General features: G+C 34.3%; 5 protein-coding genes and 3 pseudogenes across 6 annotated transcripts; 3 read left to right on the forward strand and 5 right to left on the reverse strand.

Moving 5' to 3' along the window:
• Window positions 1-2,471: 2,471 nt before the first annotated feature.
• Window positions 2,472-3,057, reverse strand: LOC148569867 (zinc finger protein CONSTANS-LIKE 5-like; annotated as a pseudogene).
• A 4,700-nt stretch (window positions 3,058-7,757) lies between these two features.
• LOC107632529 (putative disease resistance RPP13-like protein 1 pseudogene) lies at window positions 7,758-11,436 on the forward strand (annotated as a pseudogene). Its single transcript, XR_015907239.1, has one exon. The product of XR_015907239.1 is annotated as a putative disease resistance RPP13-like protein 1 pseudogene (transcript).
• A 6,352-nt stretch (window positions 11,437-17,788) lies between these two features.
• LOC148569868 (uncharacterized) lies at window positions 17,789-21,220 on the reverse strand. The gene is made up of 5 exons (XM_088506689.1): window positions 20,267-21,220; window positions 19,099-19,408; window positions 18,722-18,888; window positions 18,519-18,592; window positions 17,789-18,233 (listed from the first exon to the last, which is right to left on the reverse strand). The coding sequence occupies exons 1-5, from the start codon at window positions 21,218-21,220 to the stop codon at window positions 17,789-17,791; spliced, it is 1,950 nt and encodes a 649-aa protein (XP_088362815.1).
• A 3,768-nt stretch (window positions 21,221-24,988) lies between these two features.
• Window positions 24,989-26,349, forward strand: LOC107629661 (proline-rich receptor-like protein kinase PERK3). The gene is made up of 4 exons (XM_088506691.1): window positions 24,989-25,096; window positions 25,458-25,766; window positions 25,941-26,015; window positions 26,122-26,349. Exons 1-4 carry the CDS (start codon window positions 24,989-24,991, stop codon window positions 26,347-26,349), a joined length of 720 nt encoding a protein of 239 aa, XP_088362817.1.
• Window positions 26,350-36,023: 9,674 nt separating this feature from the next.
• LOC107629657 (uncharacterized) lies at window positions 36,024-42,133 on the reverse strand. The gene is made up of 5 exons (XM_016332497.3): window positions 41,750-42,133; window positions 40,153-40,667; window positions 38,875-39,970; window positions 38,253-38,391; window positions 36,024-37,981 (listed from the first exon to the last, which is right to left on the reverse strand). The coding sequence occupies exons 1-5, from the start codon at window positions 41,786-41,788 to the stop codon at window positions 36,258-36,260; spliced, it is 3,513 nt and encodes a 1,170-aa protein (XP_016187983.1). The 5' UTR covers window positions 41,789-42,133; the 3' UTR covers window positions 36,024-36,257.
• A 1,834-nt stretch (window positions 42,134-43,967) lies between these two features.
• LOC148569869 (uncharacterized) lies at window positions 43,968-45,208 on the forward strand. Its single transcript, XM_088506692.1, has 2 exons — window positions 43,968-44,065; window positions 44,155-45,208. Exons 1-2 carry the CDS (start codon window positions 43,968-43,970, stop codon window positions 45,206-45,208), a joined length of 1,152 nt encoding a protein of 383 aa, XP_088362818.1.
• Window positions 45,209-61,393: 16,185 nt separating this feature from the next.
• Window positions 61,394-65,245, reverse strand: LOC107632531 (putative disease resistance RPP13-like protein 1 pseudogene; annotated as a pseudogene).
• A 400-nt stretch (window positions 65,246-65,645) lies between these two features.
• On the reverse strand, window positions 65,646-67,755 carry ENT1 (equilibrative nucleotide transporter 1). Its single transcript, XM_016332500.3, has 2 exons — window positions 67,091-67,755; window positions 65,646-66,576 (listed from the first exon to the last, which is right to left on the reverse strand). Exons 1-2 carry the CDS (start codon window positions 67,641-67,643, stop codon window positions 65,849-65,851), a joined length of 1,281 nt encoding a protein of 426 aa, XP_016187986.1. The 5' UTR covers window positions 67,644-67,755; the 3' UTR covers window positions 65,646-65,848.
• Between the last annotated feature and the right edge of the window lie 4,334 nt (window positions 67,756-72,089).

Below are 72,089 nucleotides of genomic sequence, written 5' to 3' on the forward strand. Positions count from 1 at the left end.
TGAAGGTTCTTTATATCTTAGAAAAGAGAGTTTGAATCTATGACTTTTTTTTAAATTTGATCAATTTAGGGTCCGTTTAGGAACTCCAAAAGCTACTTTTTTTTTTTTTTTTTTTTACTTTTGACTTATAAAAAGTTACATTAATAGTGTTTGGTACAATTTTTTAGATAAACTTTTAACTTTTCAAAAAGTTATTTAAGAGCTTTTGAAAAAGTTAAAAAATGTGACTTCTCCTATTTTCAAAAGCTATTTTATCACTCTTATTTAATGCACAACTTTAAAACAAAAACTTCTATAATAACTTTCTAAACACAAAATAACTTATTTAAAAGTTGTTATTAATAAAAGTCCTTATATTTTAAGCTTCTTTTTCAAAAGAACTTATTTAAAAAGTTTAGCCAAACTGGCCCTTAGTCTCAAACTAAAAAGTAAAACTATTCTTTTGTTTTAACTGTAAGATTGATTATGCAGGAAACAATTTCATTTTGTCTCATAGAGAATGAAATTAGAAACAGAGCAGGAAAGAGAAAATGACTTAGTCATATATCCTGGTTCATCTATTTTGTGTAATATAGCTTATATAAAGTCTCCACCACTGTTATCTTTTCAAAAATTTACATTCATCAATTTCCTAGGATTCTATCCAATCTTATCCGGAACAAACTAAACTTCTACTCAAACTTGATTTGACTTGGTTCACTCTCGACTCTCAACCACTAAGTGCTCACCCAACTTAATAAGGGAATCCTCTAAGGATCATGAAACAAAACAGAAATACAATCAAAAGAGATATGACATAAATATTGGTTTTTCTCTCCAAGTTACCTCTCTTTGCATTTTCTCTCAATGACTTTTTCTTAATACCTTACATATATGCCTTTTTCATTGAATCAAAACCAAGAAAGATAACGCATAAAAACTGAATATTCAATGATAACCCATGAAGGAGATGATGTAGAACAGTTCAAATTCTATAAGCTTAACTCAGATTTTAAACTCTCAAATATTACCTTTCGTTTGGGATAAATGATCTCTTTAGTGTACGTGCATATCTTCTAAAACTTCAGACTTGAATAGTGAAAGTTTTGGTTAGGTTTGGATTTGAAAATTTTTCTCCTTCCTAAACTTTGATTCTTTCCTCTTTTTGTATGAGGTAACCAAGCAAACAAAGTTAACACATTGAATATTAAGCTAGCAAAAGTCTTCTACTTCTTTCTAAAAATTTAGACTAGAAAATCAAGAATTAAGAACAGAGATAAGTAGCACAGAAGAGAGATGAGCAGCAACAGTTCCATTGATATGAGTTCTTTAATGTATTATCCAAATCTAAATCTTTAATCTTGTTGCTTTAGCCCCAAGTTTCAATGTCAGTCATTGATTTACAGCAGAAGAAAGTAGCCTCTATTTTCTTCTCTGTGCTTTACCCGAAATGACAAAGCTCCACCAGCAACAAATATCTTTTTCCTTCGTGAAGCTAATGAATTAGGCTATGGTCTTGGTCCAAGTAGCTACACTTCAAACATTTGGTTCTATTATTTGGGCTACACAATTAATTTTTGGGCCTGAGAAGATGAGGCTCTAGCTTCAATAGTTTATGAAATTCTTATTTCCTTTGATTAAAGATCGGCAACTTTATTTTTTAAAATTATCACTACCCGAACAGATTGGACATAGTGCAGCATCAATGAGTCTCAATATATATATTTTTGTTAGATCAGAAAGGCAGCGGCTTGTAACTCCATTCAATGTTCAATTATCCCAAAATAGTTTAGCATATTTTGTCAATTTCAGCTATCATATGGGTTTGTACAACAACACTTACATCAAACAAATTTTTGGACTTTCAACCCAACCAAATATATATTTGTTATAAAAAATATCATTATTATCTTTTAAACTCAACAATAATGTTAAAGAGCCAATAGAATTTATTATTTTTGTCTAATAATTAATCAATAATATTTAAAAATATTAACTAAAAAACATATTAATCTATTAGTAATATATTAAAACAGAGCACAAAGTAATTTCTAGATGCATTGTTAGTCTTTTAGCTTTCTAATATTATGCCACATCAGCTTAAATGCCTAATTTAAATAAATCCCCATAATAATTCTTAAAATTCACGAGATTACCCAATTTAATTCTTGGGATTTCAATTTTACTATAGTGGTCCCCAAATTGAGCTTCGACTATCATAATGGTCATTGAGTTCATCTCCGGCGATGACTCAGTGAATCAGTGCTGATGTGGCTATCATGTGCCACATTGGACTCACTCTGACCCCACACCCCTCCTCTCCTTCCCCTCTTTCTCTCTCTCTACCACACTCTTCTCCTACGCCACCCTCCTCTCCTCCCCTCCCTCTTCACCGCACTCTGCTCTTCTTGTCATCCCTTTTCCATCTCCTTTCATCCTCAACTCTCTCCATCCCTCTCTCGGTCTCTCCTTCTCTTTTGACCTACCTTTCCCTACCCTTCGCCACCTCTCCTACTCCTCTCATCTCTCACTACCTCATAGTTCATCTCGCACAGCTGCATAGCTCCACCGCCAATTCCCACCAATCCTATCACTCAAATCGAAGCAATTTTGACCAAATGAGTACGATGTATTTGAGACGGTGTTTTCATCTAGCACCAAGCAACTACTTTTGGCATAGTGGATAATTGAAGGAGGAAAGCTTTGATCTACAGAAATCGATGTCCAAGCAACTACCTTTGGCATGGTGGTTCATCATGGGGGCAGGTTTGGATTGAATGGGAACGACGTTGTCGTTTTTGGCCCTGTTGTTTTGTTATTATTGTTATAGAAGGAGTTGGGGTAACTGAAATCGAGAAAATGATCAATTTTTGAGAAGAACAGCTGCCTTGATTTCATGTCTAGGGCGTCTATGAGTTTTGAGCTGTAGTTTGGGTAGGGGATGAGCCAGAAGGCGTCGTCATTGGGAAATCCGTTGGAGGAGGCATTGGTTGGGACGGTAAAGCTGAAGGAGACGTAGAGGCCTTCGGCAAAGTTAAAGAAGGGCTCGACGGGAGCGTGCTTGTGGCGGCGGGTGAAGGGAAGGAGAGGAGAATAGCATAGGAGAAGAGTGCCGTGGAGAAGGAGGAGAAGGAGAGGAGCGGTGTGGGGTCAAAGTGGGTACAATGTGGCACTAAATCGTTGAGTCATCAATGGAGATGAGCTCAAGGACCACTATGGTGCCCAGAGCTCAATTTGGGGGACTACTATAGTGAAATTGGAACCTCGAAAAATAAATTGAGTAATTCCATGAATCTCAGGAAATATTAGGGGTGAGCACGGGTCGAGTTGGTTCGGATTTAAGGTGAAATTAGAACCGAATCAATTGGATTATAATTGGTTCGGATTTACGTTTTTTGTGTATGTATCCAAACCAAACCAAACCAATTAAAAATGGATTGGTTCGGTTCGGATAATTGGATACTCGATGAAACAGAAATTCATAAAAAAAATTGAAAAAACGAAATTAGAGATGCCGACAACGGAGAGGAAGCTGGTTGCTGCGTCGCTGCCGCTACCAAAGACGACGATGGAAAAGTCGATGCTGACGGTCCCGTGGACGACGATGCTGATGGTCCCACAGAAGACAATGGTGACGGAAACGCCAACAATGGAGAGGAAGCTGGTTGCGTGAGTAACGGTGAGGTGGTAAGGTTTGAGGAAGCTCTGCTAGGGTTTACTACATGGGGTGAGGTAGGGCGCCGCTGCTAGTGTTTGTTAGGGTTACTAGATAACTCAAAAACATTAAAAGGCATATATATATATATTAATTTTTTTATTTAATTAATATATGGTCGGGTCTACGGGGGTTTGGGTTCTGCACTCCCAGAACCGTTATCCGGACCAATTACTAGAAAAGACATTGGTTTGGTTCGGGTCCTGTTGGTTTCAAAACCAATTTAATTGGTTCGGTTCGAATTCTGACGGGTAATCGGGTACCCGCTACCCGTGCTCACCCCCTAGGAAACACTTGAGTACAATTTTCTATCTTTGCATTATGCCATATGATTCTCGTTGTATTTTTATCTCCTTATGATAACCTATCTTTATATAATGTTATACTTATATGATTCTTTTTTTAATCGTAACTTTTCATATTCTCTTATCCTTTATTTTTATGTAGGTTACACTATTGCTTTCAATGTTAATGTTAATTATTTTTAATAAGTATAAATTTAATTAAAAATTAATTTCTTCTCTTCTTCTTTCATACTCATCACTCATTCTTATATTTATTATATAAATCAACATTTATTTCACACATTTTTTTTACCTCCTCTCACATAATACATCTTTTTCTTTCTCCTTCTCCCTCTCAATTCTTGCTAATTTTTTGCAAATTAGAATTTAGTTGATGACCATAGTTTTTTTTTTTTTTAATTTGCTAAACATATGTATTCGGTGATTGTATAATTGTATTCATTAGTTTTTTTATTTCTTTGTATAATTGTATTCATCTGTTAATATATTGTTTTTGTTGCCTATATATCGCTTTTTTTTTCTTTCAACAATTTACATTTTTTTAATATCATTTAGTTGTAATAATATTGTTAAAAATGTATGTTGTCATGATTCATAAAAAATAAAATTAAAAAAATAAATATCGTTTTTAATAATCAAAACGTTAATAATATTCATATTTGTATTTTATCTAATAGTTTTATTAGTGTACCATAATATTTAAATATAACCTAAAAGAAATTAAAAAAAACAAAAATAACTATTTAAAAATAAAAATGAAAAATTATTATATAAAATCAGGTAAATAAAATTCAATTGAATATTTTTATTATTTATAGTCTAATTTATGTATATTTTTATTTTTTATAATTATTAAATTTTAAATTAATTTTTATTTTAAATTATCATTTATCATCAACTGTTATAAAATTTAAATTAATTTTGATATGCTACTAAACAAAATTTTAAACTTCTTAATCAATTAAATTTAATTCATTTTATTATTCAATTGAATTACAAAATAACGATTAAGCATAATTATTATCTATATTAAAATGGTATATTTTTTGTTGAATAATAATAATATTATTAAATCATATATAAATTGTCAAATTAGATAAATATATATAAAATATTTTTTATAAATTAATTTCTAAATTTAATATTAATTTACATATTATCTAATATATCTCTAAATAATATATATATATATATATATATATATATATATATATATTACTTTAAATTTATACTATATAATATAATTAATTTATCTCTACCACATTGCACCGGTCTTAATCTAGTTAAATTAAACATATTAAACTTAATTAAAGATATTAACTAATATAAAATAAAATTACTAACTCTTATACTTTTCACTTCATCAAATGTGATATTCTCATAAAACAATACATGAATTTACTATTAATTTTATGTATTATTTAAAAGTTTAACTAAGATGTGTCCTAGAATATATGATGATAAGTTTATCATTAATAAAAAATTTTAAATATTTTTATTTAATAAAAATAAAATAAATACATTAAAAATTTAAATTTTTTACATTTTTAATTAAAAAATTTATTAATAACAAATTTATCATGTACTTAGATCCGTTTGTATAAATAATTTAATTAAGTTTTTTTTGAAAAAATAGTTTAAATAATAAATACTTATATTAAAAGTAGGGACGGATATATGGGGGACGAGTGGAGGCCTCGGCCCCCAACTTTTTTTAAAAAGATTAATAGTAATAACTAATAAGTTATTAAGTATGATTTAATTTTTTAAAAAATTTATTTAGGATTTAGTTTAGGAAAAGTCTAGGGCCAGCAACTTTATTAAATTCTGGCCAGCATGTAATCCGCAAAAGAAAATTGAACCATTGGATGAAATTTCACACCATTAAAATCATCATTGATGGCTACTTGATGGCTACAAATCACAAAAGTTGCTGGCCCCTAGCACTCCTCTTTAGTTTAATATAAATAATAGATTCTATTATTGATGAATTTTATGATACGAAAAATCGACCACTTCGTTAATAAAAAATACATACATATTTTTTGTATTTTAAAATATATTTTCTATCGATATATTTTTGTAATGCATTTCATATTATATAATTTTTTGCATAAATTTTTAATATTATATATGTTATTGACCCCCTCATAATAATATGTCTAGATCCGTCCCTGATTAAAAGTAATTTATAAATAAGTTATTCTATTTTTGATTTTTTAGTTCTAAAAGTATTTATTTTAAAAAAAATATAATAAAAAAAATTTATTATAAAAAAAGTTATTTTTTTTAACTTTTCTATAAATACTTAAATAATTTTCAAAAAACTATAATTTAATTTTAAAATTTACACTAAATATTAATAATACTATTTTTTATAAATAAAAAATAAAAAAAAAATAACTTTAAAAACTTCTCAATTGTCATGTTTTTTTTTTTTTTTTACCAAAGATACGAGACTCGAACCCGCAACCTCTTAATTGAGTATGGGGAGACTATATTATTTGAGCTATTATTCATTGGCAAAAATTTGGAAAGATAGGAGACTCGAACCCACAACCTCTTAATTGAATATGGAGAGTCTATATCATTTAAACTATTATTCATTAGCTAAAAATTTAAAAAGATATGTGACTCAAACTCGCGACCTCTTAATTGGCTAACTCAATTGCCATGTTAGTTAAACTTATATTATTTAATTCGTATTAAATATTCTGTAAGTATATTGACCCGCGCATGGCGGGATATCCACTACTATATATATATATATATATATATATATATACCGTAATTAAGCTTGTGATGTGCTGTACATTTTAATTAATAAAAGATAATTATACATCGTAATAAAATATTTGTTCCTCTAGCTGTATAACTGTATTCTAAGCTGGCAATAAAAAAAATATACATAAATAAATAAACAACCAGGTTATATATACAGTAAAATGAATTATTAAAATCAATTATTTTAATAAAATTTATATTTAAACTAAAAATAAAAATAAATTAAGCTACATATATTTATATATTGTGTAAATAATATTTTTTGATAAGAAAATTACTCGCACAAAAACACTTAAAAGTTAAAATATTTTTTTTAAAGATATTTTTTAATAATTAAAATTTAATTAACAAATATAATTGATTAAACTGTATTATTTTTGTTAAAATTAAATTGGTCAAATCGATAAGCTAAATTTTAAACCGATTTAAATTAATATTTTTTATAAAAATAACTATAATATTTTTATTATAAAAAATAATTAAAAAAAAAATATATATATATATATATATATATATTAATTTTAAAAACTCTAAATCCTAACATCTCTTCTCTCTATGCATAGGATTAAGATTTAGAATTTTCAATATATATATATATATATATATATAAAATAAAAATATATTAGTCTATACTGTCATAAGATTAAGATTTAGAATTTTTAAAATTAATATATATATATATAAAATAAAAATATATTAATTATTTTTTATAATAAAAATATTGTAGTCATTTTTTATAAAAAAAATATTAATTTAAATTGCTTATTCATCGATTTTTCAGTTAAATCGATTTATCTAGTCTAATTTTGATAAAAATAATACAATAATCGATTATATATATATATATATTGAATTTAATTATTAAAAAAGTATTTAAAAAAAAAAAGTTTTAAGCGTGAGGGACTCCATTTTGATAAACAAATAATGAAAGACCAATAACTTAAAAAAAAAAGGTCTGCAAGTCGTCGACGACATTGCCTGAATTCACCGTAAAACGTTGATCTTTTCTCTTTTGTCTGTGTGTCTCAAGAAAGGAGAGGAGTTCTGAATACCAGACACCGGTCACTACACTCCTTTTACTGTTTAGCTTTTCGCTTTGTTACCGACCTTTCCATCATGACCAACCAAAACATTGATTGGATTGGTTCATTTGTGTCTGCGGCAATGCAAGTGGCGTTGGGACGTGTAGACACTATAGTTTCTCCTGCTGTTCTAGAATTCCTCCGAGGCAACCACATTGACGAGCCACTCCTGGAGAAGTTGAAGATGCTGTTGGTGTTAGCTGCCACAGTGCTCAATGATGTTGAGGAAAAGCAGTTCACTGATACATCCGTCAAGGAATGGTTTGATGGGCTGAGGAATGCTGCCTATGATGCTGATGATCTCCTGGATGAGATTGCCACTCTTCAAAACAAGGAGGATTCTTCTGGATCTGACACCGTCGTTGGCCGGTTTAATGCTTATCTTCATTCTCTAACTCCATCTGCTCGACAACTGACTTCTAATCTCGACAAGATAGTTGAGATGCTGAAATTTTTTACTGAGCATAAGGGCAGTCTTGGCCTCAATGAAGTCAACGCTGGTAAGTCACTCTCGTTGGCTTTACCCACAACTTCTTTGGTGGATGAACATCAAGTGTACGGCAGAGATGATGACAAGAAAAAGATTATTGACTTTCTGCCATCTAATGGAAAAAGGGTGGCTGTTGTTGCAATTGTTGGGATGGGAGGGGTTGGTAAAACCACTCTTGCTAGGATGTTGTACAACGACAATCTTTACCAGTTCAGATCATGGACTTGTATTTCAGAGACATCAGACGTTTGTCAAGTTACCAAGAAAGTCTATGAGTCATTCACTTTGTCTCATTCTAACATTTCAGACTTGAATGTACTCCAAATCAAGCTTGAGAGGCTATTAAGAGGACAGCGGTTTCTGCTTGTTTTGGACGGGTTTTCGGATGAAAACTCTCTCGATTGGGACACGCTGAGAAGGCCATTCCTCTCAGGAGGCAGGGGAAGTAAAATCATCGTAACAACACGCAGTCAAAGAATTGCAAAAGCAGTTCAAGCTGATTTAACTCATCCCCTCGTGCCTCTCCAAGAAGAAGATACATGGAACTTATTCTCAAGTCATGCATTCAAAGCTGGAAAACCTATCAACTACCATGTCATAGAAGCAATTGGTAAGGAAATAGTGAAGAAGTGCAAAGGCCTTCCTTTAGCTGCAAAATCACTAGGGAGCCTTTTGCATTACACGGAGGATGTTGAGGAGTGGGAAAATGTATGCAACAGCCATATATGGGAGTTACCATGTGGTAAGAGCAGCATACTTCCTGCTTTAAGATTGAGCTACAATCATCTACCTTCGCTGTTAAGGCAATGCTTTGTTTACTGTTCCATATTTCCTCAAGGATATGAAATTGAAAAGTGGGACTTGATTTACTTATGGATGGCTGAAGGTATTCTGCCGAAACCAGACACACAGAAGCGAGTAGAAGATGTCGGCCATGAATGCTTTCAGGAACTATTGTCCAGATCTTTTTTTGATCAGTCAAATCCGAAGTGAATCTCACTTTAGGATGCATGACCTTATCAGTGATTTAGCTCAGTCTGTCGCTGGAGATTTCTACTACAATCTAGATGATAATTCAAAAAGAAATAAGAGTTGGATTCGGCATCTATCATATACTCAAAGCAACAATGGTGTCGCAGATAAGTTTGAGTCCTTCTCTCATTTAGAAAAACTGAGGACCCTCTTACCATTCAATTCCTCAGTCCGTAACAGCAGGTATTCATTCCCTGATATTGTTGGACATTTCTTGAAAAAGAAGAATCCCCTGCGTGTTCTGTCCCTGTCCAGGTATGCAATTACCAAGATTCAAGTTTCACTTGGAAACTCATTGCATCTCCGGTACTTGAATCTTTCTCATACAACTATCGAGGAGCTGCCTGATTTTGCTTGCGACTGTTATAACTTGGAGACACTAATTTTGTCATGGTGTCGCTCCCTTCGCAAGTTACCAATAAAAATTGTCAAACTTGTACATCTGCGACATCTTGATATCAGGGAAAGCAGTGTCACTGAGATGCCAGCAGATTTTGGTGAACTGAAATCCCTTCAAGTGTTGACTAGTTTTGTGGTAAGTAATGGCAGGGGGTCCAAAATTGATGAGTTGGGGAAACTACCAGATCTTCGTGGATCACTTTTGATTGACAACTTGGAGAATGTATCTTCACCAGCGGAAGCTTCCAATGCTGGGTTGAGTAGCAAACAATATATTCATGAGTTGGGATTCAAATGGTCGACTGGTACTCAACACAGTGAAAATAGTGTACTGGATGAGTTGAAGCCACATGAAAATGTGAAAAGGCTTACCATTCAAAATTTTGCTGGTGATAGCCTGCCAAATTGGTTGGGGAGTGCTGCATTCTCTAGAATGGTGTTTCTACGGCTTTCGAACTGTAGGAATTGCTTGTCACTACCTTCACTTGCAGAACTGCCCATACTCAAAGAACTCTATATAACAAACATGGGAAAGCTGCGGGAGGTGGGTCCAGAATTCTATGGAGATATAACTGAGTCATTTGAGTCCTTGAAGATCAAATCCTTGAAGAGTGTAGAGTTTGAGGGCATGCCCAGTTGGCAAGATTGGTCAACCAGCAATCAAGGTGTGGGATTCCGTTCCCTTGAAAAGCTTAACATAGATAGATATCCCATGCTGAATGGGGATATACCTGATCAATTTCCTTCTGTGGACCTATTACTGATCGACGCATGTCAAGTTTGGATGGGGAGTTCTGCCTTCTCCAATGTGGTGTTTCTGCAGCTTGCGAATTGCACAAATTGTTGGTTACTTCCTCCACTTGGAGAACTACCTTCCCTGAAGGAACTCTACATAGCTAACATGAGAGGCCTTCAGAAGGTGGGTTCTGAATTTTATGGGAATACAACTGAGCCATTCAAGTCCTTGAAAATCATCAAGTTTGAGAACATGCCCAATTGGCAAGTTTGGAAATCCAGCAGTCAGTGTGCAGGATTTCCTTCACTCGAAAAGCTTCACATAAACGGATGTCCCAAACTAGTGGGAAGGTTACCTAATCAGCTTCCTGCCCTATGTATACTAGTGATTGGTGGATGCCAAGCTCTCAGTGATTTAATGGGGGGCTCTGACAACTATCCTTCTCTTAGGCAATTAAACTTAAAGGGTTGCTGTAATTCTATCATCACCTTCAATTTATTCCACTTCACCAACCTTGAAGAACTTAATGTACAAGATTGTGGGAATCTCAACACAATTTTGTTTCCTCCAAAAGGTCTCCCATGTCTTAGAAAACTTGAGCTGAATGACTGCTCAAACCTGGTTTCATTTCCGGTAGGAGGGTGTCCTCAACTGAAGTCACTGTCCATCATCAAATGCATAAGTCTCTTCCCTCAAAATGCATGGGATCTGCGGCAATTGACATCACTGACTTCTCTTCATATCAGTGGACTTCCGAGTCTGACTTCGATTGACAACACAGGAATTCAGTCCGTAGTGTCTCTCACAACTCTGGAGATTGAAGCTTGTGATCAGCTTGAGTCTCTACCTTTTGAAGAACTAACCTCCCTTTCTCATCTTACCATCAAAGCATGCAAGAAGTTAAAAGAGCTGTTTGAGACAAATCAAGACTTCCAGCAAAAGATTGGTAATATACGGTCCGCAACCATAATCTAGATCACACAAGTCGATAGGGTACGTCGGGTAGTGAGACTTTTTACCACAAACTTCATTGAAATCTGTGTTTATAAATGTTCACGTTCATTTGGAAATATTTTTTATTTGTTGTTGATTTACTATTTGAATTGGATAACAAACGATTGAATTAATTTGAGTTATAGTGGTGGTTGAATTCATTTTTTTTTTTTACTGAAAATAGGAGATTCGAAGTCCCAACCTCTTACTTGAATATGGAAAAATTATGTCATTTGAGTTATAACTCATTTGACGTGATTGAATTCATTTACTATCTGTTTTCATTTACTATTTTATTCATTTTCGTATTTCCTTCCTTCAATTTGTTCTAATTTCTTCATTTACCACATAATTATAAAAACTAGATTAACATCCAGGCGCGATGTGGGGAGAACTAAATTAATTATATTATATAGTGTAAATTTAAAATAATATTAAATTTAAAAATTAATTTGTAAAAAGTATTATACAATGCATTTATTTAATTTGACAATTTATATATAATTTAATAATATTATTATTCAACAAAAAATATACCGTTTTAATATAAATAATAATTGTGCTTAATCGTTATTTTGTAATTTAATTGAATAATAATATAGATCAAGTTTAATTGATTAAGAAGTTTAAAATTTTGTTTAATAGCGTACCAAAATTAATTTAAATTTTATAATATTTGATGATAAATAATAATTTAAAAAAATTAATTCAAAATTTAATAATCATAAAAAAAAATTATACATAAGTTAGATTATAAGTAATAAAAACATTCAATTGAAGTTTATTCACTTGACTTCGTATATTTTTTTTTAAATAGTTACTTTTCTTTTATTTTTTAGATTATATTTAAATAGTATGGTACAATAATAAAACTATTAGATAAAATATAATTATGAATATTATTAATGTTTTGATAATTAAAAACGACATTCAATTTTTAAATTTTATTTTTTATGAATCATGACAACATGTATTTTTAATAATATTATTACAACTAAATAATGTTTAAAAAATATAAATTGTTGAAAAAAAAGTGATATATAGATGACAAAGACACTATATAACTTATGAATAAAATTACACAAAGAAATTAAAAATTAATGAATATAATCATACAATCACCTAATACATACGTTTAGCAAATTAAAAAAAAAAAAACTATGATCATCAACCAAATTTTAGTTGTGCAAAAAATTAGCAAGAACTAAAATTAGATCCACATATCGCGCAGGACAATAAATTAATGATAGCATGTAGTATATTTTAATAAATATCATATTATTTAAAAATAATAATTTAAATAATATATATATATATATATATATATATATATATATATATATATAAAAAGTAATGTTAAATTTAGAATTTGTTAGTTTTGAAATATTTTACAGTACAAGAGTTTTTTATATTGGAATTCTACAAAGCTACATGTTTATTTGTTGTTTTAATGGTCACATTTATTTTTGTTGATGGACTTAGTCTTTTTATGTAGTGTTTATCCTCTTTTTTATTTTCAGTTGCTATTGCAGTTGTTGCTTTTTTTTTCTGTCATGTATTCTTGTGAAGACATGTTCTTTATTTGTGTGCACTTTTTATTATGAATATGTGTCTTGGATTTGTTTATTTTTCTTTCTCCTTAGTCTCTTGATTGGTACGTCATTTTCGTCTGATGATATTAGTGTTAGCGAAACTAATTCTTATAATCAATGAAAAATATAAATGAGCAATATAAATGATGTTTTGAATAAGTAAAATATTTTGTAGTATTACCTTTTTTATTTGTTGTGGTAGAACTTGAGGTTCAGTATTATTTGTTAGGACAAATGTCTTGATAATTGTGTATTATTGAGAGCCTTCTTTGAGGTTAAAGGGTTACACAAATTTTTTAATTGGGATGATACTTCAGTGTCATTAGCTTCATGAAGTGTCATTAAATTTGAGTCAGTTGTGCCCAATAATTTTTTTGCTTCTCTATCAAATAGAACAAAAGTTGTTGCAATACTTTGATCTGAAACTTTTAATTTAATGATGAACTTGTAGTAATTATTCAGTTAGTAACTTATAATTTGATGAGATTTTTTGTAATAAATATATAAATTTATCTTATCATTGAATATTGTGGCGTTTGATTATATGTACCACAAATATATTTGTCTCATTTCTTATATGCTTTTTTCTTACACTTTTCACATTCAACATAGCTCCAATTTGTCATCAATTTCATTTATAGTCGCTAAAATTGTAAAGATCTTTTTCTACTCAAATTTCTAATTTTTGTTATCACTAAGTATATGGTATTTGAGTTAGTATAATATATGTTGTGAGTTTTTTGGGTCATATTTGATCATCAGATTTTCATTGCATAGCCAATAGATCTTGAATAGTTGTTCGATTTCTGATAATTCTGTTTTAAAGATTTGTGTTGACATAATCTTGGCTTAGTATCTCCATTATTTCTTCATCTTGATCAGTCCTTCTTAAGGCATTATTTATATTTGTTAAATTAAATAATAAAATAAATTAATTAATATTTTAAATATTTGTTGGTTATGAAATACCCATAAATAAGTTGTATAAATTCTTCAATTTGTAGATTGATGTAGATTTTTGTGCTTAAAATTGTGCTAATCGAATAGTCATATGATTATATTATAATATAATAGTTAAATAAAAAATATAGACAAAATTAAGTTAAAATGGTGTTATAAGTTTTGTTAAAATAAGATTGTGTTGTATTATTCTAGTTAAATTTATTATATAATATATAATTCTTTGAATAAATAAATAAATATATTTGAAAATTTATGAAAAGAACATACCTTTCTATTCACCAACTAATGTTGGTATCACTGCAATAATTTTTTGGTCATTTGTTTGTGTTGTAATTTTTGTGTGCATTTAACTATATTCTTTTATAATGTGACTTTTAATATGATATTCCTAACATTATTATAACTATGTTGTTAATGACTATATATATAAATTAAAAATAAATTGTATGTTTATTTTTTTACTCTTTAAATATCAACTTTACATTATTAGAATTTTTTTTTTAATTTTAAAGAAAGACTCTTTTCGTATCATTATGATATTAGTAGCGCTATTTTGACATGAAATTACATCAAATAAATGTAAAAATGACATTTTTTAATGGAGATTTGGAAAAAGAGGTCTATATAAGACAATCTGAAGAGTTTATTTCAAGTGCTTATATGGAATTAGTTTGCAAATTTAAGAGAGCAATGTATGGTTTTAAACAGGCTTTTCGACCATGGTATTTGAAGTTTCACAATATAATTTCTTTATTTGGTGTCATTGAAAATATTTCTGATCAATGTATATACTATAAGATTAGTGGGAATAAGATCATATTTCTCATCTTATATATACATGACATTTTACTTGTAACAAATGACTTGGAATTGTTACATGAGGCAAAACAATTTTTCTCTATATATTTTGATAAGAAAGATACGTGTGACGCATCTTATATTATTAGCATAAAGATTTATAAAGATAAACATAAAGAAATTTTAAGTTTATCTCAAGAAACCTATATTAATAAAATTGTTGAGAGGTTTAAAAAAATATAAAATTATTTGTTGCACCTATTGTAAAAAGTGACAAGTATTGCACTTATTGTAAAAGGGGCCATGGATTTCTTACTCCTATTTTTATACAGGAGTATGATTCACCACCATTAAAATATTTACAAAATAAACCCCATATTTTTATTTTTGAAAAAAATTGATAATTAAACATTTGCCCTTTGCTTTTTTTTTTGTTTTACACATTCCTTCTGTTTCTTTTAATCAGAGTTTCAAAGATGAGAGTCCAAAATTTTGCTAGGGCTTTTGCCCCTCTGCTTTCCATCAACGTCGCTCCTTCCTTGGTCCTCCCCCTCCGCAGTAGCTCGCTCTCTGATCCTCTCCCTGCGTCATGGTCGTTCTCTAATCCTTTCTATTCGCGGAATTGCTCGTTCTCCCCTGTATCGTGCTTGTTCTCTGATCGTCGACGCCGCAACACGCTGCCGCCGCCGTTGCTACACTCGGGTCCACCACTTCATTGTTTTCTGTCGCCTCTCTGTTCCTCTATCTTCTTCACCAGCGACTCTGATCTCTATCCTTCTCCCTCCACCTCTGCCTCTGCGACCTACTCCTTTAAGGTTCCATTTTGTTTTTATTTTTATTGTACTTTATTTTCTTTTCTATGAAAATTTTATGTGAATTTGAATGTTCTTCGTTTGCCAGAGTATTGAATGTTGTTTTGATTTTAAAAGAATTTGATAATAAACCAGTAAAAAGTTTCAAAATGGATTAGGAGTCCTTGATTATGCTTGAATGATTGAATTTGATTGTTATGCTTTGGTTGGTAGTAACTCTTTTGATTTCTAATTGAATAAGGCTCCTACTTTTTTGTGGAAGTAGGACAATGATTGTGAAGAACTAAAATACAATACATGGTGTCTTGTATGATGGAGACATCTGGGTTAGTATGAGTTAACCAAATATTTTCCCTTATCAGTTAGTTTCACTTTCTATACTCAAATATTTCAGGTTTCAAAGTTCATGTTCTCTCTTTTCTTGTTCTGTAGTTATGTTGCACCGGAGTATGCATGCACTGGAATGCTGACTGAGAAGAGTGATGTTTATAGTTTTGGGATACTTATTATGGAAATAATTACCGTAAGAAGTCCCGTTGAATATAGTAAAACCCAAGGAGAGGTTAGAGGCTATAACCAATAATAATATACAGTTTTGGTTTTAATCTTCTTACAATGTTCTATGCTAATTATTTTCTCTCTTTTTCTATTTTCCTAACTAGAATTTGGTATATTTGCAGGTTAATTTAATTGAGTGGTTGAAAGCTATGGTTGGCAATAGAAAATCAGAGGAACTCATTGATCCGAACCTTCCTGAAAAGTCTTCTTCAAAGGCTCTTAAGCTTTGCTCTGTTGGTTGCTCTTAAATGTGTTGATCCAGATGCCACAAAGAGACCTAAAATCGGACACATAATCCACATGCTTGAGGCCGACGAGATCCTATTCAGTGATGTATGTTCTTTCCCTTTCTTGAATTCTGTATTATACATAACTGGAGAGCAAAAGTAAGATGATTCAGCATTGCTATAATTTGATTCTCATTTATCACTATTTTATCATTCTTTCTTGGAGGAACGGAGGACTGAAGGGGAATCGTTGTGATCCCATGGCAATTATCATCATGAGCAAAAGGACTCTAGCAGAGATAGAAAGTGAATAGGTGGAGAGATCACTGATCGAAGTGAAGATGATAATAGCAGTAAAAATCTTGTCCATCCCACTAGGTTGAGATGATAGTTGTTAAATGGTAAATGTAGCTATGTATTTATTATTTTTGGTTTTAGTAGTTTGCCTATATTAATTTCTACCTCAATCTGGACAACATGCAATGAGTGTATTTTTGCTGCATAATTTTTCCTCCCACCACAATTTGGGATTCATTGTATACTCGTTCATTATTACTAAAAATCAAAATTTTGATGTCGTCCTTCTGATTTATAAGACAAATGTAGCTCAAGTGTTTTATAAAAAGTAATAATATTTTCAAGTTGCTCAAACTGTAGTATCAAACTCCAGTTGTTTCATTCTGGTCCCATCATAAATTAAGGTAGCATTTGTTTTCGGAGACAGGACACAGAGACATAGACAGTACATGTTTAAAATGTGTTTGGAAGCAGAGACATGGACACGGAACACATTGTCTCCGAGACAGTTTTTTATATTTTTGTGTCCACTCTTTTACGAAGGACAATGATGGAAACGGAATTTGGAAGAGTGGACACATATTTTTTTATAAATTTTGTTTTCCTTTTTGTTCATATACATTTTTTATTATTCTACTATTATCCCTTCTTATTTTTTCTATAATTAGTCTTGAAACTTTTTTTTTCATGTAAAAATAGATTCTTTTTTAATATTGATTTTTTATTTAAAATTAATCTGGCTTATTAACCTAAACAAAATTTTTTATTAATCAAACTCAGATCTACTTTTTTATTAATCTTAACCATATGTATTCTTACATATTAATAATAAATTTAAAAATAAAATAAATATATTTATAATTTTTATTTTAATATAAGTACTATTATATATTTTTTTATTAAAATTTTTGGTCTTTTCAAACTTTTTTTCAAGTTTCGTTTGTACTCCCACGTACTCTCATTCTCTATTAAATTAGTTTTTTTTTTACTAAATAGAAAAGAAAGAAAAAAAGAGACAAAACCAAATTAATTGGCTAGGGTCATATCTAAATATATTAGATGTTGAAACTCACTCCATGGTTGGCTCCAATTCGAGTGAATGTCCGCGACAGAAGCAGCTGCTTTAGCCATACAATCTGCAACACTATTTGCAGTCCTCTGAATTAAAAGAATAGAGACTCTCCAATTCCAATTCATAACCTCCTGTATATGCTTTGCCAAATCCCATTCCGGAATATCCTTACCAAGCATTCTTTGGTTTACCAAGAAAAGAGCTTCTAAATAGTCTGTTTCACAAATAACTTCATGAAATCCACTCTCCCATGCAAGAAGTAAACCTCTCCAAATTGCATACAATTTAGCAAAAAGAACACTGCACACTTTGACTTTCCCAGTGCAACCTTTCAACCAACATCCATCAGGATTGCGAATGATACAACCAAAACCAGCATAGCCAAAAGGAGCAAACCAACTAGCATCACAATTCAATTTAACAGAATGAACTGGAGGTGGAACCCAATGCAAACAAAGTGAAGGAGGAGACAGAGATTGATGCATAGCAAAAATAGTGTGAAACTCCCTTACTGAACTACGAATAAAACTCACCACTTTACTAGCACTCCATGAATCATCTATATTAAATAAGTCATGATTCCTGCTTCTCCAAATCCACCAGATACTCGAAAAGAAAAGAAAAATATCTCCACTCCTTGCACTTCTGTAGAGCCAATCATGTAAATTTGAGTTATCTGAATACAGGCCTAAAAGGTTCCAGACCTCCTTGGCACTAGGGCACTCCCGAAGACAATGAAGAATGGATTCAGAACCATTCTGACACCAATGACAGGTGCTAGATAAAGCTAAACCACGACTCAAACGAAAGTCTGCCGTAGGAATAGCATTATGAAGACAGAGTCAAATCAAGAACTTGTACTTTTCAGGAATATGCAGTCACCATACCCACAACCAATTATCATGCTCATTCCAGTCAAACTTTCTTTTGGCTAGCCAACTGTACCCACTCCTAGCTGAGTAGAGTCTAGAAGATGCCACACCCCACGACCAACCCGAACTCTCTCCAGCATTCAAATCCGGATTATAAGCATTCAAACGCTGTTTGACATCTTCTGGAATGATAGAGAAAATATCATGGAGATTCCATTGACCATCTTTCCAAACGTCTCTATTAGTTAAATCAGAGTCAGATATATGTACAAAAGAAACATCTTGAGCAATTGGGCCCTCAATACTCCAATTGTCAAACCAAAAAGATTGATCAAGTGACCCAACGCACCAAGAGAAGGCATCCTTAAGAGCACCAAAAGCCTTTGAGATACTCTTCCAAACATGAGAAGCATTGCAAGGGGCAGGGCCATCTAAAACTCCCTCATTCCTCAGATACTTCGCCCTCAATAGAGCAACCCAAGACTTGTCCTGACAATGAAAAAGTTGCCACACCAATTTACCAAGTAAAGATATATTAACACACGCAGGATCTCTAACACCTAGGCCACCAAATTTCTTTGGAGTGATCACGGTCCTCCAATTAACAAGAGAAAGACCTCTACCATCAACTTGACCCTTCCAAAGGAACTGTCTCATCATAGAAGACAATTTATCGTAAACCCAATTTGAAAAAAAAGATACCTGCATATGATAGACAGGAATGGATGCTGCAACAGAATTGATCAGGCAAAGTCTCCCTGCTTTATTTAGAAGCCTTCCTTTCCAATTAGCTAATCTTCCCCTCACATTTTCAATCATCGAATGAAAAGAAGCCCTACTGGTACGGGAATGATTAAGGTTAACTCCAAGATATCTTCCTAAGTCCAAAGCAAAACGTATTGAAGAAACACTAGTAAAAATATCTCTTCTACGAGTAGTAACATTTTTAGAACAAAAAGCTTTAGACTTTTCAAGATTCACTTTCATGCCAGATGCCTTGCAAAAAATGTTAAGAGAATGCATGACCATTTGGACCTGACTCTTTGTAGCCTGACAGAAGAGTAAGAGATCATCTGAAAACATCAAATGAGAAAATTTTAGGCCACCCTTAGTGACAGAAACTGGTTTCCACACACCCTCGACCACCTTATGAGATATATAACAAGCAAGTCTTTCCATACAAAGTACAAATAAGTAAGGAGACATTGGATCGCCCTGTCTAAGCCCCCTTCTAGGAGCAAAACTATCCAATATATTCCCATTCCACATAATAGAAAGAGATGATGCACGGACACAATTCATAATCAAATTAACAGTGATGATAGGAAAACCAAAAGCAATGAGAGTACTCTCCAAAAACCTCCAATCCACCCTATCATAAGCTTTTTCAAGATCAATTTTAAAAGCAAGAGTACCTTTCTTGGATTTTGTGTGCTTCATGAAATTCAGAATTTCTTGGGCCACAATAATATTATCAGGAGCACCACAACCCGGAATAAAACCTCATTGTAAAGGACTAACAATATCTGGAAGAAAAGGCCAAAGTCGGTTAGTCAATACTTTGGTGATAATTTTATAAACAACATTACACAAGCTAATAGGCCTGAAATCCTTCATAAAGGTAGGGTTATCAATTTTAGGAATAAGCACAATCAGAGTTTCTATGATGCTAGGATTTAAGAACTCTCCCAAAAAAGTGCTCCGGACAATATTCCAAATCTCAGTGCCTACTATCTCCCAATATTCTTTAAAAAAATAAGCTTGAAAGCCATCTGGACCAGGAGCCTTAAAAGGGCTCATACTGAATACTGCTGACTTGACTTCCGCAAAAGAGACAAGGTCAATTAACCTAGCACAAGCCTCAGTGCTTAGAGTGGGCATTGGAACATCCCCTAAACAATCAACCTCAACCTCTTCCGTTGTACCAAAGAGATTCTTGTAAAAAGAGAGGGCTTCTTCCTGGAGAATATCTGGATCAGTAGACCAAGACCCATCTCTAACATATAATCCATGTACTCTATTATGGTTTCTACGCACCAAAGTCTGAAGATGAAAAAATTTAGTGTTTCTATCCCCATACTTGACCCACTGCTCTCTAGATTTCTGGTACCAAAAAAGTTCCTCTTGCAATAAAAGCCTATTGTAATCTTCCCTCACTTTAGCTTCTTTAATTCTTAGAGATAACACATCGGTAACCTCCAAACGCCATTGAATCTGATCAATCTGATATTCCAGCTTATTTTTTCGCACAAAAATATTTCCAAAAATCTTTGAGTTGAAGTCCAAAGAAGCCTGTTGAACCATCTTAAGCCTTTCAATAACGCCTCCAAATTCTTGATTCCAAGCCTTACTAATAACATGTTTATAAAAAGGATGTGTTGCCCACGCAGCTTGGAACCTAAAAGGACAAGAACCTTTCACTCTGGGGCTACTATGACAACGAACTAAAATAGGACAATGATCAGAATGAAGCCTGCTAAGAATTTTAGAATAACCCTCAGGAAATATTGTCATCCATGCCTCATTAACTAGAGCTCTATCCAACCTTTTAGCCAAGTTCCTGCCAGCCTGAACTGCTCTATACCAAGTAGAAAATTTGGTACTTGATGTAGAAAATTTGGAATCATATGGTTATTTTAGTCATTTCATATAATATTTTAGTCTTGTCCATGTGTATCCAAACATAATACTGGACATTACATTAGTGTCTTGTACATCGTATCCAAACACAATACACAAACAATAATTTTTAGTGTCTCTGTCCTATTGTCTCTGTCTCAGTGTCATGTTCTGTCCTGTCTTTGAAAACAAACCCAGCCTAAGTGCTTGTCATTTTGTGAGTATAGTTGTTATGAGCACTAAACCTCCCAATGTGAGAGATAAAAAAAACCCACGGCAAGGTAAAAATTTTCACTATTTTCCAAATCAAAGCTACAAACAAGTCTCAAAAGTCAAAACTTACAAGCACTACTAAGCATACATGCAGAATTCTTGTACAAGAACATAAACGAATAAACTAAATGGTGAAATCAATGATACAATAAACGGTCGTTGCTTACGAACTTTTTGGCTAGAGTGCTCGAATTGCAATCACACCTCAAAGTTGAAGGACTATGAGTGAAGAACTCCAGGTAAACCAGAAAAGAATTTAACCATCCGATCATTCATTCGTTCAGGTTAATACACTAATTGTGATGTAGAGGGACTCTGCAAAAAGTGTTTGCTTAGGCCTCACACAAAGGAAATGATCATAACCTGCTTGATAAATACACAATGATGTATTACTCCTTTTTAGCTTCAAAAGCAGAACCAAATGGGACAAATTTAGCTTGAGAAAAGATTAACACAAAATAATAATACCACAATGCAAAATTTTACAAAAGTACTTATATGCTCACCAAGTTGCAGCTGCTACAAAAGTTGCCTAATGCACATTTTAATGGTTGAATCCAGAAAGAAAGTAGATCCTCGACTATAGCAATTATCTATTTCTTGATGTCCCTGGAAAATCTATTTAAGTTGGTATTCATATGAAATGATATGAGATAGAGCAGCTTCAAAGGGGAAAAAACTAAAAATCTATTTATAAGTGATTTACAAGTTTTGAAAAGGATAATAACTTTCTAAGGGGGAAAAACTGAAAATGTAACTAAACTTATACATCCTCAATCAGAGGCTTCAAAACTCAAGAAAGGAAGCAAATTGAGTTTATAGAACTTCTAAGATCATTCCTACTACTAAGTACCAATGCTATATCCTATGGTGCATGGAATATAAGTGATAGTTCAAAGAGTTACTTATAGAATGTTGAATATGGATAATCATGATAGTAAGTACACTTCCTTCCTTCATCTTCTCTATAAGGAGGTGAAAGGATGTCTAGCACAGCACAAGGTGTTATTGCTGTGAAATAGTGCACATTTCCACCATGCTTTGGCTATAAAATTGATGTCTCGCATGGTGCAGTCATGACCTTGTCAACAGTTAGTTTAGCCAGTCTAACTACAACAAAGATAAATTACAACAAAATCATTTTAAAACATGGATGCAAAATAGCAAGTTTTATAAGCCACTGAATATGATATCATATTATTTAATAATGTTGATAAAAATATCTCCTGAATGAGATATATAATTATGCAATTTTAAGTCCTCAACAATAGTAGCAATTAGCCATAGAAAATTCTATAGAAAAATGATTAATCTCCCTAATACTCTTACTAATAATTCTTCCTAACTAATAAATTTAGAAAATCTTGAATTTTTTTTTATATATATATTTACAAGGCATTAAATATCTTTACTTTTTCACTTAATACTTTTTTTAATTTAATATTAGAAGGACTATTAGGAATACATGTTTGGAAGATGTATCATTACTCAGTGCTTTTTATATTTACATACTCTCATACAAAAGTGTGGGACAAGACAAAAATGTGTTACAGTGACAAATTAGCAAAAAAAATCTATTGTTCATAACATTGAGAGTGCAATTCAACTTTGACCTATTGATTTTATGTTTATTGTATTTTTGCTTTTATGGAAGAATTGTTGGTCATTTTTTGTTTAATTGATCTGCATATATTTTATACTAAATGCTTCCTCTTACTGAGTATATCAAAAAAGGAAATTGGAATAAGTATGAATTTAGCAGTGTACTATTACATGTAAGTGGCAATTGTCTGCCTCTGATTTTGCTACTAATCGAAATTCTTTGTTCCCTTAATTGATTATATCACACATCAGCAATAAGAAAAAGAGAGGTCAACAGACAGTTGGACCTGATAAAAGTGGCAGAGGGCTCTCTCAATTTAGTATGAAAGGTTTTTTATCTATCCTCTTTGATATATTTGTTCTTCAACAAATTGATTCCAATTAACAATAACCTAGCAATTAAATCAAAATATTTCTAAAGTTTAAATTAACAAAGTTTTACAAAATACATCATGAGGTAAAATCAATCAAATCTCTTTCTTTAGTCATCCTTATTTTATTTTATTTTACCCAGTAAATCAGCATAATTGGAAACATTATTGACTTCCTAATGATACAATCTCTGAAATTTACTCCTAATCCAATGAGTTTCCTCATGCAAGACACCATGTATTGTATTTTAGTTTTTCACAATCATTGCCCTACTTCCACAATAGAGGTTAAACTTCAAACAAGAAAAAAGTAGGAACCTTATTCAATTAGAAATCAAAAGAGTTACTACCAACCAAATTACAACAATCAAATTCAATCATTCAAGCATAATCAAGGACTCCTAATCCATTTTAAAACTTTTCACTAGTTTATTATCAAATTCTTTTGAAATCAAAACAACTTTCAATACTCTGGCAAACGAAGAACATTCAAATTCACATAAAATTTTCATAGAAAAAAATAAAGTACAATAAAAATAAAAACAAAATAGAACCTTAAAGGGGTAGATCACAGAGGCAGAGGTGGAGGGAGAAGGACAGAAATCAGAGTCGCTGGTGAAGAAGAGGAACATAGAGGCGACAAAAAACAATGAAGCGGTGGACCCGAGTGTAGCAGCGGCGGCGACAGCGTGTTGCGGCGTCAACGATCAGAGAACAAGCACCATACAGGGGAGAACGAGCAATCCCGCGGATGGAGAGGATCAGATAACGACCACGGTGCAGGGAGAGAATCAGAGAGCGAGCTACTGCGGAGGGGGAGGAATAAGGAACGAGCTACATTGATGGGGAGCAGAGTGAGGGGCAAAAGCCCTAGCAGAGCTCTGGACTTCTCTTTAAAACTCAGATTAAAAGAAATAGGGGGAATGTGTAAAACAAAAAAAAAAAAGCAAGGGCAAATTTTGAATTATTAATTCTTTCAAAAATAAAAAATGGGTTTGTTTTGTAAATATTTTAATGGTGGTGAATCATACTCCTATATAATGTTAGGAGTAAGAAATCCGTAGCCCGTAAAAGGTGACAAATTATGTTTAGATCAATGTCTCAAAGAATAGAATCTTTTAGTGTTAGATATATGAATGTATAATATAGATGTATTTATGGGCCATGGATTCCTTATTCCCACTTTTATGTGGGAGTACTGTTAACCCAACTAAAAATATTTACAAATTGAACCCCATTTTTTTATTTTTAAAAAAATTAATAATTAAAATTATGCCTCTAATTTTATTTTTTCACACTTTTTGTCTTTTCCTTTTAACCATAGTTTTAGAGATGAGAGATGTCTCTGCTAGGGTTTTTCTCACTTTTTCCACTAATGCTCAATTGCTCATGTTCTTCTCCCATTTCTGTAGCTACCATGCTGCCTGCACTCGGCACCACCACCACTACTTCTACTGCCGCCACACCACACTTTCCGGCCTCTCTGTGTTGTTGTGCTTCGTCTCTACCCCTACGAACTACTCAGGTTTCATTTTACTTTATTTTGTTTTAATACTTTTTTATGGCAATTCTTGTGAATTTGGAGATTTTTATGCTGTCTTTGCACCACAGTCTTTATTTAATTTTATCCCTCTGCCCTGCTTTTTTGCTTTTTCAAAAAGAAATTGCGGTAAGTCGCTGAAGCAATCTTAATTATTGTGAGACATGAGTCCGAGAGATATATCATACAGAATTGGTCTTTCTTTATCAATTAGAAGTTAAATCTTGTTGTCTATAGAATTGTTAGACTTAATAATTGATTAATTATTATTTTGTAATGTGTTTGCATAATCTTGTTCAGCTTCATATGGATACTTTCTCACTTGCTTCTATATTTATTGGGTAAGAGCAAATTCTCTGCCGTCTACAAAGGAGTTCTCAGAGATGGTTCTCCTGTGGCCATCAGAAGTATTAATGTGACATGCTGCATACCTGAGGAAGTTGAATTCTTGAAGGGATTGAGCCTGCTAACCTCACTGAGACATAAAAACATTGTAAAGATGAGAGGTTTTTGTTGCTCAAGTAGTAGAGGTGAATGTTACCTTGTCTACGATTTTGTAACCAGTGGCACTCTATATATCTTGATATGGAAGATGGAAGTGAAAATGTGTCTGAGTCGTCTAAGAGGGTTTCCATCAGCAAGGGCAATGCAAAAGGTTAGTTCTTTTTTCGACACCCAATATTTTCTAAGAAACTCATTGTAGATCAGAAAATTTGCCTCTTTCTTACAACAAGGTATTTTTCAACTATTTAGTATTTAACATTGGTTACATGAATTAAGACGACTATTATGAACCTATAGTAAAGATTAAACTATAATCATTATGCAGAATGAACATAAGATCTATCTGGTTGATATTGAGTATTTGCTAATCCTTTTTAACCAGGTTTTGGATATCTTCACAGTAATGAAGCAAGCAAACCTACAATAGTTCACCAAAATATTTTAGTCGAAAAAGTTCTTTTTGACAATCAGTTTAACCCATTGATCTGGATGCTGGGATCCCCAAGTTTCTAGCAGACGGCATTGTTTACTCGGCACTGAAAGTTGGTGCTGCCATGGGATACCTAGCTCCTGAATACATTACCGCTGGACGCATCACCGAGAAGAGCGACGTTTCTACATTCGGTGTCATTGTTCTTCAAGTCCTATCTGAGAAGACAATAGTAGGGGGTTCAATCAGAATGGCAGTTGAGTTTTTCAGATTTGATGATTTTGTGGACACAAATCTAAAGTGAAAATATTTGAAACCAGAAGCAGCAATTCTTTCAAAGATTGCAGTGATGTACACTCATGAGCTTTCTGAGCAAAGGCCAAACATGGTAGAGGTGATTCAGGAACTAAGCATGTATTCTTCTCATTCTTCATGATCTAGAACTTTCAGTGGGTTTCATAAGTTCCTAACACATTTGATTCATTCATGACCATGGTTTTCTTTAGCATATTCACTAAATTATCCATTGCTAAATTGTTGTGAACTTCAATGGAATCATGCTGCTTCATTTCTACACAACTGAAATTGTTGAAGGATGTTCCTTTATTGAAAATCAAATAGCTTCCAAATAATGAATTAAATTGTTAATAATCTCTTCCAAAATAAGAGCATGAATATACCAACGTCAGATAGAGGCAAGAATTTGCACTATAAGCATACGAATCATAGTGGTATAAGCCACAAATTTTTCATTGACAATTTTCATCAAACACCTTATATGCATCATCCATTCTCCCATATTTTGTATGATAGAAGAGTCCTACAGAAAGTATCCACTAATTATAATAGTTTAGTAGTATGGAATTGTGCAAGTAAATGGTTAAGGGGTTTACAACCGTTCAGTTTGCTGCAAATTTTTTTCCCTTATGCTCTTTTGCCGAGGGAGCAACCACCTCTTCTAAACTAAAACATTGAATTCTTAAAGAAGAACTTAACTTCGGTTTATAAGTTATTAGTGATTTATATATTATCGTAACTAATTAATTCTGGTATAATAGATACAATATAATTTAATCCAAATAATGAATAATAGCAAATTTCAAACATATCCTGAATTTATAAGATATAATTAATCTATTTTAAGTTATATAATACAATATAACTTATTACAAATAATTCTATAAAGCTACAAAGTACAACATCAATCATAAAATAAAGTCACACAATTATTACACCAGAATATTATTCCAATTTTTGAGAATCAATTGCACCTTTCCCTAGTAAAAGTCATTGTGTGCCAATCAACTTCAAGTTCATAAAGCAATTATGAATAAACTTATTTTTCAAGACCATTCTACTTGAAATACTCTAGAGCTTTATATTTAGAATACAATTATCTATTGTTGGTTCAATAATAACTCCTGCTTTCATCTTGCACTTGTAAAGATGCAAAACTTCTTTTTTGCAAACAAAAGAACAAACAAAGGGGGTAAGATGAATGTCAATACAGTGAAGTAATATTTAGTTCATTCACCAGATAAATGGATTTAAAATGAGAAAGCACTAATAGATAAATAAATTTTCTTATATAATTCAGATTTTGAGACTATCTTTATTACACCAGTGAATCACTTTTTTTGCTTCCATACTTCAAAACCAAAAGATCCTAAAAATCACAGCATGTCACAAATTAAGCACAAAAAAAAAATAATGATAGAATAAATCAGAGGTTATCTGTAACATCAATGCGGAGGCAATGATCACTCTATGAAATCTTCTAATGCTTCAGACCAAATTTGACAAAAGATAATGGTACCAAAGAAGTAAAAAATGCATTCAATAACATTTGGTCTCCATCACAATCTATTTGGCATGTATAAACAGAAGAAAAATGTAGCTTAAATGATATATAATACACAAGCTCATAATTCTGTTTTTCAAAACAATCTAGAGGTGATTGTTTACAATGACAAAAACATGAAACAATTGAACACCAACTCCAAAGAAAGACACAAAAAGCTGCTACTGTTAGTTTCTTAATGGTTTAAGTTGTTATATGTTAAAATATTTGGAGAGGTTGGAGAACCTGAGCAGGTGGAACACATAAAATTAGGCTGTTGAGATTGCTGGTGTGGTGTAGGAACACCATATCCTCTTCCATATCTAGGATCAAATTGGTGTTGATAGTTTTCAGAATATTGAACACCAGAAATCCTATGTGGCGCTTGAGCATAATATTGACTCCTAAAGAATAAAAAGAGGAGCAATTTTCAAGTAAGTCAAGAATCTACTTTGAACAAAATATAGAATACCAAACAGCATAGTTAATTAAAGTCACAATTTTATACTAATAGATTTGATATTGTGACTCCTAGTGCTTCCTAAGTATCAAGATTATCAATTCTACCAAGATGAGGAAGCTATTAAGAGAAGGGAAGACTTAGAAAGTGGTGAGAGAGGCATAAATCATGGTCTCACCCATAGCAAGGGAATTACTCAGGTATCTATTTCATTCTACACTGTATTTTATGCACAAAATTTAAGATTGATGACCAACGAACACAAACATGGATTATTACGTTGTGCACATTCTAGATATATGGATATATCTAATCTAACCATGTCACATGTCATCAAATTTACAGCTTTCTTTTGGTTGTGGTATGTATTCTATGTGGAAAGCTATGGCCAAAGGTAGTGCAAACTATCATGATTCTCACAAATGCAAAATATCATCACCGACATATAAGGACAAGAAACTTTTAATTGAAAAATGGTTTACTATACAATTCTTTTAAAATCAAAACAACATTCATGTAAAACTATTAAACTCAAATAAATTTATTGCCAATCAAAATTACACATTTACACACTTCTCAAAAGGCATACTCTAGCAAATAATTTTATAAAGATTATTGTGGAATTCTACCAGAACAAGAACTTTCAAATTCTGTTAAATAACAAATTAGGAATGCAGAGGATGAACAGGGCCTATTCTCCTTGCTCACAACTGAAGCCTGTTTTCTTTTTTACTAACACTGAATACTGAACACAACTCTACTACATTAGGATGACAGAAAGTACATTTGATTGTGTATAACTAAAATTAGATGCTACAAAACGAATCCAAAATTAATTAAGATAGTTCTTTGTTAGAAAAGATTAAGATTTTCAATTCTCATGGACATGTTGGATCAATTAATTCTTTATGCAAACACATTACAAAATAATAATTAATCAATTATTAAGTCTAACAATTCTATAGGCAACAAGATTTAACTTCTAATTGATAAAGAAAGACCAATTCTGCATGATGTATCTCTCGGACTCATGTCTCACATAATCAAGATTGTTCCAGCGACTTACTGCAATTTCTTTTCGAAAAAGAAAAAAAGCAGGGCAGAGGGATAAAATAATATAAAAATGGTGGTGCAAAGACAGTAGAAAAACCTCTAAATTCACAAAAATTCTCATAGAAAAAGTATTAAAACAAAATAAAATAAAATGAAACCTGAGTAGTTTGCAGGAACAGAGACGAAGCACAACAACGCAGAGGAACTGAAAAGTGGGGTGTGAAGACAGTAGAAATGGTAGTGGCAGTGCTGATCTGAGTGCAGACAACAATAGCGACAATGGTAACAGAGATGGGAGAAGAACATGAGCATTAATGAAAAAATCCTACCAGAGACATCTTTTATCTCTGAAACTATGGTTAAAAGAAGAGGAAAAAATGTGAAAAATAAAATTAGAAAGACAAAATTTTAATTATTAATTTTTTAAAAATTAAAAAATGAAATTTAATTTGTAAATATTTTTAGATAGATTAATGGTACTTCCACGTAATAGGAGTAAGGAATCCATAGCCGTATTTTATGATGTAATACGGGAATTATCCAATTCATATGAATGAAAGCAAAAAGAATGAAAGTGATAGGCTAAACACGTGGATTATGGGCGTGTACTAGGAGGGAGTAGGAGTAGTTAGAATGAATATATGAAATTAAATAGGTAAATTAAATTTGATTTGGAGGTTAGTTGTTTCTTTTGGTGACTTTGAAAGTTAGTTAGTTAAAAACTAGGAAAATGGATTATGAAATTACAGAAATGATAGGCGGCCAACTTGTCAAGCATTTTTTTATACGTTCATGTACTGCTCTTTTTTTACATCTTTTTCCTTCTTCTTCTGCATGATCATCATATATTTTTTTTGTTCTATTTTTTATGTTTTTTTCTCTCATTCTCAAAAAAGATAATAACAAGACGAGAAGAAAAAAATAGAAAAAATATATTAAAAAGAAAAAAAATGATAAAAAAAATTACACAATTAAAAAGAAGATAATAAAAAATTACAACTAAAGAGTGGGGCGGGACAGTGGTGGGATGGGATGGGATAGGGTGAGGTATTGAGATGAGGTGTTGGTGGTTGTTGGTAGGGTGGAGATATTGGTAAAGAGTTGAGGATTGAAAATTAGAGATTGGATTAGGATATAAATAGTAATTTGAAATTTTGAGTAATATTTTAGAATTTGAATATTTTTATTCATCGGATTTCTTTTTTTCAGAATACAAAGTTAATTTCTTTTTTTAATGAGTAAATTTGTCAAGGTCCTCATTTTTGTGAGTAGAATAATAGTTTATTCTTTTAATTTTAGCATTTTAACTAAATTATAATATGGAAAGCAGTTCAAATATTCCGCTGTATTTGATATGAATATGATGTTCCGATCATATCCACCATTAACATATAACATAAACAATATTAACGGTCAAGATGTTGGGAGTTGTGTTTGAGTGATTATCAAGATTTTTTCTCTTATTATATACAGTAAAAGGTGATTGGATAACTCCAATTTTAGGTTACACACTCACACACACCACACCCACACACATGATATCTTCTTTTTGATCAAGTTTGTAGTTTGTATTATATGAGGCTTGAACCTAAGACCTCTTGATAAGAAAGAGTAACATATGCCACTTGAGATAAGACTCATTGACTGTGAAGGTGATGTTAAGCCAAGCCATGGTGTTAGCTTTAGCTGAATAACTTTTTGGGCTTACTTTACTTTTTTTTTATCAACGTATCCATTAGGGTAGTAGCCCAATGACTATTCCCTCGGATACTGCAGAGGCACAAAGTTAGCGACCCTCTCAAGCAAGCAAATTTTATTCCCATTCTCCAGTGAATATCGAACCTGAAAAAGATGGTTAAGGAACACAGACCATCATCTATCTGTACCAACTTACATTGAATTTACTTTACTTTGTCCAAATGTGTTTGTTGGGTTTAGGTATGTTTTTAGTAATTATAGAAGAAAGCTTTTTTGGATAATGATGAACTGAATTGGGATGGGGTCATGGTGAAATGGAATGAGTGTAGTTGAATACTTGTGTTAACTTTTTTATTGTACATTATGAATGAAATATTTAAGGGAGCCACTCACATAAAGACGCTTAAATGTCTTTTTTTAAAGACGCTTTTTAATAATTAAAATTTAACCTATATAATCGACCAAATAAACTGATTTGACCGAAAAATCGATAAATCAAATCTTGAATCGATCTAAATTAATATTCTTTTTTATAGAAAATGGCTATAATACTCTTATTATAAAAAATGACCAAAATATTCTTATTATATATATTATTTTAAAAATTCTAAATTCTAATTCAATGATGGCATAGAGAGAAGAGAAAGATTAGGATTTAGAGTTTTTAAAATATATAATAGAAATATTTTAAGTCATTTTCTATAATAGAGGTATTATAGTCATTTTTATAAAAAATATTAATTTAAATTGGTTTAAGATTTGGCCTATCGATTTTTCGGTCAAACCGATTTATTTTATTTAGTTTTGACAAAAATAATACAATTTAATCAATTATATAGATTAAATTTTAATTATTAAAAAAATATCTTAAAAAAAGACGTTTTAACCGTCTTTATGTGAGTGGTTCTCAATATTTAAATGGGTAAAATTAAAATATTTTAAAATATTTAAAATTTAAATTAAATGAATAAATGAATGAAATATTGAGTTATTAAGTATTACAAAATACACTGAAAATTAATTTCTCCTTATCACATTAATGAATCATTAAAATGACTATGTAACATGGAAGTAGTTTATATTAATGTGGTTTCAAAAATGGTATAAATAAAATTTTGGAGAAATGAAGATTTGAATAAAATAAAAATATTTTGAGACCAAACACATTCTTAAATTATATGGAAGTTATGTTTAAAGTAAAAATGAGATTTAAAATTTGAAATTATAGTTGTAAGAACTAGACCGGACCGGCTAATTCGACCAAAAATTGGTGAATCGGACTCCTAATCGATTCGGTCCGGTCTTTGAACCTCTTAAAAAATAGAACCAGTCAAAACCAGTTCAATCGAACTGTTCGAAAAAAAATTCTAAAATTAATAAAGATGTAGTTTGAATTTAGGTTTTCTTTGTGCCTGCATGCTCTCCTTGCCACTTAGCTATGTTATTCTTTATTATTTTAAATACTAATTATTAGGGCAATTTACGTATATAAATTGTTACACCTTTAAAATTACGTAAATGCATTGTTTCAAAAATGAAGACGCAAATGCATTGTTTCATGTATCTATAGAAACCGCTACTGGCAGTAGTGGTTTATACAAACACAGAATCCGCTGCTGCCAGTCGCTGATTACGTTAAAATGTGACAGCATGAAAACCGCTGTAGCCTGCCGCGGTTTCTGCTTGATTTGAGCTGGTCATAAACCGCTACTGGCAGTAGCGGTTTATGTGTATTGGGGGACACGTACGTAAACCACTGGAGACAGCAGCGGTTTACGTTAAGTATGGGTTGTGTTCTTTGCTGTTGATTTGCATTTGAAGTTCTAGCTAAATGAATTTTTTTTATTTGTGCAATTTTATTGTCTTATGCCAAAAGCTAATGTAATGGCTAAGATTTAAAAATGATTTTTTAAATACATATTAATTGGTAAAATTTTATATTCTTATGAATTATTTTTATAAATTAAAAAAATTACTAATACCTATAAGAATAATTTGAATAGATCATGCAGCCGTTAATTTCACTCTATTCGTCTTGTGCGAGATACATTAGTTGTGATTTTAAGGTGTGTGTTTTTGTGTTATAATAATCATAATGAATTCGTTTCAATGAGGAAAGGGGTTTATGCTTAGGGTCCGTTTGGGAAACACCAAAAAACTACTTTTTTCAACTTTTGACTTATAGAAAGTTACATTAATGTGTTTGGTACAATTTTTTTAGATAAACTTTTAACTTTTCAAAAAGTTATTTAAAAGCTTTTGAAGAAGTTAAAAAATGTGACTTCTCATATTTTCAAAAGCTATTTTATCACTCTTATTTAATGCACAACTTTAAAACAAGGACTCCTATAATAACTTTCCAAACTCAAAATAACTTATTTAAAAGTTAATATTAGTAAAAGTCCTTATATTTTAAACTCCTTTTTTAAAAGAACTTATTTAAGAAGTTTAGCCAAACTGGCCCTTAATCCATTTGCTTTTTACTTATGTAAACCATATAGCTGTTGGTAATGTTGAGAATGCAAATGTTTCACTTGGACAAAGTTTCATGTTTGCCTCGCCCGATAGCGATATTAAACAGCGGATGATGGCCTATTTTAACGAAGCATTTGCTCATCGGATACTTAATATAGCGCGAATTCTATAGAGTCCTCAACTTAACTAGAATTGTTATGATTTTTAAGAAATGCTTACTAGAAAGTTCTTTTATGAGATTTTTTTTTAAAGTAGTATTTTTTTTGTGACAAATTAAACTATTATTGAGTCGATGAAAGGTGAAAAGTGATTCATATAATTGATCTTAATAATGTTGAACTTGCTCAATAAATTATGCTCCTCCAAATTTTAAGTGCACCAAATAGCTCATACCAAAATTAAGCAGGCACTGGCTATAACTTTTATTTTCCCATTACATTAGCTTTTGGCATAAGACAACAAAGTTGCACAAATAAAAAAAATTCATTTAGCTAGAACTTCAAATGCAAATCAACAACAAAGAACACAATACATGCTTAACGTAAACTGCTGCTGCCTTCAACGGTTTACGTACGTGTCTCAATACACATAAACCGCTACTGCCGGTAGCGGTTTATGACCAACTCAAATCAAGCAGAAACCGCAGCAGGCTACAGCGGTTTCCATGCTGCCACATTTCAACGTAATCTGCGGCTGGCAGCAACGGATTCTGTGTTTGTGTAAACCGCTACTGGCTCTATAGATACATGAAATAATGCATTTGCATCTTCATTTTTGAAACAATGTATTTGCGTAATTTTGAAGGTGTAACAATTTATATACGTAAATTGTCCTAATTATTAATTATATAGTAAAAACGTTCAATAATTTTTTTAGATATTATTTTAATTTTATACTCACTTATATTTAAATTAATTATATTTTTATTATTCATAATTATTAATATAAATGTAATTAAATATGTATAACTAAAAAATATCAAATATTTTTTAATTACAATATAATTATTTTTTTATGATTATATGATATTTATTAATATTATTTTTTAATAAAGACATATAGTATATAATAATATAATAAATATAAACTAATTAATTAGTTATTAAAATAAAAAATATTTACTTTAATATAAAAATAAAATTAAAAAATCTTTATTATGGAAAAATACTGAAATTTTATATACTTATTTAATAATAACTAGATTATAATTTGTTGATATAATTTGTTGAAATTTAATTATTTTTAAAATATTAGTGAAGATATATATTTTTTAAATTTTAATTTTAGGTTTTGTACTATTTTATATTTTTTATTTATGTAGGACCATTAATTCTGTCGGTTCAACCAGTAACTCATCAGTTGAACTAATAAATCAGTAAATTGATAATCTGAACGATTCGATTACTAATTCGATTCTGACAACTATGTTAAAAACCCTTTTTATTAGAAAAAATCAATTAGTTTTCAATTAAAAATTTGAAATTGAGAAGGATAACTTTGATAGAAAAATCAGTTAGTAAAATATAATAAAAAAACATAACAAGAAAGCAAAGATAGTTTAATTTTATTTGCAAAGAAAACAGAATAAGAAAGCAAAGATAGTTTAATTACTGCTAATATTCTCACATTGTTTTTCTTTTGCATTGCTAATTTAATAATTTTTTGGTAATACTTTACCCGTCAGAATATTTTTAACGAATAATGTGTTTAAGAAGTATAGTGTATTTAAGATTTGTATTTAATAAATTAAAAAGTTTATATATTTATGCTTTTAAAAGTTAGCTTATGCTTATTAAAATTAAAAAGTCTAATATAATCCCGTCCATTAATTAGTATCTAAATTTAATTTTTATATTAATGTTTATTATAGTATTTTTAAAATTTATAAACCATTCTACCAAATATATTTATTATTCTTTGTGTTTATTAAAAATTATTTTTGATTTAATTTATCAAATATAAATATTACAACTTTTAAATATAATTAAAATAAAGTTAATCCCTCACCACAAAAAAGCAGAGTGAAGTTTTTTTTTTTTTTTTTGGTTTACCCAAACGGTATCCCCCAACCCGACAGGTTAAGGACTAATCCGTCGCGGATCTGAACTCCATTTAAGGGTCTGCCGCTGGCCAATGGGTTGCTGCATGCACAAGGTGGGGTTCGAACTCCCGACACTTGCTTAAGCAGAGTGAAGTTAATCTAGCGGAGTTTGCAGTTTGCACAGTAGTAGCATTGACATTTTCAATAATCATGCAAGTAAGTAGTAGTAGCATTGGGCTTTAAAAAAATTCTAATGGCCCAATATCTTCAAGGTTGTCATCTGCTTTAAATCAATCAGCTACAAGCTGATTACCTGCTTTTAAAGCTATCATTTCTTGACATTTTTCCTCTTTAAATATGGTTAATTTAGTCCTTTCCCATTCAATAAAAAATAAATCCCTACTAAATAACTTTTCGTGCACATGAACTTCATGTTCCATTTTCACACGTGATAATTTTCCTATAATATGACTCGTAATAACATTTATCATCTCGGTTTCTAACCGTCTATCTACATTCTAATATGCAGTTTGATTCCAATATATCATTATTCCTTACTCTAAATATACACAAATGTAATTGGGGGATGCAATGAAATAGCTAGTTTTAGATGACATTTCCTATGAATGTCTTTTATTTTCTCATCTAGTATGCAGAGACTATTTGGTGATCAATTTGGATGTTTGGGATATGAGCCACTTTGTGCCATTCCTTCCCTCTTTTTGGTATAAGCCTTGGAGTTAACAACGGGCATTCTTGGACACACAGATTAATTAGGGAGGAAGGAAGCCCTTGATCCGGCAAGGATCGAAGAATATCGCAACCATGAATTTCAAGTGTGTGAAGAACATTCAGGTGTTGCAATCCCTTGTGGTTCAGCTTCTTGAGACTATTTAGTGTGCTTATGCGCAGAGAGTTGATATTGCATGGAAGCTTCTCATTCGGAAATGACTCCATGCCCATGCATCCACCTTCAAGCTCAAATCGACGGAGAGATTCAAGACTACACAGACCCCAATCCTCTTGAGGTATGAGTTTATCACAATAAGCTATGGAGAGTACAATCAAACTTGAAGGCAGACCCCCAAGTGGGAGAGATTCAATCGCTGGACATCTGTTTAAAAACAATGTCTTGAGGGATGTAAGAAAGTTCATACCACTGGGCAATGCATTAAGATTCTTGCAATTGGAAATCAATATGGATTCTAAATTTGGAGTATGCAATGCTCCATCTGGTAAAAACCTCAATCTTGGGCAATCTCTAATCTCTAGAGACTCAAGTGATGCAAGATCACCCTTAAACTCTCTGGTAACATTAACTGATTGAAGATTGTGACAATCCCATATACAGAGAATTTTGAGTTTGCAGAAAGAGTCTAAGGTCAAGGTAGTGAGGGAATCACAGCTGCTCCCTATGAACAAATGTTCGAGAGAGGCAAGCTTCTTTCTTGATTCTGAAGAGGGGAGAAATCTCATTCTCCTGCAGTTTCTCATGTAAAGTGTTGTCAAGGAAGCAGCAGGGTAGGGGAAGGATTTAAGTGAACAACAACTTATCAGGTACAACTCTTTAAGGGCAGTTGTTCCTGCTAGTAAGTCATCTGGAAGAGCCTCTAAGGATTCACACCCTTCAATTTTCAGGCTGTGAAGGTTGGATGATAAGGACTTCAATTGTGGTACAGTTGAAACCTTTAAAGTTTCAAAAGATGATCGCAGTTCATCTAAATCTTCTGTCACCAAATTTTCTACCTTGACAGGAAGGTCATCATCAGCTTGTGGGGTGATTGGAATATCAGCTTTACCAAATGAAGATTGTGTGTCCTTTTTCTGTTTAGTTTTGGGAATAATATCAGCTTCAACTTGATTATGCATGCCAGAGAAAGCTTCTGTTGTATCTGAAGATAATAATGGAGCAAGCGGCAATCTGCTTCCTTTGGACTCAGTTTCCTCAATCTCACTTGAAGAGTCAAGAGTGACGGTGTCCTTAAAACTTGAAAAGTCAGAGTAGGATATTGAGGTTGTTTCACGTGATCCTTGTGAATATTTGAGAAAGGATGGATCTGAATGGGTTCTAACAAAACTAGAACTGCTTTTAGACTTCCCCTCATCAGAATAATCGTAATTGGATAATCTCATGTCTATTATATCATCCAAGAGCTTTCTTAAAAGCTCCATCTCATCTTTCTCTTGCTTTTCCAAATCAGACAATCTCTTAGAGAATTTGTGCTCTTCTTGATATCCCATTTGAGACCTCTGTTCCTGTTTCTGCACCTTCCTCTTTATTTTCTTTGATTTTCTCCCCCATGATGAGGAACCTCCTGATCTGGCACTATCTTCAATCTCCAACGAGGTAACAAGACCTTTATGCTTTGCTGCAAACAGAAGTGGGAAGTGGGAACCATAATATAAGAGACCCAAATGGCCAAATTTAAAGGTATAAGGTTTATCATGTCTTAAACACACATCAAAATATAAAGGCACATAGCCTAAAGTTGACTTAAAATAAAACATAAAATTACGATTAAAATTCTTATTAAGATGGCTTTGAAAATAACGATCTTTCCTTGAAAATTGAAGTTCTTAAAACAAGCTACAACTTGAACAAAATGTTAAGGACAAGAATCTGAAAAATAAAAAAGGTACCTCCAAGAACAATATGGCATTCACCACATTCAAAGAGAGAATAATCGGCATGCATACGAAGGATAGTGAAACAGTGGGGGCACATCCCCAACCGCACCTTGGTTGAGTCCTCCATTGTCGAGACACACACAAAGGAACTCTAATAAAAAAGCATCACAAGATCAAAGTGAAAGCTTGGCTTAAGTAAAATGCTTATTCTTTTTAAGAGTACAAACACATTTTCAGAACATTTTACCCAATCAAACTTTAGTTATAGCTTTCTTTTTCATTAGCTAAGAAAAATCTAGCACCTTTATTAATCCTTGGTTCGTGTTCAACACGTTAATCTTTGTAATAGTAAAATCATGCTACGTATTAATTTGCAACATTTAAGCCGTTCGGAATGGCATCCTGGCTAGTGATTCATTTAGGTATGCACCAAATTCTAGTTAGTTATAAGTATAAGCAATTTCAGGCTACTCATTTGTGATAAAGCTTCAACTGGTAACTCTTCCCTGCTTTCACAAAATTCTCGCAGAACTATGGCTTAAGGTTTTCTGCTATCTGAAATATTAGACCTTTTAAAATTATTTAGATTCTAAATAAAAGTGGCAACCTACAACAATTTCAATAACTATTTTACCTTGTTTTCTAGTAAGACATTGCTTAGATCCTTTTGATTCCATAACCTGCTCCACTTTCTTGGTTCGTGGGGTGATTTTTCTCGAACAATACTTCTACCCAACTCTCTCAACAGATCGTGCATAACTATTTTCCATCCATCAACAGTTATGAGTGATTTATCAATGAGAATTCTTATACCAATATCAGGATGAAATCCTCTAATACGTAAAATATCTTTCACGTATTCTTCACTGTCATTTGAAAAGAAACAAGCAATATCAAGAAATATTTCCTTTTCCATATCCTCAAGTGCATCAAAACTGATTCGTAGCACATCCAGAATCTCTTCTGTTGGCTTTTCTTTCAATCTAATCAATGCGCTACTCCACTCTGACACATTTCGCCCAAACAAAAATGAGCCCAATACTCTGATTGCTAACGGATGTCCATCAGCATATTTTAATGCAGAATTTGTCAAGCTTTCATAATCTTTTGCAACTTGATTACATTTGAAAGCTTTTCTGCAAAACAATTGGAGAGCATTCTCATCATTTAAGAGTGGAACTTTGTAAACGTCGTCCGCTCCATACTCTCTCAATATATGCTCATCTCTAGAAACTATGATTATTCTACTCCCTCTACCTAGCCTTTCCCGTTTTATAGCCAACTTCTCCAATTGAATCCCCTCATCAACATTATCAAGAACTATCAGAACCTTTCTATGGCGTAACCTAGTTTGAATCACATTACTTGCCACTGAAAGATTGCATGTCGAAAAATTTTCTTCCATGAAAGCTTGACAAAGTTGCTTTTGTACACCAAGTGGACCATAACCTCCGTAAATTCTACTTACATCTTCCACAAAACATGAAGCATCATATTGATGAGAGATCTTTTCATATAAAATCTTGGCAAGAGTTGACTTTCCTATGCCACCCATTCCACAAATTCCTACAACTCGAACATCATCCTCTGAGTCCAAAAGTAGAAGCTTTTCTAATTCTTGTAGAGGAGAATGCATCCCAACTATATCATCCGATAGACTTGATGATGGTTTGGGACTCACTATGCTTGGTACCAATTTGACAATATTTTCAATCACAGCCAGTTGTGACCTAAATACACCAAAAAAAAAAAAGAGAACAGACAATCATCACTTACTACAGCACAAGAAAACCTGCATATCAATCAACCATAATTGTTCAATGAAAATTTTGTAATATCCTAATAAATGTTAAGAGTGGTGATCAAATTACTTCAAAAGAATAAATAGCAAGACATAGAACGGGTTACTTACTTATCGTTCTTCAGATCCCAGCCAGAGAGATTAGCTACTTCTATTAGAGCCACCCTCCATCTTCGCACTTGCTCCATCATCTCTGCATCATCTTTGAATCTTTCTTCATGTTTCATAAAGGCTGCTTCATAATTTCCACGTTGCCTTCTGACCTCAGTTGGACTCACATCATAGAAAATTGGCAGAACACGCTGTCCCCGTGTTTCAATGCAGTCAGCTATCTTTGCCAGCTCTTGCAAGCACCATGTGGAGGAAGCATAGTTGATAGAGAAGACCACAATCAGAACCTGTGATCTTTCAATAGCTTCCAGAAGCCCTGCTGATATAGGTCCTCCTTTCTGGAGCCTAGTATCATCCCTGAAGGCAACTATGCCGTGTCTGTGGAGAGCAAGATAAAGATGATCGATGAAGTTGAAGCGAGTCTCCCCTCTAAAACTCACAAACACATCATATTTCCAATTCTTCTCAAGAGACAAGGAGCTTTGGATTCTCATGCAATCCATTGTATGTGTGCACTGCAAATGTGTAATCCAAATATGCAATTATAAGGATTAGTTTGTATCTAAAGGAGATGCATGCTGAGTATTCGGGGAAGAGTGTATAAATATAGTGGCTTCATAGTGAATTAGTCATTTGTGTGAAAATTCTTGCATTGGTTTAGCGTAGCACGGCAGCGTGAACATTAAACAGAATGAAAACACGTTGAACGGATGAAAAGGGAGACATACTTTTCGACGCACGTTTCTTCAATTATTGCTACTTGATGTAAACCCGTAAAGAAATTGAGTTGTGCTTACACAGTTACACCCACTAAAGATTCAAAAATTAAAAACTAAAAGATAACAATATTTGTATTAAATAACTTTTTTGAAATCGTGCAATCATAATTATTTTTTTAAATGTATGTATAAAAAAGCATAGTTATCAAAACCGAACCGGTAATCAATCCGGTCATATAATTGGGTCACCGGGTTACTGGTTCAACTGGTGTGGGTCACTGATCCACCTGGTTAACTCGGTCATAATTAAAAAAATATAAAATTATATAAATTAAATTAAAATAATGTCTTAAAACTTAAAATGCAAGTCTTTACAAACATTAATAATCTAATATCAAGTACTTGTTCTTGAGATGGTGGCGTTTCTGATGGTGTTTGAGATGAAGACATTTTTAAAATTCTAGCCAAAAAAATCAAAAATATTTTCAGCAACAAAAGACTTGCTTAAATCAGTTTTTAAGCAACACAGCAACCACCACCATTTCACAAAAGTTCACTGATTCAACTAACAACAACTCTAAACAAACCAGCAATAAACAACAACAACTCTAAAAAAAACACAGTAAATACAATAGCAGCAACCAGCAACAACTCTATACCAATTACCAAATACCAACACAGCAACCAGCAACAAACAATCCTAAAAAACTAAATACAACAGTAGCAACCACCAAATTCAAGAACAATTTTAACTAAAATTCGCCCAACTTCAACAACTACTCTACAAAATCAAATTTATCCACCAGATTCCATAACAATACCAACTAAAATATGCTCAGGTTCAACAACTCTAAAAATCAAATACAACAGCAACTGACCTGAGGGAGCAGAGGCACTGAGGCAGAAGATGAAAGCATTCTGAGCTTTCTGACGACCACCACTTCCACCCAAATTATCCGAGGGAGCAGAGACTGAGAGTGACGGAGAAGTGAGGCCGTTTTGATGAACACTTTCCGCCGCTGACGAGGTGAGGCCGAGACCGGGTGACGACAAAGTGACGGGGGTGAGGTCGTGAGGGACTGCCGATTGTATAGCTCGAACGACGGAGAGCCGACGGAGAGCCGAGGTTGGCTGGGGGGTTCGGCGGTTACACTGGAACTCAGACACTCAAAGAGTCTCAGATGCCATTAGAGATTTAGAAGCAATGTGGGGGGGGGGGGGAATTAGCCTAGGGTTTCACAGTTTCAACGAAGAGGGGGGCTGAATTGGAACGACGCCGTCTCAACATTTAAAAAAAAAAAAAATCACCACCCGGGCCGGGTCAAATCATCCGGCCGGGTCACCGGTTTTCATCAAAACCTGTCGGGTCGAACCGAATTCCATCGAGTTTAACGAGTAGTTTGGCCCGACCAGGTAATCGGGTGACCGAATTTTCAGTCGAATCGACCGAATCGAGCCGGATTTGAGGGTAAAAAACACAAATAAATCAATGGAGGATAGTTATTACATGAATGAGCCAAATCGAAAATTGATTCACGAATGAGCCAAATCATACTTATATGTAATTTCAACCTATTTGGTTCGAACTCCAGTTGCATATAAATCGAACCTATTTGGTTCGAACTAGACACACATACTAATATGTTACGTGCATGGAATTGTAATTGAAATGAAACAAATTTTTTATTGACATTAAAAAATGTTTGTAATAAATTATATATTCATTGAAATGGAACAAATTTAAAATGGTGTAATATATACGAAAAAATTATTTATTATATAAAGTTTATAAAAAATATCTTTAAGACCAATTCTAAACTTCTCTAAATTATAGTTAGTGTACTCTTCTGATTTCTAATATAACTTGTACTTTATTTATCACTTATTGTAATAAAAAATTAGGCTTTTTTTTAAATATATTAGTCTCTATTCAGTTTTAATTTTCTGCGCTGTTAAAAAATGTTTCTAAAATCAAATCCTTTTTAACTTTTTTTTTTTAATAATTGGTTTACAAATTTTGTAAGAGAAAAATATACTTTATATCTTTAATTATCTTAATTTTTTAATGTTAAATTTCATTTTGTTTAGATTTACTTTCAACATTTTATTTTGAGTTAATTTTATCTTTATTTGAATTTAATTAAAGAAAATTAAATCCTAATAAAATAAAATTAAAATTAAAATTAAATAAAATTAAATAATCCTCAAGTTGCATATATAAAGTGTATTTTTAATTTAATTCCAATTTTCAATTATACAACATTTTAAATTTGTTTCATTTCAATTACAATCCCATGCACGTAACATATTCACACTTATTCCTTAGTAATTCGAACCAATTAGGTTCGAATTATGTGATAGCCCAATTCGTGTGTAATTCGAACTAATTAGGTTCGAATTATGTGTGTCTAGTTCGAACTAAATAGGTTCGATTTATATGCAATTGGAGTTCGAACCAAATAGGTTCGAATTACATATAAGCTGCATTGCACTTAGCAGCTGAACCAGGATACTTCTGGGTGTGATTCTCTCTTTCTCTTCTACTCCCAATCTGTTTCTGTTGCGTAGGAGACAAAAATGAAAAATATCTCCTAACCGGTTACGAGACAAAATGAAAATGTCTCTTAACTAGTTATGAGATAAAAACAGAAATATTTCCTAAAGTTTCTTTGAAAAGGCAGCAATTAATACTCAATAAAGAGGGGCTAAGATTCAACCCCCCTTCTCTTAGCCACTAATTACCATCAATTGGAATCAGAGCTTGGTCTCAAAGAGATCAAGCTTTGCAGCTTGGAGAAAAGATCCTGATGGCGGTTAACAGTGTCTTAAATTTGGTTGCCTATACTCTAACAGAAGGGTAGTCAAGCAACAGACCTCCATTCTTAAATGGAAAAAACTACAGTTACTGAAAAGAAAGAATGAAGATATTTGTTCAATCTGTAGACTACAGACTTTAGAAGATAATCTTGGAAGGTCCACAATTTCCAACCCCTACAGGAGCTGATGGTGTGGTTACACTCAAAGGTGAAGCCGATTGGAATGAGGAAGACAGAAAGAAAGTAGAGCTGAACGCCAAAGCAGTCAACTTGCTCAACTATGCGGTCAGCTTCGAGGAATACCGACGGGTATCAAGATGCACAACAGCAAAGAAAATCTAGGACAAACTTCAAATCACTTATGAAGGCACAGCTCAAGTCAAGAGGTCCAGAATAGACATGCTAAATAGAGAATATGAAATGTTCTTAATGAAGGAATGAGAGACAATAGATGATTTGTTTGAAAGATTCAACGTCATCTTCACTGGCTTGGATGCTTTGGGGATCACATATTCCAAATCTGTGCTTGTGAGAAGAATACTGAGATGTCTCACAAAAGAATGGGAAACCAAAGCAATAGTGATAGCTGAGAGTAGTAACATTGATGCTATGACATATGATGATTTGAGAGGAAATTTACTTGCCTTTGAAAACACATATTTGAAAAAAGATACAAAAAAGAAAGGAATTGCTCTCAAATCTGTTACTGAATCTCTGGATAATAAATTCAGTGATAATTCATCTGAAAATGATTTTGTTTTGTTTGCTAAGAAATTTAGGAAAATGGTGAAGCTGAAGGAACGAAACAAAGGAGGCAGCTCAAGGAAGCCAAAGAGGGATCTCAGCAAAGTGATCTGTTACAACTGTAAAGAAGCTGGGCACTTCAAGTCTGATTGTCCAAAACTGAAGAAGGAGGACAAGCCAAAAAGAAGAAAGAAGAAAGGTCTCATGGCATCTTGGAAAGACTTGGAAAATGACTTTGATGAAGATGAAGAATCAGAAACCAAGTCTCAAACCTGTCTCATGGCCGATCACATAGAGCAGGTAGTATTTCTTGATCCTTCCACTAAAGACCTTCATCTTATGATTGATCATCTTTCTGAAAAGATTAAATGTTTCCTAAATGAAAACCAAGATCTTGAGTCTCAAATAGAAATACTAAAAGGTGAAAATGGTTTTCTTAAAGATAAATTAAGGGAAGGCAAAATTGTTGTTGATCTTGTTGAAAAAAACAAGCGGTTAAAAGCTGAACTTAAGAGCTGTGAATATCATCATTCTATGACTGCAAATCTAAACTATTTTGAGAAAAATGAGTGGCTGCATAAAGAAATAAAAAGACTTAAAGAGAACCTAGCCAGCTTTGCTCAAAGTTCTGAAAATTTAAATCAACTCTTGGCTAGCCAAAAACCTCTTTATGATAAAGCTGGTTTGAGTTTTCACAAATCTGAAAAGTTCATTGAAAAACCTTCTTTTACCAACATGACATCCTCTTCAGATGACATAAGGTTTCAAAAAACCTAACAAGCTTTAGAAAAACAGCAACTCAAAAATTTTGTAGATTATACAATTAGAATGGTCATTTCCCTATTCAGTGCTTCATAAGTGAAAGGATGATTGGAGATAAGGTTTACAAAATTGTTTGTGATTATAATGGCTTGGGACAAAGAAGATGGTTTGACATCAAAGGATCCAAAAGAATTTAGATACCTAAGGTCACTTAAGCTTGTTTTGTAGGTTTGCCTAGCATCCAAGAGAAAAGACAACATATAGTATATGGATAGTGGGTGCTCTAGGCATATGACCGGAAAGACAACATTCTTCATCAAGCTTGATGAGTATGAAGGAGGCTTTGTTACTTTCGGCGACAATGGAAAAGGAAAAATAGTGGCCATAGGTAAAGTGGGTAAGAATTTTTCTTCTTTCATTAATGATGTTTTGCTTGTCTATGGATTAAAGCATAATCTACTAAGCATTAGTCAATTGTGTGATATTGGTTTTGAGGTTATTTTAGAAAATTGGATTGCTTGGTTATTTGTGAAAAATCTGGTGAAGTTTTGTTTGAAGCAAAAAGATGTAATAATGTGTATGGATTAACTCTAGAGGATTTAAAAGATAAAAAAGTAACATGTTTTACTTCTCTTGAATCTGAAAAATGGCTTTGGCATAAGAAATTGGATCATGCAAGCATGTACCAAATTTCTAAGTTTGTTAAGAAAAACTTGGTTAGAGAAATTTCTAATATTAAATTTGATAAAGATATTACTTGTGATGCTTGTCAATTAGGCAAACAAGTAAGATCTTCTTTTAAACCAAAAAATGGAATTTCCACTAAGAAGCCATTAGAAATGTTGCATATTGATCTTTTTGGTCCAACTAGAACTCAAAGTTTGGGTGGTAAACACTATGATTTGGTGGTGGTGGATGATTACTCTAGATTCGGTTGGGTTCTTTTCTTAGCTCACAAGAATGATGCATTTCATGCTTTTTCCACTCTTTGTAAAAAGATTCAAAATGAAAAAGATTTGAAAATTGCTCACTTGAGAAATGATCATGGAAAGGAGTTTAAAAATCAAGATTTTGAAAAATTTTGTAATGATTTTGGTATTGCTCATAACTTTTCATGTCCTAGAACTCCTCAACAAAATGGGGTAGTTGAAAGAAGGAATAGAAACCTTCAAGAAATGACTAGGGCAATGCTTTGTGAAAATGATATACCAAAATTTTTGTGGGCTGAAGCTGTAAACACAGCTTGCTATATTCTTAATAGAACCATCATTAGAAAAGGTTTAAAGAAAACTCCATATGAGCTTTGGAAAGGAACCCCACCTAATCTTAAGTATTTCCACATTTTTGGATGCAAATGTTTTGTACTTAACAATAAAGAAAACCTTGAAAAATTTGATCCAAAATCCTATGAAGGAATGTTTGTTGGATACTCCACCACTAGCAAAGCATTTAGGATTTACCTCAAGGAACATAGAACAATAGAAGAATCCATACATGTGTCCTTTTGTGATTCTAACTCTATTCCAAGTGCCGTGTTAAATGATGATGCAGGTTGTGAAACTGATGTGAACCAAGAAGCCAGTCAAGAAAATTCCAAGTCTGTCCCAACTGTTGAACCTGTCTGTCCAAAAATGTCTCGTTAGAATGAAGGAGACATTTTGGTTTTGTCTCCTGAACAAGCCAGAGAATCCAGAACAGAGCAGTCTACTGAAACTCATCAAGGCAGAAACTTTTCTCAAAGGCCGCGTGAATGGAAATTTTTGAAGGGTTACCCTCATGAATTCATCATTGGTGATCCTTCACAAGGCATAACCACTAGATCCTCAAGCAAGAAGCACACGGAACCAAGCAATGTTGCCTTCTTGTCCCAATTGGAACCTCTCAATGTAAAAGCAAGCTCTTGAAGACCCCTCATGGGTTAAAGCCATGGAGGAAGAGCTAGCACAATTCGAAAAGAATGAGGTTTGGACTCTTGTACCAAATCCAAATGGTAAAAAGGTAACCGATACAAAATGGATTTTCAAAGATAAATTGGGTGAGGATGGTTGTATTGTTCGTAACAAGGCTAGACTAGTGGCCTAAGGTTACGATCAAGAGGAAGGTATAGATTTTGATGAGTCATTTGCTCCGGTAGCAAGAATGGAAGCAATTAGGTTACTTTTTACCTATGCTGCCCACAAGCGTTTTAAAATATTTCAAATGGATGTCAAATGTGCTTTTCTTAATGGTTTTATAGATAGGGAAGTATTTGTGGCTCAACCCCCAGTTTTGAAAGCATAGAGTTTCCAAATCATGTTTTTAAACTCTCTAAGGTTCTTTATGGCCTTAGGCAAGCTCCAAGAGCTTGGTATGAAGGCTTAATGTCTTCTTGTTGGAAAATAATTTTCAAAGGGGTACCACCGATACTACTTTGTTTATAAAAGAATCTAATGATGATATCTTGCTTGTTCAAGTTTATGTGGATGACATTGTGTTTGGTTCGACCAATGAAGCCTTATGTGAAGAGTTTGGAAAACTTATGACTAGTGAGTTTGAAATGAGTTTAATGGGTAAATTAACCTTCTTTCTTGGTCTTCAAATTAAACAAACTCCTAGTGGTATTTTTATTCGCCAAGGTAAATATGCCAAAGAGTTAATCAATAAATTTGGCCTTAAAAATTCCAAACCAATGGGAACTCCTATGCATCCAAACACAAAACTTGACAAGGATGAAAATGTGAAAGATGTGGATGAAACTAAGTATAGCGGAATGATAGGATCTCTCATGTATCTTACATCCTCTAGACCGGATATTGTTCAAAGTGTGGGTGTGTGCTCAAGGTTCTAATCTCACCCAAAAGAATCCCATCTTTCGACCGTTAAAAGAATCATTAAATATATTAAAGGCACATGTGATCTTGGCTTGTGGTATCCTAAGTCTAATGAATTCTGTGCAGTGGGGTTTTGTGATGCATATTATGCGGGAGACCGAGTGGATAGAAGAAGCACTTCCGGAATGTATTGCTTCTTTGGAAGCTCACTAAACATGTGGTCAAGCAAGAAGCAAGCCACTGTTGCTCTATTCACTATTGAAGCTGAATATATATCTGCCACTACTTGTTGCTCACAATTAATTTGGTTAAAAACTCAATTGAAAGATTACAAATTGAAAATCAATAGTATACCTCTGTTTTGTAATAACATGAGTGTAATAAACATTTCAAAAAATCCTGTACTGCACTCTAGAACCAAGCACATTGAGGTTCGATATCACTTCATTAGGGAACATGTGCAAAATGATACTATTGATATCCAATTTATAAAATCTGAATAGCAACTTGCTGACATTTTCACTAAATCACTATGTGAAGACAGATTTTGTTCATTAAGAAACAATTTAGGGATGATGGATTTAAGTTCTGTTGAATAATTGCATTGTTTCATGCCTCTGTTTGTTTTTGTCTCGTAGGCAGCAGGGAGATAAATCTAGGCAAGTGATGAACTCTTCAAAGGAAGACTTGTATAAAGCCCAGAAAATTTGTGGATTAAAAATGAAGAATTATGCCCTATTGCCCAACATGCTGTAACCACCTTTTGGGCCTATGTAAGACAAACTTTGTTCACATGATATGGGCTCATTAAATTTAAATCTTAAAATTCTTTTAATTTTTGAAATTAATTTTTCAACATACCATCACTTTACTCCATTTCAAGTCATGTCAGTTTTAATCTTTTGTCATTCCTCATGACTTGTATTTTCAGTTTTCATGTTTTTTTTAAAAAAATTCAAATTAATTTTTGAAAACCGTTTTCATTAATGATTTTGCTTTAAAAGAGAAGGTTTTTCCTAGCATTAATGACAGTTTTTTTTACTCCTAAAAAGTAGATTATATCAGAGGGTAGTTGTTTGTGACACCCTTGCTCCTTATGTTGTTTTGAACTCCATTTCCATATCTTTATCTTACTTTATGATTCATCATATGCGGAACTGTGTGAAAAGTGATCAAAGGAATAACTTGTCATATGGTATTATTTTGACTTGCTTGATTGAGCATTTTAATGTTGATTTGAGTAATGATCATGTTGAGAATAAAGTGTCCACAATCAGAAGTGGTGGTGTACCGCAACTTGATAAAGGTAAAGATGTTCTCTTGGAGTTTGCTACCATGACCAAGCAAATGGTAAAATCTAGCAACGAACCTAGAAAACTTACATTGCAAAATGAAAAGGCTTGGCTAAAATCTCATGAAAGGGTAAACTTGCTCTTAAAGCATTTGGATTCAGTTGATGAGGACATGACTGATAAACTACTATTTCATGGTTTATCTTGTGCTCAATTGAGTGGTTTTTATCAACTCTTTACCCACTTATTCATACTATTCGCATGTTTTACATTTTCCTTCCTGATTTTGTGCTATGATTGAAAACATGCTTCTTTGATCTTATATTTGCTTATTATTAATCCTCTCTTATTACCATTAGATGCCTTGATATGTGTGTTAAGTGTTTTCAGAGATTATATGGCAGGAATGGCTTGGAGGATGGAAGGGAAGCATGCAAAAGTGGAAGGAATACAAGAAGTTGGAGAAATTGCTAAGCTGTCCAGCCTGACCTCTTCGCACTCAAACAGCTATAACTTTAGCTACAGGATTCAAACGATGCGGTTCCAGTTGCGTTGGAAAGCTAACGTTCGGGACTTCGATTTGATATATAATATGCCATAGTTGCATTGACGCTAGGTGACGCGACCACGTGCTCCATGCGGCCGCGTCGCAGTGATAGAAATCATCGTGTTTGAATTCTTCTCCAGCGATTTCTGGGCTATTTTTGACCCAGTTCTCGACCCAGAAAACACAGATTAGAGGCTATAAAGTGGAGAAATGCATCCATTCAAAAAAAGAAGCTTTCACATTCACAATTTTAGGAGTAGATGTAGTTTTTAGAGAGAGAGTTCTCTCCTCCCTCTTAGGATTAGGATTTAGGACTTCTCCTAGTTTTAGGAATGACTCTCAATCCCAGGTTCAATGTTCTTTTTATTTATTTTCTCACTTTTGTTTATGACTCTCTATGTTTAGATTGATTTTCTATTTAATATATTTTGAGGTATTTCAGACTTATGATTGATCTCGTTAATTTATTAAAGCTCTCGATTTATCCAAATTATTTTCATTCAAGTAGAATTTCTTCCCTTTTGGCTTTGGTTAAATAATTGGTGACTCTTGAGTTATCAAACTCATTATTGATTGAAAATTGGAATTCTTCAAGAATTAATTCGGGTTCCAATAACTCTCACTTTTCCCAAGGAAAGACTAGGACTTGAGGAATCAGAATTAATTCATCCACTTAACTTACCTTCATAGTTAGAGGTTAACAAAGTGGGAGAAAAATCCAATTCTCATTACAATTGATAAGGATAACCAGGATAGGACTTCCAGTTCTTCATACCTTGCCAAGAGTCTATTTTATAGTTATTCATTTTATTTTTATTATCATTCAACATACTGCTTCCTCACTTTCAAAACCCCAGTTTACAAAACTCATAACCAATAATAAGAACATACTTCCTTGCAATTCCTTGAGAAGACGACCCGATGTTTAAATACTCGGTTATCAATTTTAAAGGGGTTTGTTACTTGTGACAACCAAAACGTTTGTAAGAAAGGTTGATTGCTTGGTTTAGTAACTATACTTACAACGAGAGTTTGCTATAACCTCTAAACCATCAATCTTCAGTTCTTCAAAATGGCGCCGTTGCCGGAGAATTACAAACGTGTGCCTTATTATTGGTTATTGTAAATATTTTACAAAAAAAAATTCAGATTTTAAAATTTTTATCTTATCTTATTTTTCAAAATTCAATTTTTTTTCAAAAATCATATCTTATCTTTTTCAAAAAAAAAATCATATCTTTTTCAAAATATTTTCTTTTTGTTAGTTTTTATTTTTATTTTCTCCTACTACTATGAATTCTCACCCCTCTGGCTTCAAGTTTAATTCCAATGTTGTTATTAGGAATGAAAACTATTATCAGAACAGGCATCAAGGTTGGAAGAATCAAAGATGGGAGGAGCCACAAGGATTTAATCAACCCTCATGGCAACAACCACCTCTAATGGACTATCAACAACCATTCTGTGATGCATATCAAGGCAATGGCTATGGTGAGCGCTCTTTTGATTATCAACAACCACCACCATACGCCTATGAACCCTCTCCTCAACATAACTTTAGACCACCAAACTCACAAGCCCCTTTCCGCCATTCACCTCCATATGACCCTAACCCTCAACCACCATACCAACCACCTTATGAGCCATATGAACCATATATAGAACCACCCCAATTCCAACCCAATTACTCACAAGAACCACCACTTCAATATTCACCATCTCCATATCCATCAATCCAAGAGCACTATGATCCTATTTATGAAAGCCGAGTGCATCAAGAGACAAAGGATCATTTCAAGGAAACAGTGGATCGATTTCAGGCAACCATTCGTCAATTGGAGCAAGCGATAAATCAATTAGCTTCCCGATGTTCGGACACTCAAGGAACCCTCATGGCTTCATGTGGACAATCTAATGAAGAACGTAGCATGAAGGAGATACTAGAAACTCCAGTGAACAGTACGGAGCATGACTTTGTACTGGAACAAGTGGAGGAAGCCAGAATTATTGAAGAAGAAGAAGTGGTTGAAGACTTAGGAGATGCAGAACCACCATGAAAAAGTCCAGTCATAGAACCCCCTTCCAAGACGTTTGAAATTGATGCTGAGGAGGGTGTACAACCTCCAAGGCATATCACAGTTGAAGACTTGGAAGAGGTTGATCAAGAGATGGAGATTCAAGAAGAAGAAGCACAACCTCCCATGCCCTTGGAAAGCAATGAAGAGAAGACTGAATTGGAAGAAAGCTACCAAGAGGAAGATGTTGAAATTGAAGAAGCTTGCAAAGAGGTGGTAATTATCAGAGAAGAGCACAAGGGAGTGGAGCTTGCAATTTCATTAAAAATACCTCCCCCTAAGTTGCCATCATCCTTCACAACATTCAAGTGGGTAAAATTCATATCCCTTAGCTTTCTAATTCCACTTGAATATGGGCTACTGGAGACGGATTGTCAACTTAGAGCTCTTTGTGGCATTAAGAGTAAGAGGAAGATGATCAGTGGTAAGAATTGTCCTGCAAGGTTCATTATGGTTGGAAGCCTTAAGTTTAAACGCAAATGTTGGTGTAGAGCTCAATTGAATGGGTCTAGGAAGCTGTTTGGTAGCTGCAGTGAGAATTCAAATTACTTATCACCCAACTGGAAAAATACAGATCCCGACAAAAATGGGTGTAAAAGCAAGGTTTGGGATCCTGGAATCTGCTCTGACATTTGTCACCCCGGGAGCCTAAGAATCTGTTTGAAGCTTCTTAAGGGCTTTACATGCCTATTTGGGACCCCGGAGGTGACTTGTTTTCGAGTTTTATCCTATTTTATTGAACCTGGAGTTGTGCATAACATTCATATTAGCATTGCATTATGCATACTGCATAAAAAAAAAAAACACGCACGCGACGCGGCAGCGTCGCTGACGCGTCCGCGTCACCAGTGCGTTGGGGAAAAGAAAAGTGAACAGAGAGTCACGCGAGAGCGTGGCTGGAGGCATGCCTCTAGCACAGATTGATCCATGCAACCGCGTCGATGACGCGTCCACGTCATTTGCGAAAAATGCCTCCCACGCGTCCGCGTCACCCACGCGACCGCGTGGCCCTATAAATCGACGTAAAAAGGGTGTATGACCATAAGTTGAGCTGGAATTGGGCTGGACTCGTGCTGGAATCCCAAGCCCTCCTACGCGAACGCGTGCCCCACGCGTCCGCATCATATTGGAAATAACGCCATTCACGCGATCGCGTCGACCACGCGACCGCGTCACCCAATATTTTGGCCACAAGAGTTTCGAACAGAGAGTTGTGCAAGCGCGCGGCTGCCCTCGCGCCACTCGCACGGATCATGTCACGCGTCCGCGTGACCGACGCGACCGCGTCGAATCATTTAAGCGCTGCTTGCGCGAACGCGTACCCACGCGTCCGCGTCGCTTGCGCCGCACAGCTCAACCTAAATTGCCAAAATATCTTATCTTTCTCTTCCCCAAATCCTATTTTCTCTTTTCCCTCCTTATTTCTTCCTTACTTCTTCTTCCCTTCTTTCCCTTCTCATTCTTCTTATTTTTCTTTTTATTTTATTTTAATTTATTTGCATACTTTCATTCATTGCATTATTTTCATTGGTGTTAGAAATTTATTTGGGTCATTATTTCTATATTTTACTTGTGGATTATTAGAGGAATTATTTGACAATTATATATTACTTTTTAAAGGATTGTTTGCATGTTCAATTTAATACTTTCAAATAGCTTATTTACCATGCATGCTATGTGTTTGTGAAAACGCCCGTATGGCATTGTGCACTATTTTTAAGATTTCTTTTAATCTACTACTATAAATACTTGTTTTTCACAAAACCCTTTTTATATTTTATTAATTAAATATAATTGTTATTACAAACATGTTGTTAGTTTGAAAGACTTGGTAATCTAACTTGGACATTGAATGCTTGATCTATGCTATTCATGCCTTTGCCAGCATGCCAATAAACACCTTACATTCACTTGTCATCATATGCACTAGCTATTTTCCATTGATGACTTTTCACATGTACTCATGAGCGTGTGTTAACGTCATTCTCCTTTATTGTGCATTGATTACCACCTTTCCCGCTCTCTTCCTTGCTCTAACTCTTAGCTTTAAAAGTCACTTTCTTTTTCCCTTTTTAGGATGGCCACCAAAAAAAAGGTAAAGAGAAAGCTACTCCCAAACCACCGGCAAGAAAAAGAACAAAAAGAGCCCCAACTGAGGAACTACAACCCCATCCACTTGCACATCTTAGCATGCACCGAGGATGGTGCAATCTTTAAGTGTGGGGATGTCGATACCGATCTCCATGGGTTAGTTATTTTCTTCTCAAACACCAATGTTTTATTTTCTTTTGTAGTTAGTTGTTGCATTTGCATGTTTGTTTGATTTTGTGCATTTAGTTACTACTTGGTTGAAGTAATATTTTCTTTTTTCAAGAAATTTTTATAGTATTTCACTAATTTAAATTGAAAATTTTTTGTGTAAAACTTGTTTGAAGTTGTATTTGGAACATGGTTTTTGAGCCAAAGAACACACAACCTGTGAGATTTTGAGCTTATTTACATGGTTACATTATTTAACCATAAATTTTTATTTTTGTGTGTTTTCTTCTCTATGATTGTAATCTATATTTTGTTCCAATCTATATGTCCATTATTTAGTATATTTACATGCTTGCATATGATTGAGGCCATTATTTGATTTTAGCTCACTTATCCCAAAAAAGCCTACCCTTTAAATTACCCTTGTCAGCCATTTTGACCCTTTTAATCCCCATTTATTCTATATTTTACCACATCACTAGCCTTAAGCAGAAAAAATAAATTAAAAACCCCAATTGAATCTTTGGTTAGCTTAAGACAGAGATTGTGTATCAACTAAGTGTGGAAAAATTGTGGGAACATGGGTTAATAAGGGAATGTAACATGTTTTTAATTTATTTGAATATTAGGAATTTGGAACCTACTCATGAAAAACCAAAATAGAAAAATAATAGAAAATCTATGTGCATTGATAAGTTATGTTTATTTCTCTAAAAAAAAAGAGAAAAAGAGAAAAATATATATATATATAATATAAATAAATAAATAAGGGGACAAAATTACTCCAATGTTAAGTTAATGAAAAATCAATGCACATATGATAAATTAAAAAGAAAAAGTTGATACATGAGTATCTGATATAAAAGTGAGAATTTTGGGTAGCTAGGCATGAACTAAAGTTATATAGAGTATATGTATGTTAGGTGAAAGCTTAGGATTAATTAAAGATTCAATTTATAAAGCTAACTTAGCCATATATATATCCTTACCTTTACCTTAGCCCCATTACAACCTTGAAAAAGACCTCATGATGTTTGCATTTGTATGCTAAATTTTTGTTGATTGGTTAGATGAAGAACAAGGTTTAGAAAGCATGACTAGAGAAGAGTAGAGTGAATTACCCTATACACTTGAGAGACTAGAGTGATATACACTACCAGTGAGGGTTCAGTGCTAAATTCTATGTTCCCTGCTTTCATGAGCTATTTTCTTACAAGTTTACTTGTACCTTATTTTGTATGATTTGAATTAGTGAAATCTGATTTATGTTCGTCTTGGAGAACTTATTTATTTTTAACCAAGTAGGTAGAAACATTTTGCATGTAGTTGCATTCATATAGATAGGTTGCATTTCATACATTCTACTACTCCTCTTCACCTTTATAGCTTCTCTTGAGCTTAGCATGAGGACATGCTAATGTTTAAGTGTGGGGAGGTTGATAAATCACTATTTCATGGTTTATCTTGTGCTCAATTGAGTGGTTTTTATCAACTCTTTACCCACTTATTCATACTATTCGCATGTTTTACATTTTCCTTCCTGATTTTGTGCTATGATTGAAAACATGCTTCTTTGATCTTATATTTGCTTATTATTAATCCTCTCTTATTACCATTAGATGCCTTGATATGTGTGTTAAGTGTTTTCAGAGATTATAGGGCAGGAATGGCTTGGAGGATGGAAGGGAAGCATGCAAAAGTGGAAGGAATACAAGAAGTTGGAGAAATTGCTAAGCTGTCCAGCCTGACCTCTTCACACTCAAATGGCTATAACTTTAGCTACAGAAGTCCAAACGACGCGGTTCTAGTTGCGTTAGAAAGCTAACGTCCGGGGCTTCGATTTGATATATAATATGCCATAGTTGCCCTAACACTAGGCGACGCGACTGCGTGCTCCATGCGGCCACGTCGCAGTGACGGAAATCAGCGTGTTTGAATTCTTCTCCAGCGATTTCTGGGCTGTTTTCGACCCAGTTCTTGGCCCAGAAAACACAGATTAGAGGCTATAAAGTGGGGGAATACATCCATTCAAAAAAGAAGCTTTCACATTCACAATTTTAGGAGTAGATGTAGTTTTTAGAGAGAGAGGTTCTCTCCTCCCTCTTAGGATTAGGATTTAGGACTTCTCTTAGTTTTAGGAGTGACTCTCAATCCCAGGTTCAATGTTCTTTTTATTTATTTTCTCACTTTTGTTTATGACTCTCTATGTTTAGATTGATTTTCTATTTAATATATTTTGAGGTATTTCAGACTTATGATTGATCTCGTTAATTTATTAAAGCTCTCGATTTATCCAAATTATTTTCATTCAAGTAGAATTTCTTCCCTTTTGGCTTTGGTTAAATAATTGGTGACTCTTGAGTTATCAAACTCATTGTTGATTGAAAATTGGAATTCTTCAAGAATTAATTCGGGTTCCAATAACTCTCACTTTTCCCAAGGAAAGACTAGGACTTGAGGAATCAGAATTAATTCATCCACTTAACTTACCTTCATAGTTAGAGGTTAACAAAGTGGGAGAAAAATCCAATTCTCATTACAATTGATAAGGATAACCAGGATAGGACTTCTAATTCTTCATACCTTGCCAAGAGTCTATTTTATAGTTATTTATTTTATTTTTATTATCATTCAACATACTGCTTCCTCACTTTCAAAACCCCAGTTTACAAAACTCATAACTAATAATAAGAACATACTTCCCTGCAATTCCTTGAGAAGACGACCCGAGGTTTAAATACTCGGTTATCAATTTTAAAGGGGTTTGTTATTTGTGACAACCAAAACGTTTGTAAGAAAGGTTGATTGCTTGGTTTAGTAACTATACTTACAACGAGAGTTTGCTATAACCTCTAAACCATCAATCTTCAGTTCTTCAATGGCTCCTCTCGAGAAAGAAGATGATGTTCTGGAATCTAATGAAGAAAATTCTGATGCCTAAGTTTGCTCCCTGTTGTTGCTGCTGCTGAATGCTCTGTTATTTTGCTCTCTGTGTATTTGACTCAATGGAACTATTTTCATTTGTCTTGGATGACTGTACCAAACTTAACTTTGATGCTGTTTTGTTTTATGCTTGAATTATTATGGACTGCATTGCTTTTCTCCATTTTTTTTGCAAGGTCTCTTCTCGATGACAAAAGAAGGAGGAAAAGATTAAAAAAGGGCTGAACTGAAATTGAAATTGGGGCTGCTGGTTGCTCTGATTTAGCTCTGATTTATTTTATGCTCTGTTTCATTATTTTTGAGCTAAGCTCTGTTTATGCTCTGTTTTATGATATGTTTTAAGCCCTGTGTTGATATGCTTTGCTCTGTTTTCATGCTCTGATTTATTGTGTTAAGTATTTTATATTAGTGGATTAATTCCCATATGAGCTATGAATAGAGTAATCTGCTCAAGTACATGTGTGATGGATTATGGATTTATATTAAGATGTTTTGATAATCCTTTTCACTTGTGAAAATCTGGCTTTGTTTTAAAAGTTCCATTTTTTTAAAATTCTTTTTGGAACTCTTTTGAGCATGGATACAGGTGTTCCTTCCTTGATTATCTTGTTAAATTAGGTACATATTAAGGGGGAGCTCACCAAAAGGGGAAGAGATTTTGAATATTCTTCAAAGAGAAGTTTTCTAATCCTAATCCTTTCAATTCAGTTTTAATAATGTTTGTCATTAAGGAGGAGATTGTTGAGTTTGAAAAACTTATATTTAATTAAATGATGATCAAACATTATTAAAATAAAAATAAAAAATTATTAAAATTATTATTAAATGTCTTATTTAATAACTTCCAATGGATTGTTTGATATTTTTGTTAGTGTGCAGGAAGAAAAATAAAATTGTTATCTTGGCCCAAGTGATGAAAGTCCAGTTTGGTTGCTAAACATGCTTAGCCCAATAATAATTGTTCTCTTCAAGTGGCTGAATATTAAAAGAGAAAGGAAACCAAAGGAGCCCAAGTCTTTCAAAGCCCAATATTAATTGTTCACTTCATGTGGCTAAAAGGCAAAGAAACTCAAAGTGGCCCAAGGATTTCAAATGCATGCTTCGTTGCTCCATGCCTTGGTTATTTTCAACTCAATTAATTTTATTCCTTGGTAACCAAAAGTCTGACACGTGACTTTATGCCTTGGTAACCAAAAATCAATTCAATTCAATTTATTTGCATTGAAAGCTCCACGGTTACCTACTCCCCATTGTGGAATGAAATTCAAAATTCAAATGGATTAATTGCTTGCATAGGTAACTGAAACATAAAATTAAATCGAGTTAATCTTACATTGAAAGTTTTGTTTCTTTTCTCTCCTCTCTCTCTTTGTTTTCGGTCATATCATTTGTCAGAGAAGAAGATAGTAGCAAGAGCAAGTTATCAGAGAAACAGTGAAGCCTAATGGAAGAAGAAAATGCTAGGTTGATGATGGCCTGTGCCAAAGGAAGATCCGAAGTATGGTGTGGCTAGATCTTTGCCATTGAAGGCAAGATTTTCAAGAGGAGCTTCAAGATCTTCCATACTAAAGATAGGAAAGATCCATCTCGGTCAGAGAAAAAGATCTCAGTGGGTAAATCTCATTTTCATTTTTGTTATTGCAAGAAAGAAGGTAGCTACTGGAGCTACGAAAAGGAAGAAGCGAATATGGAAAAGAAGGAGCTGTCAAGGATCAGAGATTCATTAAGGGTCAGTGTTCTTTCTTGGAGCCAAAGTCAATATCAAAGGTTCAGATTGAAGAAGCTTGATGAGAAGGGTTAAGAGAGGTACATGCATGTTGATTTTCGGTTTTCCCTCTCTCTTCTCTCGGTCCGAACCGAAGCTATTATTTGTTGGAGAAGATGTTGCTGGCTTGGTTGAACCGGTTTCAACCTTGGAAGCTCCCCTTTCTATAATAAGGGTGAACGGCCAAGGGTTGAGACAAGGAGAGAAAACACAGAATTCTCATAGCTACCCTAAGCTAACAGAGTTCTTCTCCTTCAATGGGTTTTATTTTGTTTTCTTTTCTTTAGTTTTGTCTGTCTGAGTCTCATGGTAAAAGGCAAACAGAGTGAGGTTTGTAAGAAAAAGCCAGTGAGAGAAAAAAGGCAGAGAAAGCAAAATTAAAGAAAAAGCCATAGATATCTAAGAGTTCCTTGTTCATGGTTGGAACTTCATTAGTGACCAACAAAAGGTATGCAGTTAGTTGTTATTAACATGGTTGGAACTTCATATTAATTGAACAGGGTCTTATTCCGGCTATGCAATGTTGAGACTGCAACGGATCAATACTGGAGCATGGGAGTATCTGAACAAGCTTGATCCGAAACAGTGGAAGAAAATCAGCAAGTAGAACTAGAACAATGGCTGCAACTCAAAATTAGTTGCTTTGGACAAAGGAGTTTTTTTTGTTGTTCTCATTTGGACCTCCAGATTTCTGATTAGAGTTTAAAAGATTGTTGTTATCATTTCCTGTGTTAGGGTTCATATGGTTCGAAGAAATTAGAGAAGGAAGAGGATGAACATTGATTTCATTATTCCCTTTTCTTATATTTATTTCAACAAATTTCATAATGAATATTTCTATTTTCCATAGTGTCACCTCAAATTGGCCATATCATATAATATCGTGCCACCTGACCTCCACCACCACCGAAAAATTTACTCAGGTCATGGAAGAGTAGAATTGACAACAGAATTTTATATTCATGTGTGCAAATGACTCGTTAAAAAATTTAGGAATACATCTGTTCACCGTGTGAAAATTTGGGGTGTACTTTTGTCTATTTTTTCTTTTTTAAAAAATCGTGATCATAAATACTTTGTGATCATCTTTTTTTAAAAACTGTGACTATAAAATTTTTTTATCACAATAAAAAACTGTGACCATAAAAAGTCTATGGTCACAATTTTTTACCATAGTCGTAAACCTAAAATGTTGTAATGGACATTATATTTTATAGGCACAAAGTTTCCTTTCATCATGAACTTTCAAGTTTCAACGTCCATACTTTTTATAATAGGAGCTTAATATAGATAATGGGGCCATAATCCCGTCAAAATTTTTATAAAAACTTTAGTAACAATATTATATATAGAATATGGTTAGAGTTTAGTTGGCTAAAATTTTATATGCCATACTAAGTATCATGTACTCAAGTATTAACTCTTTTATTTTTATTATTTTATTTTTCTCAAATTAGTTGGACTAATGTACTAATTAGAATGGATTTTTGTAAAGTCATTGATACAACAACTCATAATTATAATCATTATAATAATTAGTTTGTTTTTTAATGTTATTTTATGTTTTATTAGTTTTATTTTAATTTGTTTGCAAAAAATATTAAAATATTTTTTAAGTATTGGTATTATTTTATTGGTGTAGACTAATAAAAATTTTTACAAATTACAACTTGTAAAGTTTTAATCTTCCAAACTAAATTTTAAGTAACTATATTTTTGCATATCATTCCTAAGAAATTGAATAATTCTTTTATATCCAATGAATTTGGTATTATTTATGCTTTGTTAGTTTCTTAATTAAATTTTTTCTAAAAAAATATATTTAATATTCAATAAATATTATAATTTTAAGTATCTATCATTCTAACTATAAAAAATTTAATTCTAATTTAATTATTAAATATTTTGACCCATTTAAAACTCAAAGGTACTATTTTAAAGTATTTTAAAATATTTATCTATAAAATTATTTATTTATTATCTTAGTGACAAACTCTAAAAAGTGTTGTATTTATAAATTTTGTTTTTATAAAAATATGTATTTTATTATAAATTTTGTTATAAATTTTGTTTCAAACTCTAATATGTATTTTTTATGTTAAAATTTCAGCCCCATCAAAAATATTTTTAAAGCTCCCCCATGGATTGTTGGATATGCTTTCATTAATGCAGATGTTTTATCATATCAGTATAACATTTGACTCAGTTATCTGTTATGTTAAAATTCTTACAAAAACAAGCATCAAATCATCAAATCGTAGTGTAAAACTTTGATATTCTGTTAGCACATAGCAATAAACTCATAATTGATACCATTGGCTTAACCTTTGAAATGGTAATGGATAAAATACACATTACTACATTAGCATAACAGGTTTGACGCATAATATGGGCGGCAATCGTCTCTTCATATCATACTACTTACCTATGAATTTGTGATCGGATTAAACTTCTCTAAAATAAAAAAGTGAGAGTTTAATCATCCTTAAATCAAGATAGTAAAACTCACCCATAATAGAAGTCACAAATTCAATGGTGATTAATTTCTTTATACTTCACATTTTCCTCACTTTAGAGGATCCTTCTAAAAGGTGATCAATTCCCTCATAGGACGCTAAAATAGTAAATGGGCTAAAATAAATGAACAATTCTGAATGAACATGAACTTTACAAACATGACCGTACAATTAAGCAGTGAACTTTAATATAATAAGCTAATTACTATATGAATGCTTGTTATCTAATCTTCAATGACTCTGAAGGGTATGCGAGAAACCAAGCTCCAGTATTCCCCAGTATCATTCTCACAGCAAACTTTTAACAATGGACATGCTCTAATGGTAATATGAGAAAGGGAATGAACAAGTGTTTCTAAAGGTAGAGATGCAAGCTTATGACAAGCTTTAATCTTGAGAATCTTGAGAGATACCATGTACTGAATTCCAGTGTGATCTAGAGAAGTGAGACTAGGAAGTCCGCTGATGTGAAGGGAGGTGAGTGATGTCATTGCCTGAAGACCCCATGCAGCCTCAGGTAAGAGCTTAGCACAGTTGCTGATAGAAAGCGACTCGAGTTTCGGAGCAGGCAATCCTCCTTCAGGAAATGAAACTAGTTTGGAGCAGTCCTTCAGTTTCAATTTCCGAAGATACGGGAGACTATTTTGAGCAGAAGAAATCACATCAAGAATGCCACAGTCATGTACACGAAGATCTTCAAGATTGTTGAAGAGGGACAATGGAAATGAGACGAGAGAATCACAGCAACGCTGCAAGTGTAATCGCTCAAGAGCAAGGTAGTTTTGGGACACCTGCATCACACTTGGAGGATGGAATAGCTGTAAATTTCTGCATTCATAGATCTCAAGTGATCTAAGACTACTTGGTAGGCCTTCTCTGGAGATGTTGACCAAAGATGAACAATTACTTATGGTCATGGCTTCCAGACATTCATTTCCCTGCATCATTTCCTCAGACAATGAAATCAATGCATCGCAATTAATGAGCTCGAATTCTCTCAATTTGGGAACCCGTGACGATGAGTTTGTGAGAGCTTGGCATGCAGTGATCACTAATTTATTTAAGAGAGGAAGTTGATCTGGTAATTGTCCAGTCAATTTCGGACAACTCTTTATATGAAGCTCTTGAAGCAAAGGGAATCCTGCACGCTGATCAAGATTGTTTGCTGACCACTCTTCCCAATTTGGCATGTCCTCGAACTTCATTACTTTCAAGGATTTGAATGGCTCATTTCCATTGCCATAGAACTCAAGACCAACCTTTGGTAGACCTTTCATCCTTTCGATATATAGTTCTGCGAGGGAAGGAAGTTGTCCAAGCGATGGCAATGACGAGCAATTCTCGCAGTCTGCAAGATGTAGAGACACCATGCTAGAGAATGCAGAGCTCTCCAGCCAATTTGGCAACTTACTTCCACCAAAATTCTGAATCTTCAGCCTTTTCACATTCTGATGTGGCTCTAACTTGTTGAGTATATCAGCTTCACTTTGTAAAGTATGATTTGTAGTTGTCCATTTGAATTCTAGCTCATGAAGATATTTCTTGCTCTTCAAGCTGGCATTGGAAGCTTCTCTTGCATCAGCTACATTCTGCAAGTTTGCAATTAACAATGCTCCATGAAGTTCCGACAGCTCCCCCAATTCACTAATTTTAGATCCCCTGCTGCCACTCACAACAAAATTAGTCAACACTTGAAGGGATTTTAGTCTACCGAACTTTTCCGGCATCTCAGTTACACTGCATCCACTAATGTCAAGATGACGCAAATTAACAAGCCTGAACATGTTTGCCGGTAACTTGTTGAGACGATGACAGCCAGACAAAAGCAATATCTCCAAGTTATACAGAGTGCTGACAGAATCAGGAAGATGGTCAATTTCAGTGTAGGCAAGATTCAAGTACCGTAGATGCATCAAGTTTCCAACTGAATTTGGCAATTTGGTAATTGGATAGTATGACAGAGAGAGCACACGTAGGCGCTTCAATTTCGGTAACAGAACTGAAACCATACTGGTAATCGAAGACGTGCCGCCAAAGGGTGAGAATTTGAATGGTAAGAAAGTCCTAAGCTGCTGAAATTCAGAGAAGGACTCAAATTTTTCAGGGGCATCATATATGCCTTGAAAATATGATAAATGACGAGCCAAACTTGTAGTTTTGCTTGGATTACCATCCTCTAGCTTGTAACAAAAATCTCCTGCCACATACTGTGCCAAGTCATTGATAAGATCATGCATCACAAAGCGCAACTCGTGGTGAGTGGTCTGATGAAAGAATGACCTCGATAGTAGCTCTCGGAAGCATTCATCGCCTACATCTTCCATTCGCTTCTCCGGTTTTGGTCGTGGCAGAATGCCTTCAGCCATCCATAAATAGATCAAGTCCCATTTTTTGATTTCATAGCCTTTCGGGAAGATGGAGCAATAAGTAAAGCATCGCTTCAACTGCGACGGAAGATGACTATAACTCAATCTCAAAGCAGGAAGTATGCTATTTCTGGCACTTGGTAACTCCCATATCTGACTATTGGATATTCTTTTCCATTCCTCGACATCATCATTAGAACGCAGAAGACTCCCCAATACTTTTACAGCTAGAGGGAGGCCATTGCATTTTTTCAATATTTTCTGGCCAATTTCTGCTAATACAGGACTCTCATCTGGGTTCCCACACTTGAAAGCATGAGTTGAGAACAACTTCCAAGCATCATCACGCGATAGAGGGGATAGAGAATAAGTTAAATCAGCACGAATTGCCATTGCAACGGTTTGACTGCGTGTGGTGACAATAATTCTACTTTCCCAGCTTCCTAATAAAAAAGGCATTTGAAAGATGTCCCAATCAAGAAAGTTTTCATTCCAAAACCCATCCAAAACAAGTAGAAACTTTTGTCCTGATAATCTCTTTTTGAGCTTGATTTGGAGTAGATTCAAGTCTATGATGTTTGAATGCGACAAAGTTAAGGAATGAAAAACTTTCTTGGTTATTTCAGACACATCAGATGTCTCCGAAACAGAGGCCCATGATCTTAACTGAAAATGGTTCCTCACCCTTATGTCATTGTATAAAACCTGAGCAAGAGTGGTCTTTCCTACCCCTCCCATCCCAACAATTGCAGTCACAGGCACCCCTTCTCCATTCGATTCTCCCGAAAGCAGAAAATCGATAATCTTCTCTTTATCATCATTCCTACCATAAACTCTAGTTTCATCCACCAAAGAAGTCGTAGCAGAAACTAATGAAAGTGATCTAGTACCTACACCACCTTCCTTAAGACCAAGAAGATCTTTATGCTCTATTATAGACTTCAACCTCTCAACAATCCTCTCAACTTTCGATTTAACTCTTTCAGCAAAAGGATTGAGAGAAGCAGCATAATCTCTTACCTGATCCAAGGTGGTGTGAAAACCAGAATCCATCTTGTCTAGCAAGGCTTTGGTGGCAATCTCATCCAAGATATCATCAGCATCATAAGCAGCATTTCTGAGCCTATCAACCCAATCCTTCACCAAAGGATCAATGAACTGTTTCTCCTCGGCATCACTAAGCACCGAAGTGACTGACAGCAATAGCATCTTCAACTTCTCTAGGAGTGCCTCATCAAGATGGTTGCCCCGGAAGAACTCTATGAGCTCATGGCGAGCTATTCTATCCAACAGCACTTGCAGGAAGGCAGAGACAAATGAACCAAGCATATCAACCATGTTGCTGCGAATATCCTGAAACAAATTGAAAACTGAATAAGGGAAAGGAATGTAATGGTTATTGCTTGATTTCTGGTGTTCAGAACTCCTTGCTGTTTTGAGAAATAGAGAGGATAAAGGCTTGTGTGCTTGGAGACTAGAGTAGTTGACTGGGGCTTTGAGACAGTTGACTAAGAACTTTCTTATTAGTTGCAATGAAAGAAGCAGATTAATTATAAATGCATTCTGGTCTTCTGGAATCTGGACCCACCTTGTTTGGTTATGGAAATGATTCTTTCATAGATATAATTCTTTTACACTCATTTCTCAGTTTTTTTAAAAGAAAAAATGAATACCGGGTCATGGGCCAAACATAATATAGTAACAGGATTTTTCATCAAGTTTATGGCCTTCAATGCAACTAAACCCTATAGATTCGTTTTGTAAACAAACTAACACCAAAATTATAGAACTAATTTATGGAATGTACTTATATTTCTTGCAGGCATAGCAATTAACATTTTTCAAATATTCCAGCCTAGGTTTTCTAAATTCTAACCACAGATTGAGGAAGCAGAAAATAATCCTGCAGATACAATTCAACTGAAATTTTGTAAGTTTACAAATTTTCACAACTTTGACAAATATTTATAAACAGAAGGTGGGTACAAATTTTCACATGTTGAACTAACATGTTAAGGAAATCCACCTCATTTCTGACTTCTGATTGAGTGAAGTCTATTACCCTAAATAATACAAATCGAATCAGATGACCCAGAACCAAGCTATTACAGACCCAGCAGCCAGACCAATAACTAAGAACAATACACTCACAATCCCTGCAGTTTCTGCATGCTGCAACTTTACCATTTTAGGAGCCAAGATCATCAACACACTGGTCAGGTAACCATTGGTAAGACCTAACAGGCTAGTCAGTATCGTCACTGGGATCTCAGTCCGGAAGAACTTTGGACCATGCAAGCACCCTAGGAAGAGAGGGAAGAACAACAATCTCACTATGCAACTAACTACCGCAATGTTTCCATTTTCTAGAAGGTACAAAGAAGTCAGAGACTTGCCAACAAGATCAAACACATTGTAGCAAGTAATGAGGAGAATGGGATACCAATCCTTGATAAGCTGAGAGTGCACATCCTCTGTTATGTAACCAGGAAAAATTGCAAGAGTCACGACATATATGAGAACAATGCCGAATCCATACCACTTGATTCTTCCAACAACATCCCATACAGTTGACCTCCACACAGATCCGGTCAACTGAACGCTGTCTTCATCCCTGGTGACAGTCTGCATCTTAAGCTCCTTGTAGTACTGCATAACAGGAAGCTTGTCAACCACGTTGTAGAAAACCATGCATACGAACACGACCACAATCGATACAGAAAAGTAGAGATTCGCACTCTTTCGTAGACCAGAGGCATCTTGTGAGTAAACAGCCTTCGTGAAAATCCTCAGGACAGAAACAAGTACCCCTGTTTGCATACATAACCCCATTCAATCAAAGGGAACAAATCAATGATTCCACACATATTATTTAATATATTTAGCATATAACCCTAGATCCAGAATATTAATATGCTTCAGATCCCGGGGCCAAGACACTGAAAAGAGAACCAACATAAAATAAGAGCTATGATCATACCAAGCACCATTTCATCGGTTCAATTATTTTATATTCCCTCATAATTAATATGAACATAAATCCTTAGGCAAATAAGATACCAAAGACCCAAGCATCTAGTCAACTCTATCATAAAAAATGCAAATGCATCAATGATCATCACATCAGAATAACAAAACACTATTTCTCTCGATGAACATATCACACGCAAAGCAAACAATGCATCTATGATCCACCAAAAGAACATTAGTAGTACCAGTACTAACACTAAAAAGCTTCAACCCTTTTACAAAATCACAAAAACCCCATATGAAAAAAAAAAATAAATAGTAACCATCAAGTCAAAATAGAAGCTAAGAGCTTACCGGAACCAGCAGTGCCAGCAATGACAGCTTGCATATACCTCTCCGGCAGCTCACCGGCGGAGCCAACAATGGACCCCTGAACCAACGCATCCGCCACACCGGAAAGCCCGACAGCCCCAACCGTAACGTAAAACCCGGCATATACCCCGACCCGACCCTTAACATAGAAGGCGTCAAGAAGAGGAACAACGAGCAAGGAAACAACGAAGAGAGCCAAACCGACGGTGATTCTGACGAATGCGTTGGACTTGTGGCTGTAGAGGATGATGACGAAGAGCCCGACGAGGCCGACGAGCATGTAGACGACGGCAAAGACTCGGTCAACGCTGGCATCGGGGTAGAGGTAGGAGAAGTAATCAACGGCTGTGATGAATGCGTTCCATGGAAGGAGGTAACCGAATCCGAGGGAGAAGTAGATGATGTATGCCAGGTGGTAATCGTCTTTCGGTGGAGATTTTGCGGTGATGATGGTGGTTCGCGGTGGGTCGTAGAGGAGGAGGGTGGAGGATTCTGATTCTGGATCGTGGTTTGATTCTTCTCCGGTGAAACCCATTTTCTTGGGTTGGGTTGGGTTGGGTTTGGTTGGGATAGAGGGGTTTTTAATCAGAGAGAGAAAAATGCTACTTTTTTTCTTCGGCGTCCAAAACGGAGGGTCGTTTTCAGTATTCAAGTATACGACATGACATGACTTCCATTTTCAACTCTTTTTTTAATATATTTGGTGGCATATTTGGTGACAGATGCAGTTAATATCACATGAAATTATCAACTACTTCAGTTATCAATTTTACGTTGATTGCACATAAGTTTTCATCATATTTTTATAGTGACGGATTATTATTTAAATGAATATGAATATGAAAGCCTTGATAGCTCTATAAACTATAAAGTACAGATATTTTATTAAATTGTGGTGTCTGTATGTCAGATATATTTTGGACACAAATATTCATTTAATATAGGTGTCTTCTATGTTTAATAATGTTTTAATAAAAAATAAAAAAATTCTTTTTTCAAATACACTTAGATATATTTCGATTTGTCTACTCCCACAATTTTAAAAAACACAAAAAATTACCATGTTAAAATATATCACTTATTTTGTTTTCATATCAAAATTTTTTTGCCATATTTAAATATCATCACATATCAGTCTATCTAACTTTATTCTTAACATGTATTATTGAAATGAGTTTAAAAATAATATTTTAAATACTTTATATAATTAAAAAAAGACATTAAAGATAGTTAAAAAAATAATATATATATTAATATCAATAAAATATTATTATAATTCATCTAAAAAATAATTTATATTTTTTATATGTCATCTCTCTATATTTTAAAGAAAATTTGAAATTCGTGTGTTTACGTGTCCCGTATCCGTGTCATTATCAATATCCGTGCATCATTGCTTAATATTATAAATTTGTTATAGGTTTAATTATTCTGTCGGTCTCTATAATTTTACTGAATTTTTAATTAAATTTTTATATTTTTTATTGAATCCCTATACCATATCAAATTTGTAATTAAGTCTCAGTTCGGATGGTCGGGTACCGGACGGATCGGATTGGTATACTGGTTGGTAATGGGGGTCTCGCCTCGTCGTGAACCACTGGTCTGGTGTAGGCGGGGTCCCGAGCACTTCTGGTAGAAAAGGGGGGTGTCACCTGCAAAGACATTCCGACGCTCTAGTCAGTAATGTGCAGGCGAAAAGGGGAGAGTGATGTGTGACGTACCTTGGGGGAAGGGTAAAACCTTCCCCTTATATACTGTGTCAGAGGTGGGCCCTACAAGGACATGCCCACTTTTTCCGAGACGTTCTCCTACAGCTGTAAGTGAGCTGTCTGGAATACGTGTTCGGGTCGATTGCGGGGCGCCTCACCCTTGACCGTCCGGGTCGGGTGGCGCTTGGGTCGGACTGACCCGTAGAGGGTTTGGGCCAGGTTGCAACAATGCCCCCACGCGCCAGTGATAGTCGTGGGAGCTATTAGTGGCGCGTTATTTCATGTTCCATTCATCGTCGTCAGGTCGACTGCCCGTGGAAGGGACATGCCCCCTGCGCGCGTGTCTCTTGGTTGTTGAGGCAACCGTTCGTCGCTTCGTTCTTCGCGCTGAGCATTAAATGCTCATAATGAGTTGTAAAACCCCATGCGCAAATACTACTTTGCCCCCAAGTCTTTCGCGCTTCCTGAGTGGCAGTTTTAAACAGTTTGCCTCAACTTTTTTTCCCCTTTACACTCCTGTTTCTTCCATCTCCCTGCAATCTCCCTCTTTTTCTTTCAGAAATTTCATAGCGTTGTTGTGGTATCCTCGTGCATCTTTCCTTCATCCTTCTCAGTTTTCGCAACAAATTCAGGTAATCCTTGGACCCCTCTCTTTTCTGCTTCATTGTTGTATGCTTGTTATTTGTGTCTTGCTTGATTTTTGTCGTTAGATGACTTTTTAGTGCTAAGTAGATGTGTTAGGGGAGGGGTACCATTTCAGGGTAGGTTTTTAAGTGGCTTGCGTGATAGGTATAACTTTAGCCATGCTTGATCTTAACTGTTTGAATAGGATGGACATAGTTTCTGGGTCATTCCCGGACTCCCGACCTCATAGACTAATGGAGTGGTACCCCATTGTAGGTATGCCTCGCGTCGTCTCCCGGAATTTTGTTTCCACCGCGAACTATGATCCCTACGCTTGGGTGACCTCAGATGTGAAGGACTCGCCAAATCAAATGGATTTGGAGGAGTTGACGAAATTTCGGCAGGCCGGGTATCTGTGCGGGGGGACAGACGAGGAGGCCAATTATGAGACCATCGTCCCTGCCCCCAATGAGCGATTGCACGAGATCAATTTTCGCTCTCCCCGGGTTGTCGACTGGATTTGGTTTTACAAGGCCATGTTCACCCAGGTTGGCGTTCACATTCCGTTTTCCGATTTCCAGATGTCGCTTCTTAATCGGATATCCGTGTCGCCGTCGCAGCTCCATCCGAACAGTTGGGCTTCTATCCGCTGTTTCGAGATGGTTTGTGAATATCTCGAGCTGCCAGTGTCGGTGGACGTCTTCCTCTTCTTCTTCAACCTTACCAACCCCTCCAAACAAGGGAAGGCGAGGAAAGGGTTCCTGTCTTTCCGTTCTGCCCAAGGTCGGAGGGTATTTGGCCTGTTCGAGGACTCCTATCATGGGTTCAAGGACAAATTTTTCAAAGTTCGCCCCGTTAAAGGTCGCCATCCCTTTTGGTTGTCATTGGAGGGGGAACGCCTCATCCCGACGTATTGGAGCTTTGGGGCGGGGTCTAATTCTTTCATCAAGGTGACCTACAAGGGAATGTCTTCTGTAAATAAGAGGATTGCCGACGTGTTGTTTGCTCTTTTTGGAAAGAACCTCGTGAACCCCCCATCTCCTTATGGGTGAACGGGAGTCCGCCAGGAGTTATATTTGTGAGATGTTTTGTCTTGTACTTTTGTATTGCTTGTTGTTTAATTTGCTCTTTCCGACTTCACGACTAACGTATTTGTTTCTCTGTTTGTAGTGGAGATGTCTGCTTCGGTGACCGGGCTTGAAAATTTGGTCAAGACCTTCTTGGAGGATAGCGATGAGGAGAAGGTTGACGAGAAGGATGCTGGGAAGCCAGAAGGCCCTTCCGGGGAGAAGGAGAATCAAGCCGTACCTTCCCCCCGGGACGTCGAGACGTCCGACAAGAATTCCGCTGGGAGGCAGGCTTCTCACGCTCCCGACGAGACGGCCGGTATTGGGCAGTCGTCCCCTATACCCCATGAGCATGATGATATGAAGCTTGTCCCCACTTTCAAGAGACGAAGGGCATCTTCCAGTGCGGAAGGGGCTCTCACCGTGATGGAGAGGAACTTCGATGCCGGTACCTTTATTGATAATCAACTTATTCCCGGTACGGAGGATCACTTCCTCAGAACCGAGCTCGTGGGGCAGGCAAGGTGGATGTATCGTACCCTTCTCCGCGGGGTGGTGATAGCCCGGAAGGCTGAGTTCGAGTTGTTGGGCATGCAGTCGTTGCGAAGGAAGCTCGATACTGCTGCCCAGGCCAACAACGAATTCAAGGTCCAGGTTGAAAAGCTTCAGGAGCAATTGGCCGCGGCGGAGAGGGGGCGCAAGGATGCCGAGGAGAAGGCTGCGTCCTTTGAGAAAAAATTAATGCCTCCGACGCCACCGTCTCCCGTTTAATCGAGCGGGAGATGACTCTAGAGAGCCAACTTAACGCCGCGCAGGGTCGGGTGGTCGCTGCGGAGAAAGAACGTGACGCGGCCGTCTCATCGGCTGAGGCTGCGCGAGCCGAGGCAGGAGAATTGAAAAGGAAATACAAGGCGGTCAGGGAGCAGGGAAAGAACGCGATCTTTATGACCGAAGAGGCTCTTAAGGCCCAGGTGAAGGTCGTGGTCCTCGAATTCGACACTTCGGCTATTGGAGTCTTCAAAACAATCCAGGACAGCAAGATTGTCGATATGCCCCGGAAGTGAACTCTTGTAACTTGTGTTTTTTATGTTTCCTTGTAGAATATTTGTTGAAACTGTTAATCTTTATGCTCTAGTGGTCGCCATGTCGGCTTTACGATTATCGCCTTTATCTTGTTTGGTAGAATTTTATTTCGTTACCATTTTTTCGTTGTGGAATTATTGCTTGTGTCCGTTTTATCGTTTATGTTGGTAATGGTTGGAACCGTATTGGTCGTGTTATCGCGGCCGTTAGTCATGGCTATGATCCGACTGGCTCCCGGGGTGATCAGTCCCGGATTGCCGTTGAGGAACGTGATTGTGTGGAATACATATTGGGAAATAGTAGGTAAAAGGATTTAGACAAGTAAAAATTAGTCGTTAGCCAAGCAAATTCGTGAACATGGCAGGTACTTGATAAAAATGGCTAAGAATTAACATGTGAATAGAGTAAGCATCTATTGGCTCATCAGGCCGTTTGGCCGGTGTGCCCGAGCTACGAATAGAATCTCCTTAGGTTACCTGCATTCCATGTTCTTGG

Source organism: Arachis ipaensis, chromosome B3 (assembly GCF_059453495.1).
Source record: "Arachis ipaensis isolate K30076 ecotype BB chromosome B3, ASM5945349v1, whole genome shotgun sequence".
NCBI lineage: Eukaryota > Viridiplantae > Streptophyta > Magnoliopsida > Fabales > Fabaceae > Arachis > Arachis ipaensis.

What these genes read in the sequence shown, in the direction of transcription:
- LOC148569868 (XM_088506689.1), bottom strand. Translation starts at nt 21,220, where the DNA reads ATGACAATATTTCCTGAGGGTTATTCTAAAATTCTTAGCAGGCTTCAT. An exon ending in TGCTTCTCATGTTTGGAAGA is followed by an intron (nt 18,889 to 19,098) that starts GTATCTCAAAGG and finishes CTATCATTCCAG; the next exon opens with AAGATGTCAAACAGCGTTTG. An exon ending in AGCATGATAATTGGTTGTGG is followed by an intron (nt 18,593 to 18,721) that starts GTATGGTGACTG and finishes CATTGGTGTCAG; the next exon opens with AATGGTTCTGAATCCATTCT.
- LOC107629661 (XM_088506691.1), top strand. Translation starts at nt 24,989, where the DNA reads ATGCTGCCTGCACTCGGCACCACCACCACTACTTCTACTGCCGCCACA. An exon ending in TACCCCTACGAACTACTCAG is followed by an intron (nt 25,097 to 25,457) that starts GTTTCATTTTAC and finishes TTATTGGGTAAG; the next exon opens with AGCAAATTCTCTGCCGTCTA. An exon ending in CAGCAAGGGCAATGCAAAAG is followed by an intron (nt 25,767 to 25,940) that starts GTTAGTTCTTTT and finishes ATCATTATGCAG; the next exon opens with AATGAACATAAGATCTATCT.
- LOC107629657 (XM_016332497.3), bottom strand. Translation starts at nt 41,788, where the DNA reads ATGCTTTCATCTTCTGCCTCAGTGCCTCTGCTCCCTCAG. An exon ending in CAGTGCCTCTGCTCCCTCAG is followed by an intron (nt 40,668 to 41,749) that starts GTCAGTTGCTGT and finishes ACACATTTGCAG; the next exon opens with TGCACACATACAATGGATTG. An exon ending in TGGGATCTGAAGAACGATAA is followed by an intron (nt 39,971 to 40,152) that starts GTAAGTAACCCG and finishes TGGTGTATTTAG; the next exon opens with GTCACAACTGGCTGTGATTG.
- LOC148569869 (XM_088506692.1), top strand. Translation starts at nt 43,968, where the DNA reads ATGCGGTCAGCTTCGAGGAATACCGACGGGTATCAAGATGCACAACAG. An exon ending in CTTATGAAGGCACAGCTCAA is followed by an intron (nt 44,066 to 44,154) that starts GTCAAGAGGTCC and finishes TTTGTTTGAAAG; the next exon opens with ATTCAACGTCATCTTCACTG.
- ENT1 (XM_016332500.3), bottom strand. Translation starts at nt 67,643, where the DNA reads ATGGGTTTCACCGGAGAAGAATCAAACCACGATCCAGAATCAGAATCC. An exon ending in TGCTGGCACTGCTGGTTCCG is followed by an intron (nt 66,577 to 67,090) that starts GTAAGCTCTTAG and finishes GTATGCAAACAG; the next exon opens with GGGTACTTGTTTCTGTCCTG.